This window comes from Saimiri boliviensis, chromosome 15 (genome assembly GCF_048565385.1).
Source record: "Saimiri boliviensis isolate mSaiBol1 chromosome 15, mSaiBol1.pri, whole genome shotgun sequence".
Classification (NCBI taxonomy): domain Eukaryota; kingdom Metazoa; phylum Chordata; class Mammalia; order Primates; family Cebidae; genus Saimiri; species Saimiri boliviensis.
This window is the reverse complement of record NC_133463.1, coordinates 60,461,406-60,533,494: the sequence shown is the minus strand read 5'-3', so window position 1 is coordinate 60,533,494 and position 72,089 is coordinate 60,461,406.

Below are 72,089 nucleotides of genomic sequence, written 5' to 3'. Positions count from 1 at the left end.
CAACTTTGCTCCGAATTCAGAGCAGTTGCTGAGAGTGAGTACAGACTAGGCAGAAGGAGCAGGCACTTTCAAGCCTATTAGGAACACAGGACTTCCTAAGCCCTTGAGAGATGCTTAGGTCTGCAGCTGTGGCTGGGTGGCTGCAGACCTAAGTGACTAAAAGCCTAACTTTAGAGAAATCCCACTTCATACAATTCATACTTCAGGTAATCTAGATCAATATCTACAGTGATAAATCATGTTGATAGCGTGTACCCTTAACATGATGTGCTGAAAACCTCACTTTACCTTTATGGTCTTTCTCCCAAAACTCCCGGGCCCCAGTCTAATCATGAGAAAAATGCCAGAAAATTTTCAATAGAGGAGCATACTATAAAATACTTCACCAATATCCCTTAAGACTACCAAGGTAATTAAAAACAAGAAAATGCTGAAAATTTGTCATAGGCAAGAGGAATCTATGGAGATATGATGATGCAAATTAATATAACATCCTAGATGAGATCCTGAAACAGAAAAAGGCCTTATTTAAAACTGACAAAATCTCAATAAAAAACTAACTTAGTTACTAGTAATGTATTGATTTAAGAATTGATGGCTGGGCACAGTAGCTCTTACCTGTAGTCCCAGCATTTTGACTGGATAAGTGGGAAACACCACTTAAAGCCACAGAGTTTGAGATCGGCCTGGGCAACATAGCAAGCCCACTCTCTACAAAAAATAATTAGAAAATAATTAGATGGTCATGGTGGTATGTACCTATAATTCCAGCTACTTAGGAGGCTGAGGCCAGAGGACTTCTTGAGTCCCAGAAATTCGAGTCTACAGTGAGCTACGATTGAACCACTGCACTCCAGCCTGTATAACAGAGCAAGTTTCTATTAAAACAAAAACCAAACAATTGGTTAATATCATGTGATCGCCTATTAAAAGTACCTAATGATTTTTCACTTGTACAGATCTAGTAAAACTACTTTTGGTGAGAGACTGACTAGCATTTTAGTCCTCAAATGACCAAGAATGATTAGTCAATAACATTAAACATATCTGCCTATCAAACCATTTGGTTTCCTTTTTCAACTCTACTGCCCATTATGGTGATTACATCTACCTTGTCTGTCAAATGTGTTCCCTCTATGTATCCAAATTTCTAACAAAATTACAATCTATGTCTTTATTTGCCTTTGAAAAATGTCAAATTAAAAAAACAGTCATCATATTAAAATACTGGCTATTATTTTCTTCTTTATGAAATGGCTTCTTCTTTTACCTTGCCTGCATCTTGAAATACTTTTATCACTACCTATCACTAGAATGTCTTTGGAGAATATTTTATGTCTGATTTCTGTATATTTTATGTCTGATTTCTGTATATTTTAGATCTAATTTCTGTACTGTGTTAAGATGATTTCTAACATCATTTCTAACAATTTCTACTGAATTGCACTGTGATTTTCTTTTCTAATCTATTCCAAAGTAATTCATATGTGTTGTCATTTTAACTTTAATGTTTTCTTCTGAGTCCTCAATGTAATAGATTGAGTTTATTATTCTGTTTTATAACTTGTTAAGGAAACAAATCAAAGTTAAATTTCTAAATTTAATCTTGCCTACCTCAGTGATCTCTAATGAAACTAACATTTTATTTTTATGTCTTCCAACATAAATCAATAAAACAGTAGTTATTCTTATATGGTAGTGTCTTCTACATATTATAAAAGTCAATGCTTATTATTCAGAAGATTTATAGCACTAGTGTGCCATGTTTTAAAAAATAAAACTTTTTTCTTTCAAATTGTACAATTCTAAAAAGAAATACACCTTTCTAAACAGGTCCTTGAGTTAGATTTGTAGAATACTTGCAACATATATTTATGCTTATTGACTATCCTTGCAAATATTAAAAAAGTCATTATTGATATTTCATAAAGGTTTTATTGATACTAAGTCACCATTTTTTCTCATACCAGTGAATATTAGATCTGGAGGGCAGGGAGAGAACAATAAAAATAATAAAATAGAACAAAGTAAAAGTAACATTATTGAATTTTCTCTTCATTATTATTGTATCCATTTGATTGATTATACTTGGTATATTATAGAATTTAGAAACATTTACATTTCCCCCTGTAAACTGAAATTCTAAATTTTCACATCATATTCAAATGAATAAAATATGACTATTAGACTTATTGCCTATCAAATATGTATTACAGGTTTATGTAAGTATTCTATTTTCTCCAATCCTGTTATCTTGACATTTTAATGTATCTGAAAAGATGACATTTGTCTTCTGCACATCTTCTGCCTTGTTCTAAAAACTTGTGATTTCAAAAAATTTACTTTCTCTTTTTGTTACTTTCATAAGTTGCTATGCAACTAAAATTTGTTATATTTTTTTATTTGAACTATTTGCTGTTATTTCCTTTACAATTTTAAGCTTTCGTATTTATGAGAGAAAAACCTATGATGTTAGCCAAATAAAAACAATTACTCATATCACGTATCTAATGTGTCAACAATCTAAATTAATCCTGATATTATTTAGTCTATAGATATTCATTTTGGTTTCAGGATTACAAAAATTTGAAACTTCATCACTCTGATAATGTTGTTATTTTATTATAATTACAAGAAAGCAATGTCTCTCGGAGTGCTAAAAATGCACATCAGACAAAAATCAAAGTCATTCATTTGTTAAACTTTGCTTCCTTTAACTAGTCTTCCAAGAACTCATTTTTTTGTGATATACAAATTTTAACGTATTTGTAATATTCTGAAATTAATGAAAAATTATAAAGTTTAATGTTGTATACTAATAATCCAAAGGAAGATCAACATATCATTTATATGATCAAAATACTGGACTAGCAATTTGGATTCAGAAACAGTTACTACATTTAAACACAGACCATGAAGAAAGACAAAAAATAAACTAAGCATGAAGAACAGTGGAAGGAAACATGAAAAGAAGAGGAGAGAATAGGAGCTGAGCTTCTAGGTTACACTAGGCTGTTAGAGAGTTTTTTCACACAACCTTGCCCACATGAATATGATAGCACTTACATTATTAGGTCTTCTGCGTACGTGTCATGTAGCAGTAGACCCTTGATTTTATTTTAAAACAATCTGAATATCAGACCTGTAGATTATTAGAATAAAACAGCAGACCTTCACAGTGAATATATTAGTAAATGGAGAAATAGCTCTCCATAAGCCAGTGGAGACATAAAAGGGACACATAAATCCAAACACCATGTAGCTATGATGATATATAAATAAGTCATCTATTCACATAGCATAGAAAAACTAGTTTTAGAATCTCAAAAATAAACAGAAAAGCAAACATATTTGCTCACTTTAAAAAGCATACATAAATAAGGTAGAAATTGTGTGGGAGCAGACCATCAATTTCTTTCTAATTTAAGCAGGTATATTTATACATATGTCAACACTAGCTCCAAAGAGATGGGTTCTCACTGTCAACAGTTAACTAGATCAATGTGAAACTGATTAACTAAAACACTTGCTTGTGTCTTAAAAATAAAGTTTGAGAGGATACAATTTTTAGCCCTTGTTTTGTGTTGTTTGTTTGGAAGCTTCTTTCTTCCTAATTTGGATTAAAGGGAAAAGACACCAGCGTGATAAGAATGCATGTGTAAGGGAGAAAAATGAGAACAACAACAAAACCATACAGTGAAAGAATTACTGACCTCTGCTCTCCACAAATATTAGTATGCTACAGTTTAAATGGATGAATCTCCATACTGTGTTCCATGGTCACTGTACTAATTTATGTTTTTACTAACTGTATACAAGTGTTTCTTTCACTGCATTCTTGCCAGCTTTTGTTATTTTGTCTTTTTGAAAATAGTCAGTTTAACCAGGTAGAGATGATATGTCATTACATTTTGATTTGCATTTCCAAGATGATTACTGATGTTGAGCATTTTTTAAAAAATAGTGGTTGTCCCTTTGCATGTCTTGTTTTGAGAAATATCTATTCAGTTTTTTTGCCCATTTTTAATGGAATTATTTTTTTAATTATTGAGTTATTCCAGTTTCTTATATAGTCAAGTTATTATTCCTTTGTTGGATAAATAATTTGCAAATATCTTCTCTCATCCCAGAGATTATTCCTTCTTTTTTTTTATTGTTTCCTTTACCCTGAAGAAGCTTTCCAGCTGGAAACCCCTATCTCCCACCATAGGGAAAAAGAAAAACCAAAATGGATTAAAGACCTAAATTTAAGATCTGAAACTATTTAACTACTAGAATAAAACATTCAGAAAACACTCTAGGACACTGGTCTGGGCAAAGATTTATTGAGTAAGACCTCAAAAGTATGAGAAACAAAAGCAAAAATTGACAAATAGGATAACATCAAATTAAAAATTTCTGCACAGCTTGTTATAATTTATTTCTATTTTTTCTAAAGTAGTTTTTTTACTATTAGTTCAAATGTTGTTTGGGTTTCAACTTCCAAATTGATATTTTTGAAGACAGCATCTTTTCACAATATTAGACAATAAAATAGTCATATACAATAGTAGAATTATTATATATTTCTTTGATGATGAAGTTCAGAATAATTACAGAATATTTTTGCTACATGTTAAAATTTAAATATGCTATTTCTTATTATTGTTTTACTTATTTTGTGAATGACTGTCATTGTAATTCCTTCTAATAAATTTAGTTTATAATATTTTTAAGTATTCTAATTAGCGCTATTATAGACATCTTAAGATTTACATTTAATATGTAGAAATACACATTGATATATTTTTATATTGTTTTCTTAAGTTTTACAATTATGAAACATAATACATAAAAATTATTTGAAAATTTCATTCTCAAATATGAAGAGAAACAAAAAAATTTAATAATAATCATAGAATTTACTATGATTATTATTGAGCATCAAATTCCTTCCATATTGCCTCTTTTCCTTTTTCCACCTCATTTTCTACCACAAAATATATTATTCAATATGCATTATATGTAGGTTAGTTGGTGACTTTTAATTACATTTTTATGGCCCTTTTACAACCATTGAACTATCTGAAGATTTTTAGGCATGTAGTAGAACTATCTGAAGATTTTTAGGCATATATGTTTATGTTTGTATAAAGGTAAATGGATGTATATTTGTCTGTATAAGGGTTCGTATTTTATTTCATGTAAACTTTAGTTATAGAATGTGAAATTAACAAATGAAATCTAAATATATGTTCCAACATTCATCATTTGGTAATAGGTCTCTATGAAACTATCAGATATTGATGAACTACATAATAATATCCCTAACACAATGAAGCTGCTTATCTGGGCCAAGATGATCAGACATAAATATATTTGATGAGCCATTAAAGCAAGTTCAGAATTTTAGCTATGTTTCTTTTATTTCTTTCTCTCTTCCTCCATTTATCTTTTTATTCACTCTAAGCAAAATGTAAAATCTATCTTGACCTCTTTTTCTCTCATCTATCACTGCTACATAATAAAACGAAATTATTTGTTTAGTAAATTCATAATGTATTCTTTATCTTAGACAATCAAAATTTTGAGACAAATGTCTTCAATGCTTTCCATATTTTTACCAGTTCTGTGGTGTTTCTCCATTTATTTAAATTAAAACATATATTATGTAATAAAAGAAAGGAAATAAATTTATATTTCAATTTTTTACATTTTAAGGCACTGCTTACTGTAAATACAAAGCTCACATACATATGAGAGAATGTTACTTTGAAAAGATTAAGCATTACACTGGAACATAATATTAACTACACAAGTGGTTGTAAATATTGATTTATACATATTACTTAAATAAAAATTATATTCTTTCTAAGATTTTCAGTTATAAATATTCTAGTTGGCATTTTGTGAAGATATCTAAAATTATTGCATAGAGGCATTAATAGAGTAGTATTATTCCACACCTAACATTAAACTTTTTTATAAATACAATAATTTTTCAAATAATATTATTTACATCACAGAATTGCTAACAGGTACTAGAATTACTCTGGTTTATGAGTCTTTACACATTCAAAACTATGTCTTAGAAGACAAAAGAAAGTTCTAATTAAAAAAAATTATTTCATTTATTTATTTTTATTATACTTTAAGTCCTGGGGTAAATGTGCAGAACCTGCAGGTTTGTTACATAGGTATACACGTGCCATGGTGGTTTGCTGCATCCATCACCCCATCATCTACCTTAGGTATTTCTCTTAATGCTACCCCTCCCCTAGCCTCCCATCCCCAAACAGGCCCCAGTGTGTGATGTTCCAATTTTTTGTGTCTCTTCTGATATATATTTGAAAAATTACTCTTTCAAATGTCAAATTTTGTAGTTGGCATGGTGACTCAGGATTGTAATCTCAGCTACTCTGGAGGCTGAGGCAGGGAAATATTTTTAGACCATCTTGGAAAACATGGGAAGATCTTGTCTACAAAAAGCTTAAAAAAATTATCTTGGCATGGTGGCACATGACTGTAGCCCCCACTACTCAAGAGACTGATGTGGTTGGACCACCTGTGCTCAGAAGTTCAAGGCTGCAGTGAGCTATTATGCCACTGCATTCCAGCCTGGATGGCAGTGAGAACTCATCTCTAAATAAATAAAGACATAAATAACAAATGTTATCAATACAGGCCTGTTTAGTAAAATAGAGAAGCCTATTTTATTTCAAGATTTTTATATATCTTACTTTACTCTTGCACACCAAATGATGTGCTTCATCATTGGCTTTTCTTATACAAACATGTAGCATTATCAGCCAAGATCTAGAAGTTAATGGAATGTCCAAGACACAAAATGACCTTGAATTTTTACATGTGGTGGTATAACAGTTGCAGTCCTATGTGGAATTTGTATGCACAGTTCTTTAATAGATAAATAAAAACACACTCAGAGTTAATTCCCATGGTCACAAAGCATAAATTTATCAGTCACTAGACCCGAGGTTGCCCATATACTACGGTCTTGTTTTTAAACTACAGCATTATAGAGAATATATTGTTTTGTAATCTACTCTTACATTTTATTTTACCTAATCTTACTTTTTGGAAGTATCTCTATTTAAAAAAATGCATATCCTTGTCACTGTCTCACTCTTATCATTCCTTGCTGTAGACAAGTTCAAATTAAGAACATACATTTTTTAGATTTGAGGAAGAGCTCACATAAAATTAGCGATTTGTAAAGCTTACAATTTAGTGGCATTTAGTACATTCACAATATTCTACAACAATCATTTCTATCTACTTCCCTGCCTATTAAGTATTTCCCCATTTTCTCTTCCTCCCCAGCTCCAGTTATCACAAACTTATTTCTACCTCTATAGGTTTAGTATTCTGGATATATCACATAAATGAAATCATACAATATGCAATTTTATGTTTGAGATTTTTTTCACCTAGCATAATATTGGCATTTTCAAGGTTCTTTCATATTGTAACAGGTATCAATACTTCATTCCTTATTATGGCTGAATAATATTCTATCATATGGATATGCCACATTCCTCAGTTGATGGACATGAGTGTTTCTAAATTGTGGCTACTATGAATAGTTCTGCTATGAAAAGTCATGTACAAATGTTTGCTTGGAAAATGCCTGTTTTCTTTTTTTTTCACATATACTTAGGAATGAAATTGCTAGATCGTGTGGTAATTTTATGTTGGACTTTAATCATCAGGGACATGCAAATTAGAATCACAATGAGATATCACCTCACATCTGTTAGGATGGTTATTATCAAAAACAAAAACAGAAGACAAGTGTTAGATTATGAATAAATTGAAACCCTTATATATTGTTGGTAGAAATGCAAAATGGTGCAGCCACCATGGAAAATAGTATGGCGGTTCTCAAAAATATTAAACAGAACTACCATACGACCCAGCAATCCCACTTCTGGCTATTTTCCCAGAAGAATTAAAATCAGGATCTCAAAGAGATATTGCATTTCCATCTTCACCATGTACTCACAATTACCAATATGTGTAAGTAATTTAAATGTCTATTGATAGATAAATTGATTTTTAAATGTGGTTATTTACATACAATGAAATATTATTTACCATTAAAAGAGAAGAAAAACACTTTTTCCTCAGAGAGATTCCTTTTTTTCCCCTACTGTTTCAATATTAGTGTCTTATATTATTAGGGAAATTGAGTTCATAAATGCTTTGATGGTGATCAGGAAATAAAGTTAATTGAATTGTCTGTAAGCAGCAGTTAATCCATGGTAACAAATTTGACAGCTGTTAACACACAGTGTATGGCTGGAATCTGAAAAGGAAGACCCACTATAGAACTTGTGCATGTGTCAAGAGCCTTGACCTAATATACCTAAAAATAGAGAGTGACTTTTCTTCTTCCTTCCCATTACTGTATGATTAATTACATTTCACTTTCACCCAGCAATTGTTAGTTAATAAATGTTATATGTCCATCTATATTTATCTATGCTTTATATCTATATAAGAAATAAATGTTCATTTTAAGAAAAAATATATAAACAGGTAACAAAAGGAAGAAAAACATGCAAATTAAAATAATAATCAGCAAATAAAATATCAGTATTAACATGTTGCTTAATACAGTATAACAGTATTATCAGTATTAGCATGTTGCTCTATGCCCTTTCAAGCTTTTACGTGATTCTGCTTGCATTACTTTTTCATGAGGATGGAATTAGAAGATATTTTTAATAGTATATTTTTTCACTACAAGAACATGGCCTTTATATCTGGATGCTTTGAATGAATTAGGTACAGTATGTTTTGTGGACAGACTAGAATTTTTTTAACCTATCTTCCACATTTGGACATTGAGATAACTTCTATTTTTATTAAAAATTCAATTGCAATGAATGTCTTATTAGGACACAAGAAGGCAAGATCTGCACACATTATGTTTATTGGTTGCTCCTCAGTGTCTACCTTAGAGTCTGCCTGATATATAGTCTTCTGGCATGACAGAATAAATAAATATTTAAGGTATCCTTTTCTATTTATTTGAATATTTCTTTAGAATTGGTTCCTAGAGATAAGGAAATTCACCTATTTTAATGGTTTTAGTAACCATATGTATAACACTTGGAGAAAGTAATTATTTCTGATAAATCTAAAGAAGAAACTATGTCACTAAATTAATTAACTTAAAAGGTGAAAAAAATGGTGAGTAACCAAGAAAAAAATGTTTTATATTGGCATTTAAGATTTAGTAATTTAATCATGAAGTGACATCCCAAAATGATCAACATTTTGATTCAGCCATCTTTGAAACTGGCTTCCATATTCAGTTTTTCAAATTTATTTGTTTGTTGCTATCCTGAACTGTATCCTCCTTATTTGATCTCATTGTGGCTATCAGATTCTACATTAATTGCTTTAAGTTTCAAATTCCTTCTCCCAATTCTATCCTCAGCAATCCTGTCAGGGTACTATTTTTAATTGATTATTTATTTATTTATTTATTTTTAAGAAACATAGTCTCACTATGTTTCCTAGCATGGTCTCAAACTCCTGACCTCAAATGATCCTTCCCTTTCAGCCCTTTGAGTTTCCTCGATTGAAAGTGTGAGCTACCACACTCAGCTAAGGGTAATATAATCTAATTTGGACATATCACAAATTAGAGGCTTAAAAATATTTTAATTTCTTTTAAAACGAGAATTTAAATGCCAAGATAGATTATGTCTTTATATTAAATCAGTTATAAAATATATTTTTAAAAATATATTTTTTAAAAAGCTGATTTATATTAAATCAGTTATAAAATATATTTTTAAAAATTTTCATTCATTATATTAAAAGAGTAACAGCAACCAAAATTGCCACTAAGAAGTTGATTTCACTTACTAACAATATTGGTAATTCTTAAATGCCCAGTGGGATATACTCTTGCAAAGGAACTTGTAGGAGATCAGTCAGGCTGGTGGAAAAAATTACAGAAAAAACATAAACCTTCTTGGAAGGTCAGGAGGTTTTGCAAAAGCTTTGGAAAAGGATTACGGCTGAAGGCAGCCTAATCCTCTTACCTAATACGTAATAGCAGAGGGCAGATAACAAGGAAGTGCAAAGGAATTTATCTAGATAAGTTTTTTTTATGTATTTTTAGGTAAAACAACCTTTGATCATCCACACACAGGACTGCCCCCTACTCGGGTAGCGGGGGTTTATAAAGGATAAAGTTCATTACCAAAAATTGTGTTTGCTCCAAGCCTGGGCTAAAACCACTAAGCAGTGCAGTCCCCTAGCCAAACTTACAGGCAAAATACCTGTGTCTGTGTACTCCATTGATCTGTCTCTTGGTCATTCTGCAGGAGAGACTCTGCAGGAACTGTATAAAGGTATCATTGAAATACAGTAAAAATGGTCCACACTGTTATCCCTAGTACTGTGAAAATAACTCACCTTCCTTAACACCTATGAGAATTGTCCAAAGATAAATTTTCTTGTAGTCTCTTCTACCTACTGATTTCACAGTATCAATTCATAGTGATGCACTCTGTGGCTTGATTTCACTGTGCCTAATCTTGCTGCACAAACAGAGCACAATCCTCCATACTACTTTCTACTAGAATACCATTACTATATGGCTGCTATAGATTTATTTTTAAGTATTTATTGCTTTGAACTTTAGGGCAAAATTGGTTATCTCTCCTCATCAGTGTTGGGTAACTTCTTAAAAATGACTTCTACAAATATTTTAGAGTAAAAGCCTGAATGTTTATGATTAATTAATTAAACTCTAGCCTCCTGATAAATTGAAATTATAGCTTTCAGCATTTTATTATTTTTGAATCTAAGATAAGTTGGCTTTAAAAAAAAACCTCTTTATTCTTGCTTTTGCATTTTCTGAATATCTTAATTCACATGTCTCTGGTAAAATTTTAGGAAATCACGTTCATTTGAAAATGTAATGATGATGACATATATATGATGTTCACAAAATCTCATTGCTATCATGTTGCCAAATTCTAATGATCAAATTGTTATTCACAATAGCACATATTTTTAAGTGCTTCTTGATATTCAGTTAAAGTGAAGAAAAGCATTGTTTTAAAACAGATTGAAATAGTCTTAAATCCTAAGAGATGTTTTTCTAAAATTTATTTGAAATCCAACACCATACCTCCTTAAGAATAGTTAATCATAGAATGTACTTTTTCTAGTGGTTAAGGAAATGCCTATGAATTATTGCTCTGTAAATTAAGGATAACAATAAAATTATATTAAAAGAAACATAACCTATTACCTGATAACAACTTTTTGGGAGAAATACACATTTTCTAAAATAAGCTAAAATATTAATATTTAATTTTTGTTATAGGTAGAAGTTATGAGAAAAATAACCTTATTTTTTCTAATTGTGACATTATACACTACATATGTGTCTATATAGAAACAGATTTCACACTGCTAAAATAGTTTGAATGTTATTTTAAATATTTATGTTTCCAGTATTAATGACTAGTTATCAACTAGTTCTATTGTGTATACAGATAGTATGGTTCAAATACCAGTCATCAAGAAATAACTGACTAAATCACTAAAGAATAATGTGTTATTCATAAACATGACTTAAGAAGCTTAATTCAGAATGTTACTGTGGCTGTAAGCGGTAAAAAAAAAAAAAGATAAAATAATGAAAATTGTAATAAGGACTTTGGAAAAGTTTATATTTGTCTGCCTGTCTATCTACTGATCAGTCAATCATGTATACATCTGAAAATATACACAGATTGGAGACGAAAAAACAGTTTAAGACTATATTTATTACAGGGAAGAGTACAAGCTCATTGCTGTTGAAGAGGAACACATGTTGTGTGGATTCACATCAAGTTATCTGGGTTTAAACCACTTGCTACATGCTAACCAGAGCAATGTATTTATTTCTCTCTGTCTCTGTTTCTTTCTATGAAAAGTAGCAATAAAAATTGTGCCTACTTTAAAGCATTTTATTAGTTTTAAATAAATAGTAAGTAGAAGTAGCTTACACAAACATAGCAACAAATTCTATATGTATTCATTATCAATATTATCATCTTTTTTACTCATTATACTATTACAATAGCCCTGTAGAATTAGGGAGGTTTAATTTAAATTCCTAATGTTATCCTTGTCTCTCTGTTATATTCAGCATGACTGCTAGCCTCTATGTCCTTTGGTTTGCCATAATTTAATTGACAATTAATAAAATCTTTCTTGCACAGATTTTTGAAAAATTTTATATAATATTGGTAAATTGTTCAGTGACATACTTGCACTCAATCAGTTGTAGCTATTTTGACCTTATTACCAATGGTCTCCTAAATTGTCTGCATGATGCCTGCCTTCTGCAACTCTGTTTATCATTTTCACTTCTGTCATAATTTTCTTTCTAAAAATAAAATGACTCATGTCACATTGCTTAATAGTTACCTTTAGAATCGGTATACAAAAGAAAAGAAACTAACATAAATACAATGAATTCCTTTTTGTCAGGAAATACACTAAACACACCATGTAAGTTATCTAATTTGGTCCTTACCACAACACTACAATGGAGGTAATTGTTTTCCCAATTTTAACTGCTGAGGTAAAGAAACTGAAAGAAGTAGTATTAATCATGTTCTTTTAGCAACATTGCTATCTCACTTACTAGGACTTATTCTTATGAAAAATTCCTTAGTGATTCTTTCCTCCTTGCAACTAACAATTTAATTTTATGAATTGAAAATAAACATTGAAAATGGAAACTATTAGAAATATCATTTGTTTACTAAGCGTATGGCATAATAAAAATTTCCAAGTATCATTAGCATGTCAAAGTGAGATATTAATGTTAGCATTTACATTAATATATCTGGGGATAATATAGTAAAAAATAACATATGGTGCTTTAAAAGGCTATAAAACTTTACAGAGATACAGAAATCTAATGTTATGTTGTTCTTTGAGGTAAACCAAATACTCTGAATGTCTTAAGTTCTAATAGGAAAGAGTAATAATATATTTTTCAGAAAATTTAAAAAAATGTATTGATATGGTTTGTATGTGTGTTCCCTCTGAATCTCATGTTGAAATATAACCTCCAACATTGGATGACAGCCAGGTGTTTGGGTCACTGGGGGCAGATCTCCCATGAATTGATTGGTGCTGTCCCAATGATAATAAGTTATTGCAATGTCTGGTTGTTAAAAAGAGCCTGGTACCTCCTTCTCTCTCTTTTGCTCCCTCCCCTGTCATATGACAGACTGGCTCCCCTTCACCTTCTGCCATGATCATAAGCTTCCTGAGGCCCTCTTCAGCAACTGAGCAGATGTTGGTATCATGTTTGCACAACCTTTCAAAATGTGAGCCAAATAAAGCTCTTTTCTTTATAAATTACCCAGTCTCAGGAATTTCTTTCTAGCAGTACAAAATGGACTAACACAAGTACATCCATTCAGTTCTTACTGGGTCCTATGCCCATCACTAGTCTGAAACTTTGACCAGAGGAATATTTCTTGATTTCCTTAGGCCAGTCTTGCCCTGTCTTTTCTAGAAGAGAAACTGATGGAGAAATTCATTAGGATAGGTCATGAATGGAGAAATTCTTCATTCTTCAGGAAACATAGATCTACGTATTTTTTGTTTACACCTATTCTCCTAAGGTTATACAATCATGACTTTAAATATGACCATTTCATTGAGAGCTCCTTAAATGAAGTCTCCAGTAATTTATCAAATGAACTCCATTTTCAAAGTATGATATATTCTGCCTACTTATAACTCCCTGTTTAAGTCTAATATCTCAAACGTAATATGTTAACAATGAAATTTTTATACTGCCACCCTCACTTAAGCACTCTTGTCCCCTACATATATAGCATTTTCATGTAAATGGACATCAATTTAATCTTACTGTTTGTTCAAGCTCCAAAATTTGGTATAAATTATTTCCCCAAAACTTTATCTCACGTCTCAAATTTACTTAATTAGCAAATCTATTTTATGTTCCTAGTCTCAAAATATAGCAGAATCTGCCCACTTTACTAAACTGGACTTCACTACCCAATTCCACACCATCATCATTTCTTTTTGGAATCCTGTAATAGCTACCACTGAATATATGTCTCAATGTAATAAATATATTTTGTATCAAGTTTACACATATAAAAATGGATAAACCTATGATCCAAGTCATGAATCATAGAATATACATCACAAATCACAACGTACATCACAGATGAGAGCACACTTAATCTTTGTTTAGAAGACAGCAACACTAAAGAAATGTGCCATGATTTACAAATCTCAAAATTAATACTTGAAAATAAGCCACTACTTCTCAAGACAACCATGTACCTCAAAACCTTGGGACACAAATGAGATATTTTCACTTATTTTACTACCAGAGCACTGTTCATTTAAGAAAATTGTATCACTTTGCTGAGAATAAAGGAGAGTGACATGGAATAAAACAAGGAACAAGCTGACATTGCTTTGAATGCACAATCATTGCTAATTTTCTAGCCCCGTAAGTTAGAGTAATTCCTTTCTGGCAGGTGTGTCAGTTATTGTTATCAATATTTGTCATGTCATATATGAATATAATAATATCCATGATAAATATATGATAAATTAATTTCTATTATCAAAATGCAAATGTAAAAGGAGAATTTTAAATCAAATTTTACTACTGCATTTTAAATAAGTTTGTTACATATAAAGATACATATTTGCATTTAAAAACTACATTGGAAACAAAAAAATTATTGAGGTAAACAGCATTGTTTTACATTTTTGCAAAACTCCTTAATACCTGCCTTAAATACAGCTAGATTTATACATCTGCTTCCACATTCAATCTGTTGTACATAACGTTCTTGTTGAAGAATTTGATGATAATTTGGACTCACATATATATGTTATTAGGAAAACTGCAATAGCCATTTCATATAATTATGAATATTCTCCTTTAATAGTATAAAAATTGTACAAGTTTATTTCTTCAATTATATTAATAATTAGGAAAATTATAATTTTATCCTGTTAATATAAAATCTGCGAATCCATGTTGCAACTTTGTTCTTCATGCATATTTTTGTGTGACACCGTCCACATTCAAAAACTTTAGCATAAAATGCAATTAATGATTTTATCAGAGTTAACAGCTGTTAGAATTTCAAAGCTCCTATTATCATTTATACTGTTTTATTGGCTCCAGAATTTTTTATATAACTTCTAGTCATGTAGGATGTCAATTTTAATGTACACATAAATACTGTAAATGTTTTCCACCTTCTTAGAAATGTAAATAATATTTACTTTTCTCTGCCATGAATGTAACACCGGAATTCCAACTTCTACTGTATTCCTGTCTGATCAACCAACTGCTATGGTATTCCTGTCTGATCACAGTGGGAGTTTAATATATTTCATTATAATTTTCATAACATTTATTACAAACATTATTTGCATTCATTATTGGTAGAGATTAATCTGATTTTAGATTGTTTGCTGAAAACTGGTGCTTAAAGCAAATAATTGCATATTTATATTTTCTCTCATTATATTTTCAGATGTGCATGCATAAGAAAAGTAAATTTCTACTAAAAGTAATAAAAACTACATTTATGATTAGCTAAAAGATATATTATGCAACTTTCAAAGAATGCTGTAAGTATGTAAACATATAACTACATTTAAGCCTATACACATAAGTATTATAAGTATATACATATATACATGTATATGATACAATAAAATATTTGTAATGTTCTAGAAAACAGAAGTGTCTAGGAGAATCTTTTAGGTTCAATAACACTTCCAAATCTGAATGAGGAATCTGAAATTGATATATCCGTAATCTCTCAAAGCAATACCAGTCAATACAAATAAAGAAATTTTCTAACTTTATAATCCCTTTAGTAGCCACGTTTTATTTTTTAAACACTTTAAATCTTCAAGACTTTGGATCTCACATATCTGGCCTTCCCATAAACAGCCCTACAACTGCCTCTTTAGGTCACCAAAAGGGTTATATGGTCTCTGCTTTAGAAATTTAAAAATGAGTATGTAATGTTTTGAAAGCAAAATATGATTGCTAATTATTTAATAGGGATTGAGTAAAGAGAACAAATAAAAATTTCAAAAATTGAAGATTGAGTATATTTTAAAATATACAATAGTTACTTTATATTTCATTTGATATTATTGCTGACTCCATGAAAACAGAATATTTTCCACCCTGCCATCTTAACTGCTATTACTATAATGTGAATGAAAAAGAAAAAAAAGAAAACAGAATATTTAAGATATTATTCTAAGTTCAGCTGAAATCATTAACTGGAAATTGTACATAGAGCTGAATGTTTCAGACAGCTTACCTTATTAATTCTTAAGTTATTAATGTAAAAAATACCAAGAAGTACTAAAATTAGAATTCAAATTCATTTCTGCATGACTTTTCACATGTTTGCACTTTTTATTTTTGTGAATAAGATTAATGTAACTATGAAATCACTTTAATTCACAATCTGATTTACCAAAGCCCTACAGGGAGTAGTTATATAAATATTCTGCCTCTATTGTGTGATACCCACTGGCAATGACTGAATGCTTTCCTAATAGCAGTCATTGTCATTGTCATAGGTAAATACTGATACTAAAAAATTGCTTATTATTTTGCACTTTGTAATCTCTTCATTTGAAAGGAACACTGCTATGTGATTGGTAGATTAGAAGCAAAAAGAAAAAAAAGGAATAGTACTAAACAATATTGCATTTTCTTTGCCCATATGTAGCTAAGAGATGAATAACAAAGCAACCCTGAATGGGGTACTTCCATTTCCTAGGGCTTCCATAACAAACTACCACAAACTGAGGGGCTTACAGCAACAGAAATGTCTTCTCTCACAGTTCTGGAGGTCAGAATTCCAAAATCAGGGTGTTGGCAGGGTTGTGGTCCTGCTGAGACTCCTTTCTTGCCTCTTTACAGCTTCTGGTGGTGGCCATCAAGCCTTGCCATTCATTGGCTTGTAGCTGTATGACTCCAATCTCCCTCCGTCTTCACAGGATTTCCTTCCTGTGGGTCTAGTTTCACTTTATCTTCTTACAAGGACACCAGGCATATTGAGATAAGGGCACACACTAAAGACTTCATCTTTATTTTTTCATTGTGATAAAAACACTTACCATCTTAGCCATTTTTAAGTAGACAATATAGTAATGTTAACTACATGCACCTTTTTGGACAACAGATTTCTAGAACTAATTTATTTAGTAACACTGAAACTCTGCATTGAACAATTTATCTGTTCCCCTTCCCTAGTCCCTGGCTACTATCTACTACTATTTTCCGTTTCTAAGAATTTGACTATTTTAGAAATCTTATAGAAGTGGTACCACACCATATTTATTTCTTTATGATTGGCTTATTTCACTTGGCATAATGTCCTAAACATTTATTCATGTTGCATCATGTGAATGGATTTTCTTCTTTTGGTAAGACTAAATAATATTCCATTGTGTTTATATGACACATTTTGTTTATTCATTAATCCATTAACAAACATTCAGGTTGCTTATGCAATTTAGATATTGTAAGTAATGTTGAAAAAACATAAATATGACAATATCTCTTTAATAATTTGTTTTTAATTCCTTTGAATATATACTCATTTGTAGGATTCCTGGAACATTATGGTAGCTACAAATTTAATTTTTTGAGGTACCTCTATGTTGTTTTCCACAGTGGTGGTCCCATTTTGCCTTCCCAGCAAAAGTGCGTAAGAGTTCCAGCTTTTCCACATCTTTTCAAATATTTATTTTCTCTTTGGTTTGGTTTGGTTTTTAAAAAGGAGCAGCCATCTTAACAGTTGTGAGGTAATGTCTCGTTGTGTATTTGATTTGTAGTTCCCTAATTATTAGTGACAATAAATATATTCTCATATGCTCGTTGGCCATTTGTATATCTTCTGTGGACAAATATTTGTTCAAGTTCTTTTCCCATTTTTAGTCTGTTTCTTTTGTTGTTGTGGCTGCTTTTGCCGTTGTTGTTGTGGTGGTTGTTTACTTGTGGAGTGCTTTCTATATTTTGAATTTTATGCTTTTATCATATGTATGGTATGCAAATATTTTATCCAATTACGTAGGTCGCTTTTCACTCTCTTGAGTGATCCCCATAATCCCCATGTGTTGTCAGCAGGACCAGTGGGAGGTAACTGTATTATGAGAGTTGTTGCCCTCAGCTGTTTCCATAATAGTGAGTGAGTTCTTATAAGATCTGATGGTTTTATAAGGGGCTTTTTATACCTTTTGCTCAGCACTTATCTATACTGCTAGTATGTGAAAAGAAAGTGTTTTTTCCCCTTCTGTCATGATTGTATGTTTCCTAAGGCCTCCCCAGCCATGCTGAACTGAGTCTATTAAACCTTCTTTACTTATAAGTTACCCAGTCTTGGGTATGTCTTTATTAGCAATATGAGAACAGATAAAGTTACAAATAAAGTTACAAATTACAGTGTTTTTTAAAAAATAGTTTTTAGATATTTAAATGCTTTTCTCTTTTAAATTCTGTACCTGATAAGTTATTTACATACCATTACTGTATTATAAGAATCTGCATTTGTCTACATATTTACATTTAACAAAAAGTCTATATGTTGATAGCTTTTGCGTTACTGTATAGCATTTGTTTCCAATTGAAAGGCTCCCTTTTTTGCAGAAAAGTTTTACTGATATGCTATTCTTGATTGGCAATTTTTTCTTTCAATACTGTAAATGTAATTTTGTTTCCTTCAGCACTGTTTCTTCTGAACAATCTGGTAATAATGGCAAATAATTTCCCTGTATATAATAAACTTTTCTTCTCTCAATGCTTTCAAAATTCTCTCTGAATTTTGTCAGTTTGATTACAATATGTCCCCAATGTGAACTTCTATGGATTCATCACGGTTGGAGTTCTTTGGCTTCTTGAATTTGGGTGTACAATTAGTTCTTCAGATTGGGGAATGTTTTGAAGATGATTTTTCCAAATAAGCTTTTTTTAAATATTTTTTTTCCTCTTCTCCTTGTGAGATACCAATAATGAAAACACTTATAAGCATGCTGGTGTTCTGTAAGTCCTTTGGATTTTCTTTATGTTTTTCATTTTCATTGTTGTTGTTCCTCTGATTCAATATTTTTAAATGAGCTCTTTGAATTAAATGACTTATTCATCTGTTTGATCAAATTGGCTAATGAGCCCTTCTGGTATTTTTTGAAAGTTTAATTATATTCTCCAGTATTTCTATTTGGTCTTTTTTATAATTTCCATATCTTTTTTTTCTATGTTTATGTCTTTCATGAATTATTTTCCTAATTTCACTTAATTTTCTATCTGTGTTATATCACCCTTAGCTCCTTTAGAATAATTATTTTGACTTTGTTTCATAATTCACAGAACTTAATATATTCAGGAGCAGTTTGGAGATTTATTTTGTTTCCTTGATTGTGTCATGCTTCTCTGTTTCTTTGGTACCTTTTTATTTTTTGTTATGATTCTTGCCTTTTTAAAAAACAACCCTCTATCTCAGGCCTTATGAACCAATTGTATACAGGAAAACACTTTCATAAATCAGCCAAGCAAGAAATTCTGGGGAATCTCGCAAATTTTTTATGGAGATGCTTCTTCTCTGGACTTAGAATGTAATTTTTGAATTAGAGAGGTTTGCAGAGATGTCTTCTTTCACTTTTTTTTTTTTTTTTTGAGTTCTTGTATTTCTTACTTCCTCTGTTGTCTAACTCTGGTATTATAGCTTCTCTGGTGTTACAACAAGCCCACTGAGCTCTCTTTTGTCTCAGCAACCACAGGCATTCAAAGCACCTGTTTCCCCATCAGTGCCGTGAAGCAAATGAGACTGAAATCAGTTCCTCAGGCATGTAACCCCAGAGCTAAAGTATTGGAAGCATGCTCCACTCTTTCCTTTCTCTCCTGAGGAAGCAGCCACAAGTTGGCTACTACTCAAATATGAGTTGTTCTGCTTTGAAGGAGAGATGGAAATAGTTAAAATGAAATGGTTTTCTTGCTACTTTAAATGAGACTATTTCTGGCTTTGAGCTTGCCTAGTTACTACTAATCCAGGAGTTATTAAGAAATTATTTTTAGGCAGCTAGAAAGGGTAAAAGTATTCTCAGTGGATTTTTCCTTTAGTAAAAAGCAGCCCTTAACCATTTCTGTTCCAACAGAAAGCAGCCTTAAAAGTGAAGCTGCCGGCATAGATGTGCAAGCTTGAGGCTTTCCCATGTAAACAGCAACAGATCTACCTGGAAGCCAGGTACATTCAATATGGCAATTCCTGCTCCTTTTTTCTTGTCACCATGTGTTCAGGTATCGTGGCACCAGGCAGGTGAAACCACGTATGCAGGTGTCATGGTGACTGTCAGGTAGAAGCCATATTTGCATAATAAAAGATTGGGGTGAGAAAAGCAGTCTTTTTGCAGGCTAGGTAAATGGCACGCCTGATCAAACCAATCCCCTAGGCCCTATGTAAATCAATTGCTGGCTTATCAACGCTCTATACAAAATCAATTGTGTTCCTCCCCAAACCTGAAGATGTTCTCTTGGGTAACCCACTTTCTCAGCATGAGGAAGCTTTCTCTCTCTCTTCTTCTTTGTCTATTAAACTTTCTTCTCTTAAACCCACTCCTTGTGTGTGTCTTTGTCATGAATTATTTCTCAGTGTGAGACAACAAACTACACATTAATTCCCCAGAGAACAATGCCATTTCATTTGGGGGCTCTTTGGGGATCTGGATCAGAAGGGAAGATAGAAACATTGGTGTAGTGAGTATGGAGCGAACCTCAAATCTGTCCTTTAACTCACAGCTCTCTTCAAACAACTTTTCTTTCATGGAGAATCTTGTCATCATGTGTGTCTGGGAGAAATACTGGAGAAACTGAGGATTTTTGGCCAGAGTACAACCTGGCATTATTCAAAGGCCTCCAACAGCCCATCTGGGTGTCGGTAATGGATCTCCACCTATCCTGTCACAAAATTCTCCTTCTTTTCTAACAGTAGTTGCTAGTTTTTCTATCCTGTTTATGCAATGTACGGGAAGTTTTACAGTTCATGTAAACAGTTCTGTTGGTAAAATGCCACAGTACTGGTGATAAGATTGTATTTCTAAGCCAATACCACCAGCTAATGGAAGTAGAAATCCTCTTCATGAGGCACATTGCAGGTCCTTTGCTGTAACACTGCAGCTTCCCAATTCTCTCTTTTCGTGCCACTAGAAAAGCTCTTTCTGTGAATTTGGAAAAGCTCTGCCTTCAACGGTTAGGAATAAAATGTCCTTTGCAGCCAAGTTTTATTTCTTATACTGACCCATCTATAGAAAAAATTGACATTAGTCCCCTGCGTTCAATTAAGGCACCTATTCTGTCTCCAATTAAAACAGTACTTGATAAGTAATGGGATTTTAGGTTTAGAATTTATCCAGAACCATTTTTCTTAAGGGTAGATGTTTTAGCATGGCAACTAGCACATTCCCTCCATTAAAGAAGCCTTGCCCAAAAGTGACTATCACAGTCTCTGGGGATCCATTTTTCGGGGAGCCAGGCAGATCACACAAGTTTAGAAAATAAACAGAGATTCACAGGAGGACAACTAAGGCTGTGTGGGTAAAGCATAGTTAAATCTCATTACTTAGTTCATGCAGTTCCATGACTTGGAGGGCCACACTTGTAACCATGGTCAGGTCATTTAACATGGTGCCAGAACTCAGGAACCAAGGAGAGAAAACAGTAGGGTGGGTGAGTCTATTAAAAAGACAGCTCCCACTGTCTTCCATTTCACCCTGGGTCACAATGAAAGAAGAGAGACTGAAAGGACACTTTTATTCTCACTTTCTTTTCGAGATAGGTAACAAACCAACTTCTGCTTGCACCCCTCTGGAGTGCGCTCAAAAACACTGATACTTTTTTAACCTCAGGAATTTGAAGGGAAAGCAACTCATTTTCTTTTGCACAAAGGTGTGGCATTTTTACTAAAGTTTTGCAAGTACTATAAGATCAACCCATCCTTTTTAACAGGCATATCAGGCAGCCCTATAAAGGATAACCCCCCAGAATTATAAAAGCAATTTCCAAGGGACCCATCTGAGAATCTCACTTGCTTGGGGCCACCTCAAGTTCCCTTTTCATTACAGGAACTTAGACAGATAAAAAAAGACTTAGGCCAGTTTTCTGACAACGCTGATGGGTATATAGAAGCTTTTTGGAATTTAACTCAGATGTTTTAACTCAAAGGAGGATGTTATGCTGATCCTAAACCAAACCCTAACCACAAATAAAAAGCGGCCAGCTCTGCAGGCAGTGTAGCATTTCAGAGATGAACAACATATCTCCTATAATATACTAAAAGAAGAAAGGAGATAGGACAGTGAAGAAATAGCAGAAACTCCATTCCCAATACGAAATGAAGTAGCTCCTCTTGACAACTTTGATTGGAACCCCAAAGGCTCTTCAGACGAATGGAAAAGAAATAACTTTTTGGTATAGATATTAGAAGACCTACCAAGAACGAAGGCCAAGCTTCTCAATTATTCTAAACTGTCTATGACAGACCAAAAGCCAGATGTGTCTCCTGCAGCCTTTATGGAAAGACCAAAAGAGGCACAGTAGTGCACACCTCCATATCCCTTGATTCAATCAAGGGACAGCTCATTCTAAAGGACAGGTTTATTTCACAGGCAGCTCCCGATATTAGAAAGAGACTACAGAAGCAAGTTATAGGACCAGATAGCACCTTAGAGAAGTTCCTGAAGGTGGCCACTTTGGTCTTTTATAAAAGGAAACAAGAGGAGACTCAAGAGAAAAAGAGGCAGCTTAGGAGAAGAACAAAGGCCCTAGTTGCGCTTTTCATAATTACAAAGTCCAGGGTCCCTGAGGTGCATCTCCTGGTTGCTGTCAGTGTGGCAGGCAAGGGCATTATAAGGAGTGCCAAAACAGCAAGAGGAAGCCACCTTGACCCTGTCCAGCCTGTGGTGGAGACTACTGGAGATCAAACTGCCTCCAGAGGTAGAGGGCACCAGATTCAGAAACAGTTTCACAGATGTTCCGGCAGGACCGATGGGTCTTGGGGCTCAAACGCCCAGCTTCAGTAGCCCAAACTGCCATTACAGCATGGGAGCCCTGGGTGATTCTGTAAACTGAAGGAAGGAAGGTAGACCTTCTAAGCTCTAGAGCCAGTCTCTCTCTCTTCACCTCTTGAATCCAGGCCTCCCCTCTTCCCACAGCACAACCATAAGGGACATCTCAGGAAAAACTCTAATCCAATGTTTTTCTCAACCTCTTAGTTACAGTTAGGAGAACCTACAGTTTACACATGCCTCCAAGTCATTGTCACAATGGCTCTACTAGTCAGAAAAGCCTCAAAAGTAACCCTAGGAAATAACTGTTCATACCCAATGTAATGTAGCAAAATTACTGTCCCCCAGGAGGAGCCCTTAGCTTACAAACAGCCGGTAAAGCAAGAGCTGCGTAAGGCAGGATAAGCACTACTCACTCTAAATAATGTCTCTCTCCAGGTGCAAATGTTCAGTTAGCTGGACTAAGAGCTCTTACAAGAGCAGTTAAACTAAGCAAGGGAAAGGTAGTTAACATTCACACTGACTCCAAGTATGCTTCCTTAGTTCTCCACGCTCATGCTGCCACGTAAAAGGAAAGACATCTTCTTAGCACTAATGAATCTTCTATAAAATATCACCAGGAAGTAAACAGGTTATTATCCCCAGCTTTTCTTCCACAAGAAATAGCAGGGAACATCAAAAGTGAACATATAAAGCAGCCAAAGGGAATAGGTTAGCTAATCAGGCATATAAGTAACTAGGAAGGAACCTTCAAGACATCAACACACTACAAGCCCTTCGAATCTAGGAAAGCTCCATAAGAGAAATTAAACCTCACTATTCCCCTGTAGAAATAAAAGAGGCCACCTCTCAAGGATATTCTTTTCAGCCCTCAGGATGGCTACAGTCAGAGGATGGCAAACTCCATTTGCCAGCCTCCAGCCAATGGGAAGTGCTTAAAATCCTTCACCAAGCTTTTCACTTACGAAAGGATAAAACTTATCAGTGTGCCTGTTGGTGGGAATGTAAATTAATTCAACCATTGTGGAAGACAGTGTGGCGATTCCTCAAGGACCTAAAAATAGAAATCCCATTTGACCCAGCAATCCCATTACTGGGTATATATCCAAAGGATTATAAATCATTCTACTACAAGGACACGTGCACACGAATGTTCATTGCAGCACTGTTTACAATAGCAAAGACCTGGAACCAACCCAAATGCCCAACGATGATAGACTGGATAGGGAAAATGTGGTACATATACACCATGGAATATTATGCAGCCATCAAAAACGATGAGTTCACGTCCTTTGTAGGGACATGGATGAACCTGGAAACCATTATTCTCAGCAAACTGACACAAGAGCAGAAAATCAAACACCGTATATTCTCGCTCATAGGCGGGTGTTGAACAATGAGAACACATGGACACAGGGAGGGGAGCACTACACACTGGGATCCGTTGGGGGGAAATGGGGGAGGGGTGGGGGGGTCGGGAGGTGGGAAGAGATAGCATGGGGAGAAATGACAGATACAGGTGAGGGGACAGAAGGAAGCAAAGCACACTGCCATGTGTGTACCTATGCAACAATCTTGCATGTTCATCACATGTACCCCAAAACCTAAAATGCAATAAAAAAAAAAAGAAAAAAAAAAAAACTTATCAGTGTGCTTAGAGATTGTTTTCAGGCAGAGCACCTCTAAACTGGTTAAGCATATAGCCTTCCTAGCTCACTTCTAATAGGAATTAACAAAACTAGTAAAAGCCCAATCCCAATAAATAAGACCACTTTAACTTAACCCAGGAGATTTGGTATTAGTGAAAACTCTGCTCTCTCTCTCTCTTTCCCTATATCCAAGCTGGAAAGGGCCCTGTAGTACTGTTCTCCTTTCAACTCCCTTGGCAGTAAAAGTTACAGGTATCAACTTCTGAATGCATCACATTCAACTCAAAGTCTGATTAGCTGAGGAAGCAACCCCTGACATCCCAGAGGAATGTCCTGAATATCAATGTGAAGAAATTGAAGATCTTAAGCTGATAATCATAAAAGATAAGCACCTGAGTGAAGGCTACTCATCTTAGTCCTACTCCTATCTCACCAGACAAATATTAGAACCTATTTTTAAAGCACACTTGCAGGGAGATTTTAATTATACATGGGATTGCATTTGTAACTTCATAAATCCCCAAAGGGAAATGTTATTATCTTGGGAGGTAAAATTTTAAATGTAAATTATTTATTATACCACTTTTGCAGTAACTATTTTACTCATGCTACTATTTGCAATACAACTATACACTGTGGCACCTACACCGTGAAATTCTGGTTGTAAAACTATAATTGCTATTTTGCCTAATTATCATCTTTATAACAGGATTAATAATTGCAGGAAACATTTAGTCAAGGCTGTTTCACTTATAGCAGGAATAATAGTTACAGACAAGAGGTAAGCCTGGAAGTTTTACTATCGTTAGGTTTTTTATGTCTTTTTTTTTTACTATCATTAAGAAATGTTTATTATAGATTGGTAATATGGTGCACTCTAAGCTATGAAAAGAGGGATTTTCTATAAGGAAGGATCTTGTATGGTAAACTCTTGTCCTACCAGGAAATGACTGGCTGTTTAAAGGGAGAATGATGAGGACAAGTCAGAAAGCTTAAGTGTGTTGTAAGATTGTCTGCAGAAGTCATGAAAGATTTTAATAATTAAATGAAAGTAATTGCCAAAATTCACACTAAAGTTACTTAAACCACCACATAATATATGTCTCCTAATTATATTGCAAGTTATAAAAATAGCCTAAACCTAAAATTGTTTGCCAATGGCAAGTCACGGAAGACAGGTATTTTTTTCTCAAATAAAATGTTACCTTTATAACAGTTCTGATATTACACAGTGACATCTAATGAAGGCAAACTGATATTATAATCCATTAGTGTAACTTACAGATATCAAACTCAACTGTCATAGTTATGGTCTACAATACCCCCTGTAATAGTGGTAATGATAATACTCATAGCCCTGTATTTTAAACCAACTTATAAAATTTATCTCTTTTCACCTAGAGGCAATTAAACTCCAAATTGTGCTGTGAACAGAGCCACACATGGACGTGCCATTTTTCTGAAAACCTTAGATCAGTGTTAAGAGAAGCCCCAACTGCTCTCCCCCAACATGATACCCCTTTTCACCAGGAAGTAGCCAGAAAGAATCACCTTCCAACACCCTCTAACAGCAGTTAGAGTTACATCTCCTGAGGGGGGAATAATACAGGAGTTACTAAAGAATTAATTTTAGGCAGCTAGAAAGGGTAAAAGAGTTCTTGGTGGAATTTTACTTTTATAAAAAGCAGCACTCTAACCATTTTTCTAATGGAAAGCAGCCTGAAAAGTCAAGCTGCAAGCACAGATATACAAGCTAGAAGCTTTCATATGTAAATGCCAGAAATTCTCACTTTCCTTTTCCTTTTGGCCCCATGTGCAGGTATCATGGCACAGGCCAGGTAAAGCCACGTGTGCAGGTGTCATGGTGACCATCAGGTAGAAGTTATATTTGCATAATAAAAATTAGGGTGGGAGGGCCAGTCTTTCTGTGGGCTATGTAAACAGCACACCTAGTCAAACCAATCCCCTGGCCCTATGAAAATCAATTACTGCCTCCTCAAGCTGCTGTACAAAATCAATCACGTTCCACCCAGAACCCAGAGACCCTCACTTGGACAACCCTCTTTCTCAGCAGGAGGAAGCTTTCTCTCTCTTCTTCTTCTTTGTGTATTAAACTTTCCACTCCTAAACCCACTCCTCTTATGTCTCTGTATCCTGAATTCTTTCTCAGTGTGAGGCAATGAATCATTTGTAATTCCTCAGACAATGAAGCTGTTTTACTATGATAACTGTTTCTGGAGTTCTTTCAAAGGTTTTTTGAACACCTACATGTTGCTAAGTCAGTGCTTCTGTGGGGCAGTGAGGTCTTGTGGCTTCTTATGCTACCAAACTGCTGATATTATCCTTGAGAAAAGTTCATGTTTTTAATATCAAAACCAAATTATTCATGTAATAATGACTTACATTATATATATATATATATATATATATATACACACATATATATATGCACACACACACATACACACACACACACACACATGCACATTCCACTTTCTTTTATTCATTTATAATTTCCTGATTGTGTGATAAATGGCATTACATTTTTCAAGAATGCTAAATAGACATGATCTTCTCATTTATATTGCTACTCAGTGAGTAATGATAACTGATACCATTGAGAAAGTTACTCAGTGAGTAATGATAACTGATACCATTGAGACAGGGATAGAACTTCCTAAAAACTTATTGGGCTTGTTCAAATTCTAATAAGCCTATGAAACATATAGAATCTTAAAATTATTGGTCAAAGAGGAGCAGGTGAAGAAATCCAATTTAAGAGATGACCAGTCTCCAGATTAAAGGTCATATGTTTTCAAAATTGATTAGTTTAATTAAGTAGCATTTTTACTTTTGGAGCCCTGAAGTTGGAAGACCTGATGAGCACATTCAGGTTTTAAATATTCCAAACTGTGAGCTTATAAACTAACATAAATCTCAGAAGAATTATGGACATTTTTGAGAGAAAAATGATGACAATTTTGACAGGACAATAGGAATTAACTTGTACATTTTTTGGACATGAAATCCAAGACAAAATTTTTCTTAGGTAGTCCTCTTGCCTTTCTACTTCCCTTATTCTTCTGAACTTACCAAACCCCCACCCCAAAACTTTGCTATCTTCTCCCTTCCTTTCTCCTATAATGGAAAATTTATAATTTATAATGCCTCATTTACTTTCTCTTCCACTTGCTTTAAGGCTATCAGAGAATTTATATATTTATTTTGGTTTTCTTAGTATAATATTATTATAATATCATGCAGTTTTATATTTTTGTACATTTACTTAACACATATTTTCTCTTACTCTTAAATAATGCTTTGAAATATACTGTACATATTGTACAGTATACATACATTATGGTTCAGTGTACGTTGTGCATATGTTTTCAAATTTCGGGTTTGCAAACACTCTTTCCTGAAAGAGAATTAAGTCACTGGCTCTAGTTTCTCTAATAATTGCAGGTTTATATAAACTATATTTATATCTCATCACATCCAAAAGAAGACCATATGAAAAAAACATTTACCATCAAATGCTTGCTGTGGTGATAATAGATTTTAACCTAAAGAAAATTTTAAATTACAGTTTTATAGTTTTGAATATGATTTCTTATCTTAAAAGTTATTACATAGCTGCTGAAGTCAATCCGTTGTGTAGGAAATCTATGCTTTCCTAACATAACACTGTGTGATATAGTATTAATCACTGAAGTTACTTCCAGTTGCATATTTTAATTAGATTTCATTTTTTTAAACTACATTGAAATCTCTAAACCATTTTTAGATTCAGAAGCCTTAATTTAAATATATGTGGTTAGGAATTTCTCTTTCTGCTACAGTATAAAGAGGTTAGAAGGCACCACTTTCATCCTTCCTTCAAGAAAAAAGAAAAACAACACACTAAAAATCAAAAAGTATTCTTAAGGGCATCAGAGAATTAAGGTTACATAACAGACTGATGCTCTTAAAACCAGAGAGACTTTCAAATCCATAAAGTCACAGCTCACCAGGAACAGAAGATGCTGGAAGAGGAAATAGAGAAAAACTTAAATAGTTGCTGATCAACTGTTCATCACGTTGTGTGTAGACGCTTCAAAGCTAAAAACTCCTGAAGATTCATTCTTAAGGGTCACTGTAGTGAGTTTTATCTCCAGGGGCTCATCCAGATTATCAGGGTAAAAATATGAAAAAAGTCCCTTATGCTTTAGCAAAAGGAGAGGAAAACTAATCATCATGGAACATGCTCATAAGAAAGTAACTATTTTGAAATATACTCAAAGATTATTTTTCTCTGTCCTCAAAGGAAACCACTTTGCAAGAAGTTAACTAGAAAAGGTACCTAAATACTCAATTTCAGCCTTCTCTAGTCTTAGTTGAGAACTGACTTTCTAAACTAAGTCAGTGTGTGCCTGTTGTGGGAGAGGATGGAGGGACTGAGGGTCACTTACAAACATCACACTCTAGGGACACAGGCCTACTACAAGACTGAGACTAAATCATGGGATTATTGAAGGTTTCCTCTCCCCACACACCGTACCACCATATCAACAGAGTATCTGTGTAATAGCAGATTACATCTGATACAACTACAAGGTTCATATTATATTTAATGAAGAATTTCTGAGGAAACCTAAAGACAACAGGACAGACAAAATAAAGACAGTAGAGGAAACTGAAGTCATGTGTTGGTACACACAGCAAACAGTGAAGACTAAATAACTTTCAGCCTTGTAAACATAAACTCTCATACACAATTTCTTTTCCAAATATAACATGACTGACTTCCAACAACAACAAAAAATTACAAAACATGTTTCAAGGCAAGAGTAAAGAAAACCTGGATAGAAAATGAAATCTTAATTTTTTAGAAAAATTCAAAGTGATAATATACTCATTTTTAAAGAAAACAAGCACACTTCAGGATGCTGAGGTGGGCTGATCACTTGAGGTAAGGAGTTTGAGGCCGCCAGCCTGGCCAACATGGTGAAACCCCATCTCTACTAAAAATACAAAATAGTAGCTGGGCATGGTGATGGGTTCTTGTAATCCCAGCTAAGCAAGAGGCTAAGTCAGGAAATCACTTGAAACTGGGAGGCGGAGGTTGAAGTGAGCCGAGATCACACCATTGACTCCGGCCTGAGGAACAAGAGTGAAACTCTGCCTCAAAAAAAATTAAAAAAAAAAAAAAAAAGAAAAGAAAAGAAAAAAAGAAACTAAGATATTTGATGATTAGTTTGATGGCAACATAAATGTAATTTTCGAAACTCCAGAAAAATAAGTTTGTTTTCTTATTAATACAAATTTTAAAACTAAAGTGATGCAGGGAGTGAAGTTTCCTAAGGAAAATTGACAATATTGGCTGCCAATATGCCCTTTCTTTTTATAAAAAATGTACCTTGAAAATTTTTAAGTGAATTATGTTCTTTTAAATGTATGGATAATGGTGGAGTCTACGTGTGTAAATACGTATTTCTAAAAGAAATAGCATCATTTGTAGTTTTCTAAAAGGCACATTAAAATCAGAGGAGTTAATTTTAGTAATGTTTAATAAAAATTTATACTTGCAAATTGTAAAATCAGGTTAATATTTGTAATTTTATTAAAATATATTTTTAATTGTCATTGGTTTTGTTGGAGGAAATCACCATGCTGTACTTTGTGATAATTATTTTTATGCTTTTTTTGTTTAATAGTTGTATGCATCCCTATATAACAGAGTTAAATTTTGCTCAATTTAAACTAATGTGGATACAATCTTAATGGATGTATTGTATCTGTTGTTGTCTCATTTGTTTCATATTATTTTTAATAGATTCATGCCTTTTATTGTCTATGTCATTTCCAATTTTTAGTTATAATTCTTTTCTGATATTTATTATGTGTATATAAATATTTATTTTTCCATTTTATTCTTGATGAACATGATTATTACAAAAAATTAGTTATAGACATTCTTAAATATGAATACTGGCATAAAACATTTTTACAAGTAGAAAGAAACTCATATAGATAAATGAAAATTTATTCACTCAGAGACCTATTTTTTAAAGTGTAAATGTGTACATAAACATACCTTAACATTTTAGAAGCCTATTCTGCACAGACTTACAACACAATTGTTCAAGGGAAAAATATTATTGGACAAAAAGCTTTGGATTACAGTTCAGTGGTAATGTTACAAAACTAAAGATGGAGATAAACTATGGATTAACTCTTTTCATCCTGTTTGACTTCAACACTTTCTATTGATTATCTAGACCAAAAATGTTAGTCTCACCAGTTGCCAACTGGCAATTGGCTTTGTGGGGCTCTTCAGTAACTAATGTCAAAATTGACTTTGCTGTTCAGTAGCACATTATTTGAAATAAATGAGATATTCATGGATTTGGCAAATTCACCTGGGCCCCATAACTATATATTCCTGAAAGTCTGGATATTTTCTTATTTGATTTTGTATTCCTATAGCTTCTAATTATTAGCCAAAAAAAAATCAACAATTATTTTTGAGATAATGTATGCATTTAGTCAAAGAATAAAATCTATAGTATTTATAAGAGTTTGTCAAGTACTTTTCGAAATAAGTTTTCTTGAGACTTCAAATATATAGTCACAGAGCATAAAATATGAGCGCCAGGAAATTGTGAAGATTGTGGAGAGATTGAAAAATACTATTAATGTGAGAGGTGCATATATTTCTTATTTGTGAGGAACTAGCCTGCTGACAACTTTGATGGTCGCTGAACATGTGTAGGGTATCTAAGTAAACACGATGAGTCATAAAGTACTTGAACTACACCTGAAGTTGCTAAAGTAAAAATTCATGCTGGATGCTTTTTAGGGTCTCCTTATGGCTTTCTGATTTTTACCACTTTGGTGTTTTTAGATTTCTTTTGCCAGTAATAGATTGTTATGTCTGCCACTAACACATTCGCCTGAAAAGCAAGATAGAGATTATGTAACAGGGAATTTTATATTACTCTTTTCATGACACATTTATTTGCATTATCTGTTTTTGTACTAACTAAACATTTTAACCAGCAGCTATTTTCCTCAAAAGGTACAAAATAGCCCACTGAACTAACATCCACCATACCTCATTATTGTTCATCTGATTCTGAAACCAGTAATATGTATATAATATTTTACCCCTTAACTGCAATGAAAACATGTAACTTTTTTAAATTATATGATTTTTCTACTGTCCTTTTCATGGTTATAATAGGCATATAGTCAGTTAAAATTTTTAGGTTTTATAATTTTAATTTCTACTTTTAAAGTTAAGCTAAAGCTAGCAGAGGTAGAATCATTAAAAGACAATAGAGTAAAATGTGTAATATTTGTGATTCTGAACTAAGACTTTTATAGTAGATATAATCTTAACATGTTTCTGTAATTTTGGTTAAGAAGAACATCAACTTGTTAATACATACTTTTTCTTAGGTTTTATTGTTTGATATCACTAGCTTACAAAAGCTGCATGTTTCTAAAATTTTTATAAAAAATAAAATTTTGCAAATGACAACTAAATAATCAATCTTTAGGAATAGAGCAATAATGTAACTATTGCAGCTACAGCCTTTTGTTATGACTAGAAGTTTATCTATTGAGAAAATGGCATTGCAAAGCAGACTATAGAGGTATTTAACTTAGTTGGGAATTCTGAAATACTAGTTGCCATTAAAATTCAATATGATCCAAATGGTCCCAGATTTATTAATTTAATCTGGGTTGCCTTGATGAACAATGTTCTTATCTGATGTGAGGAAGGAAAACCCTACTATGGCTTTGAGTTTCTAAAATGTCAGTCTGTATTCACAAGATTGCAATAAACTTAAGCCACTAGCACTAAAGCATGTGAATAACTTATTTGCTGACAATTTAGTTTACTGAAAATTGTATAAACAGCATCTTAATAAGTGTACAAGTTATTTTGAATTTATAGATAGTTTTCACATGTTAAAAAAGATATTATTCTGATTTTATTGTCCTTTCATTAACTTACTTAAGACATATCTCATACAGCGTTAAAATATCATAGAATACATCCGACAATATAAATAATGCAACATAGAAATGATTTTCAATGCTTCAGCTTTCTGTTTACTATAGAATCCACTGAAGTAACTAACTGGATGTGGAAACAATGACAGTGAAATATTTCACTAATTCAATATAATGTCAGAAAATAACTCATTCATTATACAAGATTTCTCAATACAATAGTAGTTTGAGAGACCAATTTCTAAGGTAATAAGTAAATGGTTACTTCTAACTCCTAAAGCATATATGAAATACAATTAGAATTACACATTTTAATTACTGTAATTACAAAATATTTTGGCTTCTGAAAATCCTTTAAAGGCTATCACAATCCTGGAGTTTTTCAATCTAGTCCTCTGTCATTTTTGCAACTTACTTTGATCCGATTTTTTTTTGTTTTACTTACCCACAAGTTCATGAAACATCTGGAACTAGGGAATGTATTACAAATTACATCTTTTTTTTTTTTTTGGAGATTTTGTATACAAGAAATAGTGTATATTGGTCAACTGCTGACTAGTATAGAGTACAAAGCCTCTTTGAAACCACTTGATAAATATTTGTAATTATTGTAGAGATATCTCTTGAGCTTTATATACCTCTAAGATGGGCAAAAGGAACATTAAAAAATATATTTATATCATTAAATCCTTCAAAAAAGGGTGATCATTTTATATTGATAAATTGGATAAAGTTTATGTGATAAATTCCCCCTGCTCATGAAAAGGAACCTTAATATTATGCATAAGAAGATGGTTAAGAGCCTAGACTCAGACAGATTGCCTGGGGACAGCCAGAGTCCACCCCTTAATTGCTTGTCAACTTTGTGGAAGTATGAACTTCATTTTGTTACTTTGTTTGTAAAGTGGGAATATCTTTCTCTGAACATTATATGATTTGAATTAATGAACTAGAATATGTAAATTAGCAAAACTAATCTCTAATACAAGTATTGTGTACAGATTACCCTTATCTTAATAAAAGGAATACTCAGATTTCCTTGTAAATCTTGCTTGGTTTAGGATGCCATGCTGTTTCACATGGCTTCAATATTCCTCTACTTTAACTTAATCTGTCTTTCATTTATGTCACTTAATATCTTGCTGTAGTATATGAATGTTTAGAGTTGCTTTGAATCTTAAAATGGAATAGCAAATTAAAATAAACAAGTATGTCTTTATTGGATCACTTTGTTGGCTATCCAGAAAATCCAGGTTTGTATTTTAACATATTTCTCTGAATTTACTGAATAAAATTAGCATTGATTTTAGTTCTTTGCCTTAATTGCTTATTAATAGGAAAAATATATAAATTCAAGACTAGGCTATACACTTGAGTTTTGCTTTTATCATTAAACTTAATATTTTCATCTAACACTATTATTTCACTCATAGGAAGCTACACTTCACAGAAATGTATTTGAAAGACTATTTCAGAAATCATTTAAACCAGAAAAAGGACGCAACTCTAGTGAAGACTTATAACTTTTCTACTATACCACACTGCCAAAGGCTGCAACTGTACTTTGATTTCATAGTTAAAACTTTATTGATTTTCTTCTTTTTATTTAAGGCTTAGTATCTCATTTGATAGAGGTTTAAGTTTTTATAGTTCTCTAAATATCTAAAATAATAAACCAGTCTTTTAGAGGTGAAAATTTTAAAAACAGAAGGAGTAACTAGAAACCTTGGTTTTGGAACAATGGTGAACACATTGACCTTTTAAAATTAATTTTGCATATTTTAATGATTATAAAAATATATATTTGTGTTTTATAATTTTTAAATTTTTTATTAATACATAATATTTACACATACTTATGGGGTATATGTGATATTTTGATTACAGATGTAGAATATCTAATTATTAAGTCAGAGTATTTAGGATATCTATTACCTGGAGCGTTTATCATTTTTTTGTATTGTGAACATTTCAGATCTGCTGGCTATTTAAAAATATACAGTATATTGTTGTTAACTATAGTGATTCTACTGTGCTACATAACTTATAAAATATAGTGATAAAAGCTTAGCTCTGTTTTCATCTTTTGATTTCCAGATTTATTAAATTTAGAGAGCATGTATTAACTCCTTATTATATAAGATAAACAATAAATAAACCAGATATCTTTATATCAAATAAACTTTCTTCCTTTTTTTTCTTATTGAGTTTTTCTGTTATTGCAATTATATTTCTATTCTAGTGTTCCCATTCCTAACATGAAAAAAAAAATCACTTCAGCCTCAAAGTCTTGATGCAACCGATATATACAGACTCTATTTTAAAAAACTATGTATTATATTTATAATAATATGTTGTATGCTTTTCTTATACACATATGAAGGAGTCTGAAACATTAGTGCAATGTAGATGTATCAAATAAAATAGCACTTGTGGAATGACCTAGAAAACTCACTCAGTGTGACAGTTAGCTGTTTATCTCTCCTTCTCCTTTTTCTCTCTCTAAATAAATCACTTGCTACAAACACTTTTGAGTTTGGAATTTACGTGCTGTGGTCCCCTCTCTCGTTCTTGAGAGGGCAGGAAACCAAGAACTTGGATAAATGTTCTCTCAGGGGAACAGAGGGCACCCCTGAACCCCAATATTACAATAGCACATCACAATAACATGGAATTAACCAAGCTTAATAGTCTATAATGTAATCCTCTCAATTTTCTATTTATTCTTTTGGACCTATACCAGTATGCACACATGCAATGGAGGATATAGTGTATAAATTACGCAGAGGCTTTCTTTTACTTAGTACAGGATAGATATTCCTAAAAAATAATTTTACACTGTATATAGATATATACTTACATGTTTAAATAAAATGTAACCTGACACATACAACCAGTGCATTTTTGTATTCTTCTGAACTCTTCCTACTGAGGATGCTACCCACAAGTTCCAATCATTCAAAAAAAAAATGACATTTTCTAAAGATTACCCAAGCCCATTGTACAACAAAACCTTTTGATAAATTATTATGTTCATTTACTATTAGAAATAAAACAAAAACCTCAAAATACCAAATACAGAAATACATTTCCTACACATTCTACAGGAATAGACATTTATCCATCAAATCTCATGCCATATCTAACAGTGTAAAATTACTAGACACCATTTCAAGCAAAAAACAGGATGCAACACAGGGATGCTTGCTAAAACCATGTCTTCTTATATAATAATACACCAGTATTTCAAAGGGATATAGTAAGACACAATAAAATCTAAACTTTAGAAAGGGAAATAAAATTATATTATTTTTAGATAATGTGATTATACACATAGAAAACTCTAGAGTATCACCAGAGAAATGTATTTGAATAAGATTTCAACAATGTTGCTGATATAATTTTAATATGCAGAATTCAGTTCCACTCTAATATATCAGCAACACAGATATAAGTATTTTAGAAAAGAATAGTAGCAAAATTGTAAGAAACATATTTAAGATCCCTTTATTAAGTCCATAACTGCATATGCTCTGTGGAGTCTTATGAACTATCCAACATGTGCACAACATGTAATTGGTGTAGTTTACAGGACTTTTAAACTGATTTCTGTCCTTATAATGTTTAAAATGGCTAAAGCTCTATTTGAGGACAAGAAATGTGAGGAAAGGAGTGAGGTGAGAAACCACTGTGGCCAGGTTGAATTCCTGGCAATGCATGTGTTAGATCATGTTCTAATCAGTGAGAGAAATACAAACATATCAATGAGACTTGGAGTTGAAAGATGTGAGGTAGACAAGATTAATAAATGGATCATAAAGAAAATCATATGGAACATATCAACCAAGAATGTGGTTTCTTTAGTGCTTTTGCTTGTTTTAATAAAAAATTAAAATAAATAAGAAATGTTTCAAGGCTGTTTGAACTCCCAGAATATGAATAATATTACCAATAATAATTATTATTATATAATATATAAATATACTATAATTATATAATTATTATAACAATATTATAATATTATTATGAATAATAATATTCAGTCTATAAATGGAATGTATGTAACAATTGCAGTTACTCATTTTGATTGGAATATGGTCCTTGTCTTACTGATATTCAGTAAAAAATTATATAAGCCACAGGAATAAAGAATCAAGAGACTACTAAAACATAGGGATATTTGAATAGACAGTTATAGTTCTTACTTCACCTTTATCAAATGTATATTGGAATGAGTGGGGTGTGTTAATGAAGGACATTTCTGTTACTGAAATCATGGAGAAATGGATTGTCATACACATCCACACTCATTTGTGTTTTAATTTCGTATGCAGGATAATACAATTATCTTTGCAAAATCTAATGTTTAATTTAAAAGTATATGGAAAAAATTAGAGGACATCAAGACATTCTGGTATTTATTAAAAATATGTTAGATACATGAGTACCAGCATCCATAAAATTCCTTGTTTAATACATTACTGAGGCATGTAAGATAAGCTGATGAATTTTGAAGATTTTAACAAAATAATACTTATTATTATTATCAGCTGTGCCCTACATGAAATTAACAATGTAAGATGTGCCAAAAGCTCAGGGAGATTGGTATTCCTTTATTGATTTTTCCAATGCTATTTTTTTCTTCTATTTTGGAATAACATCAAAGCCATTTTGCATTCTAATCAAATTGACTCCAACACACATTTACTGTCCTTTTAAAGGGATATTTAAATTCTACAACTTACTGTCACAACCTAGTAAGAGCACACTTTAATTTGATTCCATGGAAAAAGACTTATCTATTATTCTTATGACACAATATTAAAATTTCAAACTGAATTCAGAGCTAAAACTAAACTACAATTGTTTTTTAATCTAACAGAGGATGGCCAATTAACTCAATGAAAGTACAAAGGTAAGTTAAAATGGTGCCAAGTAAAAATTTACACATAATTCAAAAGGGAGTTGATGATGGTTACATTATATGACTTTAGTTGAAACAATTTTACAGAAAAACAAAGTTTTTGAGACCTGAAATAGCCAGGCGCAGTGGCTCACGCCTGTAATCCCAGCACTTTGGGAGGCCGAGGTGGGTGGATCATGAGGTCAAGAGATCGAGACCATCCTGGACAACATGGTGAAACCCCATTTCTACTAAAAATACAAAAAAATAGCTGGGCATGGTGGCACGGCCTGTAGTCCCAACTACTTAGGAGGCTGAGGCAGGAGAATTGCCTGAACCCAGGAGGCGGAGGTTGCAGTGAGCCAAGATAGCGCCATTGCACTCCAGTCTGGGTAACAAGAGCGAAACTCTGTCTCGAAAAAAAAAAAAAAAAAAAAAAAAAAAGATCTGACATAGTCATTTCTGGTTATGTCAGCAGAATATTAGTCCACTGGGAAGAAAATGCTCAAAAGAATTCCCTCATTAGATGGGAATGATGTGGACTTACTATCTATTCATCACCTACAAATAGGCAGTTGACATAATTCTTTGGTTCTACCGTAAATACTATAAGTGAATGGGCCAAAGAGCAACTTGGTTTGCAGTATTGGAGAATTGCCAAAGAGCAGCATGGTCTGCAGTTAGTAGCTCAAAGGTGGAGGCCAACATGCAGTCTAAAAAGCAGACACATTGTGACTGAGTGATGTCTGATTTTTGGCTCAAGTTGGGAAAAGATGTATCTGTTCAATGGTCAGACTTAAAAGATGTGTTTCTTATGGCATTATAGAAATTGGATGGTAAAAATAATGATATAAATTTTATGGCTTTTTGGAAAGTAAACAATGATCTAACAGCATTATCTAAGAAGTTGGTCTTCGAAAACTGAGAGAAAAAGGCAACCCTAGTATAGAATCCTATGTTATGAAAAACTTCATGACCTTTGGTGAGATACAAAGTAAAAGCAGAGTAGGGGATAAAACGTAAGTGGGACATGCATGTGCCCCTCAGAAGAATATTATTTCAAATTCTGAATATGACTGAAACCAACAAGAATATGCCTTATTATAAAATTTGTTTTTGGAAGTGACCTCTTAAGCACACAGGATAAGTAGCTGTAGCATGAAGGCATTCAAGTAATGTAACAATAAACAGGAAAAACAAACAAAAACAAATAAATGAACATGGATTCCATTATCTCTCTCAGAAGCCTGAAATGTGACTAACATTTGTTTCTCTGTGAATAAGAAAATTAGAAAATAAATTTAATCTACCAGGATGGCCTGGACCACCCCTTAGCTGGTAGGTGAATTACATTGGCCTGCTGCTTATAGTTCTATGTGATTACAGGTGAATCTTGACTAGGATAGATACTCAATCCGTACTTTTATTTGTATATTCAGTAACTGAAGCAAATGCCTTCAACAAAAATAGATATCCAGAGAGAAAATATTTCATTTTGTATAATATATGATAGAACAATTTATTTTACTACATTTGCAATGCACCAATGTGCTAAGAAGCATCATTTACCTTGAATGTGTATATCTTAATACCACCAAGTAGTGCACTGATTGAATATTGTGAAAAGCACTTGTAACATCCACTTATTAAATGAGGATAGTGAGAGATGTGGCTAAAAAGTAAGGGGATACATTGGTTTGCCAACTTGAATAAATATATGATAAAACAATATATGTTATACTAAAAGGTGATCAGCTTTGGAACAATTGTTAAGGTATTATGGGAAAAGCAGAACAGAGGATGTGGGGAACGACAGAGAAACTTTATATACTCTTCTCCACATCTGTTTTTTCTTCTTTGTATTTGCTTGATCCTGTGGTGCCAGCAATTGGATTGTATTTATGACTCAGAGAGAAAAGATCAATTGCTACCATGACAACATGACAACACCTCAAAATACAGTTGGCCTCTCACATTAGTAGGTTCTTCATCTGCAGGTTCAACCAATTGTGGACAAAAAAATATTTTTACAAAACACAAAATAATAGAAAAATACAAATACAAATAAGTTCAAGTTGAAAATAATATATATTTATATTGTACTGGATAATAGAAGTAATCTAGAGATGATTTAAAGTGTTCAGGAGGATGTGCATAGATTATATGCAAATACCACACCACGTTATCTAAGGGAGTTGAGCATCCTCAGATTTTGGTATCTGAGAGAACTCTAGAACTGGTCCCTCATAGGTACTTAGAGATGACTGTATTATTTTGAATTCCTAAGGAAATGATGCGATGAGCTGCTGTTTTTTTCTTGTATTAACTGGAATTAGAAGTGTCTGCGTTTATACTGCCTACTGAATGACACTCTAATAAATTTGCATTTTTCTGTCTAGTTCTTATGGTTGGCAATGGATGAAGTGGGAACATTAGGAAAACATACTTCCATCAGGTGTCAGCCTAAAGAAAATTCAGAGAAAAATATTTCCTAATAATTATGATTATATTCATTAAAAAGAAGAAAGGATTATAAGGAGAAAGCATAAATAACGGCTATGGCAAAGCCACAAGCCACAGGCGCATTTGGATTGGAGAGGGTAGAACAAAGGCTTTGTTGGTAGAAAGGAGAAGTTCCTGTAAACTGCTTGGAAACAGAGTTCATTAGCTCCAGAGACTCAAAGCCAAGTGTTGGCATCAGTTCATTGGTGGAAATACACTTACAGGGCAAGTATTCTTTCAAGAGCATCTTATCTGAATTGATGCAGTTCTAAAGAAGAAATTTATTGTGGGGTTATTTTAGAAATAATCCTGAGACAGTCCATATCTTATATATGCTTATACTTTCTCAGCTTCAATTTGTTTGGTTCTAACAAAAGAGATTTCACCTGTTATCTGCAACTTTCACACAAGTCTATTGGTAAACCTTTCAGCTAACTTCGACAGTCTTACCCTTAGATGCGGAGTCTGGATTAAAATTTTTGACAAACGGAAAGAAAGGAAAGTAATTGCTGATTGAAAGAAAGCCAGTATGTTAATAATATAAATATAAAAATCTAACATTACCTTGGAAGTGCACCGATAAACAATATTGGTCGTTCATTGATATGATTGACGAATAAGCAAACATTGGCCAAAATATTCTACAATAACTATGAGTGGAACTATTATAACACAGGAAAAGTGAGCAGGCAGTCAGGGTGTTCTCAGCTCATGTAGCCTACCTGACCCATCAGCAGAAGTTGTTGTGATTTTGTAAGTGTTGTGGGTTTATAAGCTTTGATATATCCATTTATGGTGCATTTACAGGAACAAAGACTTTGCTTGATGAGAACTCAGAATTAAAAGGATATAATGAAGACCACCCAAATGCTGAGGGAGGCAGAGGAAGAATTCTGACATTGTCAGCCTCCACAGTCATGTATCTTCCATGACTGTCTGGAGAATACCTCCAATGAGAGATATAAGTGCCACAAGGTTCCAGAGTGGTTCTTAGATGACTGGCATCCTTCTGAGAAGGCAATGTATCCTGACTATGATTCCAAGAGAGAGCAGGGGAAATAACTGTGGAGAGAGAAAGCTGGGAGGGAGAAGTTAAGCAGCTGCAGGAGGAAATCCCATCTGGTGGTCCTAAGACTAAAGCTCTGCTCCCTACAGGAAAGAAAAGTGATTTACCCCCAACTGTGGTTGCATATTGTGACCAGACTCCAGGGAGCAGCCCACGGAGAGAGAGAGAGGAAAAAAAGCTCACCCTTTATTTTTGCTAGTGATACCTGCTTGTCCTAAAACAAAACAAAACAAAACAAAACAAAATGAAACGTCCTGGTAAAAAATTAAAAGCAAAAAAAGAAATTAACACAGGTCAAGTCTTAGGACAAACTGAAATTACTTTTAATGAGAAGATCCATTCTGACTAAACCTGCATTGAATACTTAAAAAAAAATGTTATTTTGGAAGAAACGAAAGATTGACAAATATCTTGGACATTCAATATGGCTTTAGAAATGCATGAGACAAATTCAAAAGATATTTAAACCGTACCCTAGGAAATAAAGATAGAAGATACCATGGACTCTTATCCAAGAGGATCTATTGAGCATGCTTCTTTAGAAACAAGGAAAGTTTCCAATTTTGGCAATGTAAACACAAGAAATACATTCATGTGATATTTAAGATTAATAGCTTCAAGGAATTCATAAATGTCATTTGCACAGGTGCTTTCTGACTGCCAAAGTCCTGTATATAAATAAAAATCAGCCCAGGCGTGGTGGCTCACGCCTGTAATCCCAGCACTTTGGGAGGTCGAGGTGGGTGGATCATGAGGTCAAGAGATCGAGACCATCCTGGTCAACATGGTGAAACCTCATCTCTACTAAAAATACAAAAAATCAGCTGGGCATGGTGGCTCATACCTGTAACCCCAGCTACTCAGGAGGCTGAGGCAGGAGAATTGCCTGAACCCAGGAGGCGGAGGTTGCAGTGAGCCGAGATCGCGCCATTGCACTCCAGCCTGGGTAACAAGAGTGAAACTCCATCTCAAAAAATAAAAAATAAAATAAAAATCAAATGTATGCAATAATGCAGTTACTAGGAATGGAGAGTTAAGTTAAACTTGACTCAAATTTTACCAGTAGATGAAAAATGGAAATTATTTAAAGATAAATTCTGCAGGAAATCTGTATCAGTATATCAGTATAAACACAACTGTGTTCATCAAAATCATGGATCCTCCTAATCCTCAGAACTTATTTCCTTACATGGAAAAAGGAACTTTGAAGAAGTGATTAGGGTTCCAGATTTTGAGTTGTTGATGGCATCCTGGATTATTTGAGTGGGAATGATCTAATAACACAAGTCTTTAAAAGTGAAGAGCTTTTTTTCTGGCTGGGTCAGTGAGAGACAAGACTGAAGAAAAAAAAGAAATCTGATGTATTAAAAGGACACAACCTGCACTGCTACGTTTGAAGCTGGAAGAAGATCAGAAGCCAAAGAATTTGGATGACTCATGGGAATGGGCCTCAACTAAGAATCAGCCAAGAAACAGGATCTTAGTTCTGTAACCAAAAGGACCTGAATTCTGCCTATAACCCTAAATCAGCCAGGAAACAGAGCCTCATGTAGAGATTACATGAAGGAATACAGATCTCCCAACAACTTGCATTTAGCCTACACTGTGTCAGACTTCTGAGGAACAGAATTTTATGATGATACATTTGTATTCTTTTAAGCTAGTAAGTATGTGATAATGTTTTTACTCAAAATTGGAACATGAATACAAGGGTATATGGCTATTCCCACAAGAGACTTAGAATTAAGAATTAAGTGAGACTTAGTACTTGATATTAATCAGTAGATATCAATCTATAACAATGTTTGTTATGTAGACAGGGGCCTAGAAAATATAGTTGTAATTTTAATTGAGTTTTTTTAATCGATCTTATTCTGACTCACAATACATCTGCTATTTGGTATAATATTTGTTCAATTACTAAAATTAATTTGGTTAATTGCAACAAAACCTTCTATAATGCTGATATCTATGATCAAATGCCTGAGGATATTGAATTTAAAACCCCACAAGATGTTTTACTGATGAAAGATCATTAGTCAAAGTACATTTTGTTAATGATAGTTAATTGTTATGGTAAATCAATTTACTGATACATTTTTTAAAAGTTCAACTTTTTGTAATGAGGTTTTACCTTTTCCCCTCTTTTAGAGATATTGATTGTATATAATTTGAATGAACTCGTGCTAGATAATGTGATAAAATATTTCTTTAAAATTATGCCTAAACTATATTGAATTATAAAAATAATGAGTGTTTTGGTATTTGTGATTTTTTTCTTTACTAAAAATGGTGCAAAAGATGCAGAAAATAGAATAACATTGGGGGGTTTAAAATTGAACAAGAGTCATGAATGTGGCACGTTTTAAGACAAATTAACTTAAAAATGGACTGGTATCAGTTTTATCTTCTGGAATACCTGCAAATTCAGTACTGACCTGTGGTGAAGATAAGCCAAGATAGACTAACTAGTAATTTATCATGAGCTATTTAAAGTTTGAAACTCCCTTGATGGCACATGACCTGCATGTTTACATTGCTCAAAGAACTTAAACGCTTGTTATAGGCAGTTACACAGTCTGGCGTGGCTATATGAACAGTGGAATATAAAAGATCCCTCTGCGAACTATTACCCAAACTATCCTAAACCACATGCTTCTTGGTGATTAATAAATGGGAAGAAAATCACTCATCCTTTGTGACTTAGAAAGGATGCTGTATATAAAATTTTTCCCGGAAATACTTTAGGACTCCCATTCTTTCCTGTGCTTTCTGCTACTGTACCATGTCATTCACATTAATTAAATCTGTATGCTCTGTGGAGTTTTGAGAATTCTTTCAATTGTGCAACACTGTGAAACTGATGGACTGCCAAGGGGAAATAAATGACCAATTTAATAAAAGGTATCCAAGACTTTTATACAAACAGAATACAAAAGTTTATTTGAAGAATAGGTAATTATTTAAATATCTCAATCTTACTTAAATTGAACTATGCATTCAGTGCAATCTTAATGAAAATATCAGCAGTCAATTCTAAAATAAATTCAGAAGAGACAAAAGGCCAAAAATTGTCCACTTTCCTTTATCAGCTCAGTACATCCAGCTCCCAGTAGCTGTAAGTGTTGGTTCTGAAAAGCACACTGCTGCCTTTTCTATAGAATTGCTCTCAGCCCTTGGGAGCTGCCCTGTCAAAGTTTCCTTTCCTCACTCATAAGCAACAGAGAACAGCCCTAATGGGCAAGACAATGGTTGTCTTCTTACCTCAGAGAGGAACCAACTTAATGGAAAAATTAGAGTTCTAGAGTTCTCTGTGGAAACAGTCTAAAGCTAAATTCAGATTCTTGCATAGCTTTCTTCTGCTGCTTTGCCCTGCATCTTTTATTTCCTATCTCCAAAAATCTCTTCCTCTAGAGTCATTTTAAGAATAACTCCAGCCTAAAGTTCTTTCTCATTTAACCTGTCCTATAACACACATGCTATGAGGCTAATGTTACCGTTAATCAGAGATGTTGGTAATATGAAGAAACATGGTATATGTGTGCATATTTGTGTATGTGTACATATATAGACAGGTAGAGAGATATAGATATGTTCAAGAATATCCATTTATCAAGAATATCAGCAAAAGAAATTTTGCTGGCCCATTTTAATGGATTAATGATTTCTCAAAAGAGACATGCTTTGGATTTTAACTGTAACATTAATTTCAAATCACAAAATGGTACAAAGATATAAAAGATACATGCTTTTGTACAGACTACAAAAAGTGCACACATAATGTGATAAACCAAATAGATAGATTGATTATAAATAAAACACAATATCAGGATTCCATTGTTACAGGAAATAACATTTATCCTGGGCTTTTAGATTTAAATGTGCAAAGATTCAAAATAAAGGGCATGTCAAACACAGAAACTTAGATAGACACAGTAAATACTCAGAGACTAGGAATAATTTAGTCTGGTGTGTGCTTGGAGAAAGAAGATTGGAAAGGTTAATTGAGGTTAGAGCTTGAGAAATTATTTCTGAAGATATTTTAAATTTGTCTTGTAAATGATAAAAATTATTACAATTGTTTAGTAGAATATTGATACACAAAATTGTTAATAACCGCCATGAAAAAGACACTCTCTAAGCACTTTAATATAGTACTTATTCAATCATCATTAAAATTTTATGGTCTTTATAGAGATCATAAAAACTCTATGTAGTTTTTCCAGGGTGACAGTTGAAGAGAATTAAAATAATTTAGTACAAAAAAAAAGGGTTTTCATTTTAATTTTCTAACTTTAATCAATTCAAATGAATTTTATATGATCATAGAGTTCAGTAGTTTTCCAATTGCATTTATCAATTTGATAATTTGTGATGAAAATGTATGTTTATGATATATTAATAACCAAATAGCTGGCACTTGTCTTAGAATGAACATTGATATATAGAAAACTGGCTGCTTTGGTTGAACTGCTATTTTGAAAATAAATTTTAGGTCTTTTATTTTACTTTATTTTTTATTGCAGAAATCATGTGCAGGTTTGTTACATGAATACCTTGTGTAACGGTAAGGTTTGGAGCTTCTAGTGTACTCATTACAAAACAGTGAACATTGCATCAATATATTTTAAATTATTTGTGTAACTATGCAATATTGTGCTTTATTTAGACAGCAATTTCTCTGAGTTCCTTAATAGGATACTAACATACATTTTGTATAAACCTAAGAACAGTTCTAATCTGCAATGTAAAAGAGAAAACAAGGATGACAGTGTCCAATTTGATTCCAAGATTTGAGAAGCTGTGCAGTCCCCCAACAAATAACCATATCTTATTGGTAATTGAGCTAATCTAAGAATAAAATTAAAACTTTTTTTCTATTTATTTATATATTTATTTATTTTAAAAATGGCTATTTGGTCACTGCTAATTTTTTTTAATGCTTAAAACATATTTCATGTTTGGGAGGGGATGAGGAACAGCTATAATCTTCATTCATTACTTCTGGGTTGCAAGATAGTATAGCCACTTTGGAAAACTGCTAACATTTTGTTTTATTGTATGTTGTACACCCACCATATGACCCAGCAATCTTGCTCTATTTACTTCAGGATAATGAAAATGCATAGTCATACAAAAATATGTCTATGAATGTTTAAAATGGCTTTATTCACAGTTGCCTAAAACTGGAAGTTACTGAAGTATCATTCAACTGCTGAGTAAATAAACAATACCATTTCACACGTATTTAATAGAACTCAGCACAATAACGGGGAACAAACAGAAACTATTGATGAATACAACAATATGGATGAATTCCAATTGCATTATATGTGAAAGAAGCTACACTTAAAAAGCTTCATACTCTATGATTCTATTTATATGACATTCTGAAAAATGACAAAATCATAAAGACAGGGAACATATCCGTGGAGGCTGGAAAGCAATCAAGAAGCCTCAGGGTGCTGATGCCTGGACCCAGGAAGAGGTTCTGTGATGCTCTGTTTTGATGCTGATGAAGTGCTAACAAGAGCCAGGAGAAGAGAGTGAGAGAGAACCTTTACGCCTCTTCCAAAGGCGTTCCTGTCAGTATTTAACTGGTGGTCTGGAAGGGTATCTGAGAAATATACTTTTCAGGGGTCTCAGCTTCCTATTCTTGTAAATATAGTAGAATAAAAAAGGATGGGGGAAAAAAATCACAGAAAAGTTACCTTTGTAAAATGTTATTTTCTGTTTTCTGGAGGCTTTGAAATAAAAAACCCAGCATCTATTATATCACCCTACAACAATGGGAGAAGATACATAGATACAGAGAAGAAATATTTATGGATATTTTACTATATACATGTATATAAATATATATATTTTTCTATCAGTGGGAAGGATCATTCCTAATTTAGATATAGATTTAAATATCTAAATTCTATTATTCTGCAGATATGAAGGGAGTAAATATTTTCTTAGTACTGTATTCTCTTCATAATATCATGTCACTAATAATACTAAAGATTACTTTTTAGAAAAAAAAAAATGTCTTGAAAGATTTCTAACCGAACTATGATGTCATTGATCGAAATGCCCAAACCAATCTGGAGCACCTTAGCTGACATGGAAATTTTACGTACTGTAAGTTGTCAATACTTAGATAAATTATTCCTCGGAATGTGTTTAAATTTGCTTTCAAGAAAGAGGCAAAAATAGGCTGGGCGTGGTGACTCATGCCTGTATTCTCAGCATTTTGGGAAGCCAAGGTGGGTGGATCACTTGAGGTCAGGCATTCAATTATAAGTTGTTTGCTTTCACCCCTGCAAAATCAGCTTAAAATGAAGTTGAATTACAATGTTCACAAATGGACTGTTTTTAGACATTTGCAATGTTAGTTCACTACAGTGAAGAGCAAATATATTCAAAAGTGCATTGGGTGACCACCATAGAGTCCTGTAATCATATCTGGGCTATTTCACACTCAGATTTTCTACCTGCAACATCAATGAGGCAAACTCTAAATTAATTATAGAAGGAAACTGCATTTCCTGATCCTCTACCTCTTCCCACCTAGAACCGTCTGATAGGCCTCAGTAAGTGTTGTTCCCCTCTATGCATCCATGTGTTCGCATAATTTAACTCCCAATTATTAGTGAGAACATGAAATATTTGGTTTTCTCTTCCTGTGTTAATTTGCAATGACTCCATCTCAAAAAAGAAAGAAAAAAAAATAAAAGGCATAAAATTGAAAGGCGAGAATGTATTGATGCTCCATCCAGCTCTATCCATGTCCCTGTAAAAGACATGATTGCATTTTTTTATATGTACCACATTTTCTTTATCCAGTCTATCACTGATGGGCATTTAGGCTGATTCCATTTCATTGCCATTGTGTACCAGGCTTAATAACTGGGTGATGAAATAATTTGTACAACAAACTCCCATAACACCAGTTTACCAGTGTAATAAATATGTACATATACTCCTGAAGTTAAAAGGAAAAGAGAAGTATTTTTAATGACTTTTCCATCTTCTATTGTCTGTAAAAGCACTATTCTTTCTGCCATTGAATTTACATTGGTTTTAATAGAAATTTATAAGTAAACCATACTAAACTTAAATCAATAAAAGGAGCCTGGCTCTATGAAAATGTGCTTCTAAATAAAAGCCAACACATTTTAAGTGACTTATTTAACAGGAGAATTGACTTATATAATATTTAACTCAGATAATAATTATAAATAAACAGAAGCAAAAAAGATGGCAACGTAAAGTATTTTTAAAAAGATTAGCATAAGAGTAACGGAGTTATAATTCTTCAGTGTGACAGAGAAAAGGAAAGAAAACTATAAACTGCTCTTGAGATTAACATGAAGGCAACTGAATGTTAACTTCCTGGTTATCCTCATTATTCCTATTAAATGTATTTGCATGTCTATATAGTAAGACTATGATCTGGAATATAAGGCTCTGAAATAGAGGTGAGGAGGGAATGTTTGTCACTCATCTCAAACAGTATTTCAAAATAATAATAAATAAAATGATATTTTTGTAGAGTAATCAATAATAAAAATGCTTGATGGATGAAAAAGTCTGTAATTTGTGGTCTATAGAGTTTTTGAAGTTCATTTAACAATTTTAAAACAAAAAGCAGGTGGGATTGTGATTTCATGCTTTTACCAAGTATCAAAAGTTAGTTGGAATTTAAAATGCTATGATGGTGAGTAGAAAAGGGAGCACTATTAATGGTATTGACAGAGAACTAATTGTCGGAAAACCCAGAGAGGTAGAGTAACAGAAAATAAAAGTGCAAAAAAGGAGTAAGTGCCAAGTGAAGAGCTGGAGATGTCTCTCTCTCATTCTCTCTATGTGTGTAATACATATGTGTTTCTTAAAGATGGAAAGGTTATATTAAATTATATTAAATACATCTATCTACATGTGTAGAAATATATTATTATTTTTATGTTTTTTTAAAAATATGCATGTTTCTCACAAGCCTACACATTTCTCAAAGGCTAAGATAGGGTGTGGCTTGCACCCATTTAAATCCCTGTACCCAATTTAGTTTCTGACACATATTTTATACTCAATGGATATTTTATGAAGTAATTAATATGAAAAAAAGAGAAATCACAACTTTGTAAGTTTGATGCTAGCATATTATCTCATGAACACAAGTGAAAATTCATGGAGACAACTAGACACCATTGATATAAATTAAAAATTTTCTGGATTTGAAAGGCTCAAATTTCAAAATTTGCAAGTCTTACGTTTTATATATATTTATATTTTCTTCTCCAAACGTGATTTTATATATACACACACACACACACACACACGCACACACACTATATATATATGTGCGTGTGTATATGTATATATGTGTGTGTGTGTGTGTGTGTGTGTGTGTGTGCGTATGTGTGTGTACATATTTACCATTACAGGACATATGTTAAATGCTATAAGGTTAGATATTGAATTATAATTGAATTAAAACACCATGATTACTTTTTTTTGATATCAGGAAAATAATGGCAAAAAATAGTTAATATTAATGAGCAATTTAATAATTTACTTAGTGTACTGGGTCAGAAAAACCTGAGTCATCTAAGGAGAAGGATCAATACAAGGAGATAAAGTAAATGGCAAATTTGGGTTATAAAAATTTCTTGTGTCATTCTTTGACTTTTTCTTAATATCATATGCAAAGAAGACCCACAAAGACATTTTCAGATGACGAATTACATGCATAGCTTTGTGTTTTACCAAAATGATACTTTGTATAAGGAAAAATAAAGAAAGTGTAATGTGAGACTTAAGTTACAGAAATCAGTTAATATACATTTAAATAAAGCATAAAAAGATTTTTTTGTATAAGACGCTATTCCTTGATAATTTATCCTTTGAAATGATAGATTATGTACTTTCTTTCAATGATCTGTATCTAGTGAGAGAATAAAAGTCACCTTTAGAAATAATTTGAAGCAATTAATATAATGTGTAAATAGTGATACACTATGAATATTCCAAGATATTTTGTTTTTGCTTTTATTTTTGCTGATAGCATCAAGTTATTTGCTTAAATTAAAACTAAGTCTAAGAAATATATAAAAATTTTTATATTATCTTCAAGACTACTGACTGAAATGTTGTGAAATACAAGTTTGTTTTATTAAAATAATAACATTATTCAATTAATTATATAACATATCGTAGAATGTCAAATGACTTGGCTAAACTAGAATTATCATTATCATCTATTGTATGTAATGCCAGTGTCAAGATGAAAAGGAATAAACAATATAGTCATCTTCCACAAAATGAATAATAATGCCAAATACATTAATTGCCAAATTATATTATATGCCAAATATTATATGGCAAATGTATATAATATTACATGTAAATTTATAGTTATATGCCAAATTTATAGTATTATATGCAAAATGCCAAATAAATTTGTATATTATAAATATTAAGAAAAGTCAAGCATTATTAAGAAAGTGGAACAAATATTATAAACTCACATAGGAATGTTTTAGAAAATCACAGTGGCTAGGTTTGGTCATCATATATAACAAACATTCAAATTACCCAATATTTCATTTATCAACAGTTTATGGCATTTCATGATATTCCAGTGTATTAAATATCACCTCTAGTTTTAAAGTGAGTTAGCATCTTAAAAGTAGACACATACATATATAAGTATATACATATATACATGTGTACATATATACACACACAAAAATTGATTCATTATCAAAATATCTTCCTTTCTTTTAAGATACAATATACTGTCCTCAAATTCAGTCACCTCCCTCTTAGGTACAAATCACTGCTAAATGGTAAACATTCATACATTTTTAGAAAATATCAATCCCAACTCCAAAGAAAGTTTATGCTTATTGTAATCTATACCATAGTCATGTAGAATTGGAGATTATTACTTTTCTATTTTCTACATCACAAAATAGTAATCACAATGCATTTTCTACCAGAGTTATTTAGAAGAGTGGGAGTCAATAAAAAATGAAATGACTTCACATGCCAATTGATTGAACTTTTATATCATCTTTTCTTTTCCCAAATTATAAGTTTCCCTGAGTCTGGGCTATTCCAACAACTTGCACTAATCTGATACTAATTATTTGGGGAAAAAAAAAAAAATCTCGAACCAGGTTTTTCCTCTGTTCTCACACCACAACAATCCACACAGAAGACTACATTGGCCAAATATGTATGTGTGTGTGTGTGTGTGTGTGTGTGTGTGTGTGTGTCGCACCACCCCACATCAAGCAACAGACACCAACTGGGTGTCTCCCAATTGAGTCCTATACTCTAGCATCATATCCCACAGGTTGAGGGCTCAGTTTCCAAAAATGTAGACCCTTTCCCCCAGATGCCAGTCTCAAGTATGGGCCTTCAGAAGGTATGACCAATTGGTTCCTAATTGAGGTTCTCATGACCCCTTCGTTGAGTTTGATTAATTTGTTGGAGTGACTCACAGAACTCAGAAAAATACTTACTTACATATACTGGTTTATAATAAAGAATATTTAGAAGGATACAGATGGAGGAAGGGCTGCCAAGTTTCCCTTCCCTCCCCGAACATGCAAGCCCTCAGGAGTGTTCAATGTGTTGAGCTCTATGGAAACTCCCCCCCAATGGAGGTTTTCTATCTTGGGCTTCTACTTTAGTATGTTGTGATTCTGCATATACCTCTGTCTACAATTTTGAGGACAGCAGTTTGCCCTGTAACTTCAATTCTCTGATTGATCAAGGAAGACCTATTAAATTTCAGTATGTCCAACTATTTTCTTGGGGTGAGAACAAGATTAATGACTTCCAAGCTCCTTATAAACTGAACTGAAAACTGAAAGAATTTATTTTTTCTCCTAATATTATGTGGTAGTAAAGAATGCAAAAACTAGTACAATGTGTTTCCAACTACTGATTGTGTGAAAATGTCAAATGTTTTACCTGCTATTGCTTTTTGCTGTTAGCACAAAGTACAATACTCCAAATGAGGTACTAACATTATCCATACATTTACTAATAAACCTCTAATTTGACAAGTAACTGTATTATTTTCTTTCAGTGTGTGTTTGTCTTTATAGATGCAGTGTCTTTCTTTTAGGCAACATACAGGTAGGCCTTTTCAATAAATGGTGATGAGAAAATTAAATATCCACATGCAAAAATATGGAATTGGGCTCCTTTTTTACACTGCTTACAAAAATTAACTCTAAATGAATTAAAGGCTTAAGAGAATCTTAAATTTCTAAAGGTAAAGATAGTGAAAAATCTTTTTGTTATTGGCCATGGCAATAATCTCTTTGGATATGACATCAAAATGACAAGCAATGAAAGCAATTATAAACAAGCGGCACCACGTCAAACGGAAAAGCTTCTGCACAGCAAATGAAATAAAATGAAAAGGCAACCTACAAAATGGGAAAAAATGTTTGCAAACCATATATCTGTTAAGTTAATATCCAACATATATAAGAATTTCACGGAACTTAATAGCAAAAAATAAAGAAAACAAACAGCCCAATTTTTTTTTAAAAAGCAAAGGATATGGGTAGACTTAAAAATAAGTTGACACCAGATATAAGCAAAAATATTCATCACTAATTATCAGTGAAATGTAAATCCAAACCACAATAAGGTATCATCTCACACCTGATAGAATAGCTATTACCAAAAAGCCCAGAAATAGTAAGTGTTGCTGGGATTGCAGAGAAAAGGAAATATTTGGAAATGACTGATAGAATGTAAACTGGCACATTGGGCGTGGTGGCTCAAGCCTGTAATCCTAGCACTTTGGGAGGCCGAGGTGGGTGGATCACGAGGTCAAGAGATCGAGACCATCCTGGTCAACATGGTGAAACCCCGTCTCTACTAAAAATACAAAAAACTAGCTGGGCATGGTGGCGCGTGCCTGTAACCCCAGCTACTTAGGAGGCTGAGGCAGGAGAATTGCCTGAGCCCAGGAGGAGAAGGTTGCGGTAAGCCGAGATCGCGCCATTGCACTCCAGCCTGGGTAACAAGAGAGAAACTCCTTCTCAAAAAAAAAAAAAAAAAAAAAAAAAAAAGAAAAGAAAAAAAGAAATGTAAACTGGCAAATCCATTATGGAAAACAATATTGTGGTTCCTCCAATAATCAAAAACAGAACTAGTATATTATGCATTCCAGCAATTCCACTTGGGAGTGTATGTCCAAAGAAAATAAAATTAGGATATTGAAGGATATCAGCATTTCTATGTTTGTTGCAGAATTATTCACAATAACCAGATATAGAAACAACCTGCCTATCTATAAATAGATGAATAAACAAAATTAGACACATACACACACACACACACATATATATATATATACACATAAATAAATATTATTTAGTCATAAAAAAGAAGAAAATATTGCCATTTACAATATGGATGAACCAGAAAGACATAATGTTAGGTAAAATAATCCAGGCACAGAAACACAAATTATGCATGAACTGATTACACGTGGAATTTTTAAAAGTTGAACACACAGAAGCAAAAAGAAGAATGGTGGTTGCCAGGGGCTGGAGGATGGTGGATGGGAAGAGGGAGATGTTAGTCAAAGGCTACAAACTTTCACTTACAAGATTAATAAATCTTGGGGTTCTAAAGTACAGTATGGTGACTGTGGTTAGGAATACTGTATTACATACTTGAAATTTACTAAGAAAGTAAATTTTAAATGTTTTGACCACATACACACAAATGGTAACTATGTGAGTTATATGTGTTAATTAGCTTGATTTACATAATCATTTCAAAATGTATAGAAAATTATTGCATTATCCACCTTGAATATATACAGTATTTACTTGTTAATTAGATTGCAATATAGTTGGAAATAAACAACAAAGGAATAGCTCAAAGGAGATAAATGAAATGTTGACCCACGAAGGCTATTCTAAAGACTATGAGTATATCTGATGTATCATATATTTGCTTCAAATGATAGAGTTAGCCAGCAGAACAGTGAGGAGTCTTTTTCCTTTTCTCATGTATTTTAGCCTTCCATTTTTCTGATTTGCAGGAAGAAAAATTAAAAGATCCTATAGAATTAGAAGGAAGTGAGTACAGTCTCCAATACCTATGCTCATAGATCTGACTTCAAATACTGACTCTAATATTTACTGTGTGATAATAACTCACTATAAGGAATCAAATCCAATTTTGAAAATTGGAACAGTTTCTTCTTGCATCTAGGATATTCAAGATACAATCTACCGAAATAACTAACAACTTTCATCAAAAAAAAAACTCAATCAGAACAAAGAGCAAATAACTACACAAACATAGTGTACATATTTAAATATTACTTAACATTCATAATGCATAGGTTAGTAAATAAGAAACTCAATATATGCTACTAAATCATTATTTTAAAATAATTATTTAGAAATATCCAATTTAATAATTGTCACTATTATTTTACCCATTTTCAGATTCAGAAATATAATTGTGATCTAAAAATAATAAAATATGTACAATATAACTGATAATTAAAATGATAGCAATTGTATTCATGATTAGTACAAATACTTTCACTAATATTGACTTCATCTCACTTGATATTTAATATGTTAATTTACCAAAGTTAATAGTTGTTCACTTATTTTCACATGTGAAAAATATATACATTTTAGACATAGCTATTCTTTGGAAAATACAAATGCATAGTTTAAAAGCTTTTAATGAATTAAAGTTAATTGAATAACAGCATTAAATAAATAAATAGCTTATAATAGAACGTAAGCAACATAAGATCAATTCTTTCTGAAAATAAATATTATATTGTAACTCTAAATTTAATTAAGGAACATAGCAAGTTTGGGGGTACTCTCAAATAATTGGGCTATTCTCGAAGAGTGGTTAATAAATGTTATTTAATTTTAAAAGCAAGCTATGCATAAAGTACAGCTACTTAATCTTGTTAAAATATGCAAAGTACATTTTCTTATTTATTAAAGTTTTGTGCCACAAAATATTTGATCCTCCAAAAGGAATGTGTATGAACAAAAGTTACAAAAAAATGTAATCTTACCTTGTAATCACTCATAAAGATTAATTCTGCTGGCATAAAATGTTGAAAAGATTTTGGCAGTCTAGTAGTTTTAGTTGAAAGGAAATTATGCTGACAAAAGATATTAATGACAGTGACCCAAAATGAAGATTCTTTTATGATTGTCTTCCTCTAAAGAAAGTTTCCAAAATGAGTTAAGAAAATATTAAATCAGTTCCTGATTTATAGAAGCAGCTCATTTCCTTCAGAAATCACATTATATGTTGGTTCCTGGTTCTGTTTATTTGTAAATAATTCATCTACTTCAAGAAATATATTATTTTATTTATGAACTTCTGACACGGCCATGAAAAATTAAAGAGAAATATTGCCAGTTGTTTATGTTGTAGGATAATAGCTTCCTGAGAAGCCATTATCCTACAACATAGGATAGAGAAAACTTGAGGTAAAAGCAAGGCAAAATTGAAGTTGATATATGTTTTTTTCATATTGGAAAAATTTATAGGATGGAAAAATCATATTATATTGATTTCATTTTTTTTGTAAAAAATGCTTATCTGGAGGAATATTCCCTGTTGGGTGATGCAGACTGATACAATAGAACAAATTGATTCTTTTGCTCTTATTCAGAAACTGAATTCTGATTAGCTTGAAGAGTCAGGCATTTTACGTTTTTATGTAGTTGAAATTGTCACACCCAAAAACATTAGGGTTCAAATTCAGGGTTGCAGAACTTTGTTTCAGTTTTCATCTCTGATCACACATTGCTACTTCTTCCTTACATTTTATACACTTCCCTTTAAAATGTATCTATTTTTTCTACTATAAGTACTTTTCTATCTATGTTATTTCTAAAAAAATTTGAGCTCCCAAAAGACAACCAATACTCTCATTGTCTTCTCAAACAAAATGCCTGTCTACCCTCAAAAAAAAGAGAAGCTAGTAAGAATGCACTGCCTGTTTATCTATTTCTTTCTTTTACTCTCTAGTTTATTGTTCTGCTAATTTTAAATTATTTTTTATGTCACAAATTTTAAGTTCCAAAGGCCAAGATTTTTATTTTAATTTATTAAATTCTGAGGTACATATGCAGGATGTGCAGGTTTGTTGCATAAACATGTGCCATGGTGGTCTGCCACACCCATCAATCCATTACCTAAGTATTAATGCAAGAATGCATTTTTCCTGATGCTCTCCCTTCCCACACCCTCTGCCCCAACAGGCCCTAATGTTTGTTGTTTCTCTCCCTATGTCCATGTGTTCTCATTGTTCAGCTCCCACTTATGAGTGAGAACATGTGGTGTTTGGTTGTCTGTTCCTGCATTAGTTTGCTGAGGATAATGGCTTCCAGCTCCATTCATGTCCCTGCAAAGGACATAATCCTATTTCTTTTCATAGCTGCATAGTATTCCATGCTTACATACCACTGTTCCTTTATCCAGACTATCATTGGTGGGCATTCGGGTTGATTCCATGTCTTTGCCATTGTGAATAGTGCTGCAATAAACATATGAGTACATGTAGCTTTATAATAGAGTGATTTATATTTTTGAGTATATACACAGCAATGGAATTTCTGGGTCGAATAGCATTTCTGGTTCTAGGTCTTTGAGGAATTGCCACACTGCCTTCCACAGTGGTTGAACTATTTACATTCCCACCAATATGTAAAAGCATTCCTATATCACAGCAGCCCTGCCAGAATATTTTGTTTCTTGACTTTTTAAAATCAACATTCTGACTTGAGTGAGATAATATCTCACTGTGGTTTTGATTTTTATTTCTCCATTAATCAGTAATGTTGGCTTGTTTTCATATGCTTTTTGGCCACATAAATGTCTTCTTTTGAGAATTGTCTTGTTCATTTCCTTTGTCCACTTTGTAATAGGGTTTTGACTTGTAATTTTTTTAAAGTTTCTTGTAGACTCTGGTTATTACACCTGCATCACATAGATAAGTTGCAAAAATTTTCTCCCATTCTGTAAGTTGTCTGTTTGCTCTGATGATAGTTCCTTTTGCTGTGCAGAAGCTCTGCAATTAGATCCCATTGTCAATTTTTGCTTTTGTCATAATTGTTTTTTGTGATTTCATTATGAAATCATTACCCATGCATATTACCTGAATGGTATTGCCTAAATTTTCTTCTTCTAAGGATTTTATAGTTTTGGTGTTTACATTTAAATCTTTAATGTATCTGTCCAGTTTTAATTTTCTGCATATTGCTAGCCAGTTCTCGCAGCACCATTTATTAAATACAGAATCTTTTCTACACTGCCTGTTTTCATCAGGTTTGTCAAAGGACAGATGATTGTGAATGTGTGTCTTATTTCTGGGTTCTCCACTGTGTTCCACTGTTCTGTGTTTCTGTTTTTGTACCAGTACTGAGGGAAAGTATTCTCTTCCCGGGTCCACGAGGGTGCGTAATTTCAAGGGCAAGAACTTCCCAGTGTCATGCCCCCACTCTCCATCTGGGATCTTAAGGGTCTTTGTTTAAATTTTCAGGGGCGTGGGAAAATAATCGAAGTCAATCACTCCAGTGGAAGTTTAAATGAACTCTTTTCATTTGCCAGGGGGCTTTGGAGGAGGTGGTAACTCCTCCTGGGTTGAGTCCCTGTCCCCCACATCCAAGTGGATTTCTCCAGGAGTCCCCTTCCACTCCGTGTGGAAGCTGCTTTCCCTCTCTGGGATTCCATATTTGGTTCCCCTTCCATAATCCTTGTGGAAGCTTTTCTCTCGCTCTTTCTCCGTGTTTTTTTTTTTTTTCCCCCCGCCCCCCGCTCTCTTTCTCACTGCCTAAATAAATCACTTTCTGCAAAAACTGTTTGAGGTCCGATATTTTCTTGCAAGCTCACTGCGCAGTGGTCCCCTCTCCCATTCTTGGGTAAGTGAGAGACTAAGAGCCTGGAAAAACATCCTCTCAGGGGAACTGAGCACTCCCCTGCACCCTGAAACCCTGCAACAGTACTACGCTGTTTCAGTTACAGTAGCCTTGTAGTATAGCTCAAATTCTGTAGTTTTTGTCTAGTATTATCTTGGCTATATGGGCTCTATTTTGGTTCCATATGAATTTTAAAATGGTTTTTTTTTTCATTTATTTGAAAATTTTCAATGGTAATTATTGGGAATAGTATTGAATCTATAAATTACTCTGGCAGTACGGACATTTTCATGACACTGATTCTTCCTATCCATGTGGATGGAATGTTTTTCCATTTCTTTGTGTTCTCTCTGACTACTTTGAGCAGTGGTTTGTAGTTCTCCTTGCAAAGGTCCTTTACTTCCCTTGTTAGAAATATTCCTAGGTATTTTATTCTCCGTGTAGCAATTAGAAATGGGAGTTCATTCATGATTTAGCTCTCTGCTCGTCTGTTGTTGGTGTATAGGAATGCCTGTAAATTTTGCATGTTGATTTTGTATCTGCAGATTTTGCTGAAGTTGCTTATTATATTAAGAAGCTTTTGGGCTGAGATGATGGAGTTTTCTAGGTATAGGATCATGCCATCTGCAAACAAACCATTTGGATTCCTCTCTTTCTATTTGAATGCGCTTTATTTCTCTTGCCTGATTGCCCTGGCCAGAACTTCAAATACTATGTTGAATAGGAGTGGTGACATTAGGCATTCAAGGTACAGATTTGATCCACTTTGTATTACATATTTTGCATCCAGTAAACACAAAACAAACAATAATAATATAAAAATATAATTTTCTTTAATAATTTTAAAATTAGTATTGATAGATAAAATTATCTATAATTCTTCTGAGAAAAAATACTAAAGTATCTATGTTACCATAGTTTCATAGTTGAAGTGCAGTGAAATGATTAATGAAATAGATCAATTTGCTACATGCCCTTCCTCTATTTACATCGTTTGCAATGTGACTTTGCAGCAACTCCTATCAAGAGTTGAAGTTTATTTTATGACTTCTTAATTTGTGAATAATCTTATGACTTGCCTTGGACAAGAGAAGGTAGCAGATGTGACAGTGTCCCAATTCCAAATGTAGCACTCCATGGTCTTTGCACACTTTGCATGATAGCTCTTGGACTCCTGCCTCAATGATAAGAATAAGATACTGTCATAAGAAATCCTTTGGAGCAGAAACTAATTAGGATACTAGTCCCAATTAAGGCTGCAGACATTTGTGATCAGCTGAGATCAACCATGCCCAGCTAAGATCAAGGACCCAGGTGTTTGTAAGTAACAATAAATATTTTTATGTGATTATAATTTTATTAATTGGTGTGTAGCATTACTATTATAGATAAATAAAACAATAAGAAAAGTAACCCAAGGATTGTATTTCTTATTAGAATAAAAATAAGAAGTATAAGATTAAGGAGAAATTAGAGTCTATTCAAATTTATGCAAAAAAAGCAAATTTTGACACATATGGCTCAAGCAATCCTTCAAACATTTCATGTAATTATATAAAAATAATTCTAAAAATTATTTATCTCCTTTTCTATGCATATGTGGGAACTTAAGTTCTGAATCTCTCTTAAGGATTGGGTTCAAGAATATGTGTATATATATATATATATATATATATATATATATATATATAATTTTATAAATGTTTTCTAAATTCTGCAGAAATTAAGTCTTTCTCTTATTTTTATTTATAATTTGCAGGTATTCAACAATCTAAGATAAATTCTATTCTGAATGGCATATATTCTAAATCATTTGTGGAGTAAAGCAGTTGAAAATTATGACATGAGCAAAAAGAAATTTTGAAATGATATTCACCATATAAAATAACAGCCTCATGCAGTTGAAAAATATAAGTTTAGAAACATGTAATCTAAGGATAGCATCAATCACTTATTAAGCATAATAATCTTTCTACACATTAACTCCCTATACCACATTCAGGAAATAAGAGTGATCTGCATTGTTTCTGCTTCATATTTGTTAAATGACCTGAACCAGTGTATTTCTAATAGGCCCAACAATGCAATTATACACATATTGTTTCCTGCAACTTTTTTTTTTTTTTTTCTGAGACGGAATCTTGCTCTGCGGCCACATTGAGTGCACTGGTGCTATCTCAGCTCACTGCAACCTCTAGCTTTTGAGTTCAAGTGATTTTTCTGCCTCAGCCTCCTGAGTAGCTATGTGCCACCATACCCAGCTAATTTTTCTATTTTTCATAGAGACAATGTTTCACCATGTTAACTAGGATGGTTTTGATCTCTTGACTTTGTGCTCTGCCCACATCGGCCTCCCAAAGTGCTGGGAATACAGGCATGAGCCACCACTCCAGGCCTCTACAATTAATTTTTAAATCAGATATGGAAAGAGAAAAGAAAGATATGCATTTATGCCACCTATTATAATTATACACTTATCTTTACTTTTGCTCTTTGTTTAAATTTGTTTATTTATTTATTTATTTTTTTGATAGAGATGGGATTGCTGTAGGTTGTCCAGGCTGGTCTCAAACTCCTGGGCTCAAGGGGTTCTTCTTTCTTGGCCTTCCAATGTGCTGGGATTATGGGTGTCACCCACAATGTCTGGCCAGATCGTGGACATCTGTTGTAGTGATTGGATTTGAATTTTCCCCTGAGTTAACTTGTTTTTAGCTTAAAAGTATTTCCTTGAATATTTCTTGTAAAATGAGACTACTAGCAGAAAATTGTTTCAGTTTTTATCTTGGAATGTCTTTATTTGGCCTTCATTTTAGAAAGACAGTTTTGTCATACATCAAATTCTTGATAAACTGATCTTTTCTTTCAGCATTTTTAATATGTCATTTGAATGTCTTTTTACCCTCCATTCATTCTGATGAGGTATCAGCTGTTAATCTTGTAAAGTCTTTTCCTTGTTGCCTCAAGATTTTCTCTGACTTTGATTTTCATCCTTTTTCCTACCATGTGCCTGGGTTTTAACCACTTTGCATTTATCTGATGTGAAGTATACTGAACTTTATACATATGCAAATTAATGTTTTCCATATTTTTGTCTAACCATTATTTATATTTTTTCTTCCCTTTTCTCTGTCTCCTCTGTTTCTGATATTCTCATTATGCATGTGTTGGTGAAAGTAAAATTGTCCCATGTATCTCTGAGACTTCTTTTTCATTTTCCCTTCATATCCTTCAGATTACATAATCTCTATTGATATATCTTAAAGCTTTCTGATGCATTCTTCTGCCATTTAAAATTTATTAATAAACCTTCTACTTAATTTTTAACTTATTGTAACTTTCTACTTCAGAATTTTTAGTTCATTCTTTTAAAATCTCTATATCTGTAGTGATAATCTATTTGATGTGATATTTTCATCACAGTTTACTTAATCATGGTTTCCTTTAGTACTGTGGACATATTTATAATGACTACTTGGAAGTCCTTGTTAAACCTGACATCTGAGTCCACTCTTGGGCAATTTCTGTTGGCTGATATACAATATTTTCCTGTGTGGAACACTTGTTCCCCTTTCTTCTCATGTTTCATAATTTGGTAAAAACTAGATATATTAGCTAATATATTGTATCAACAAGAAATACTGCTTTCCTGCTTGACTCTTTAAGGCTATTGCAGTTGTTCTAGTTTGATTCTTTATTTGTCTTATAAATACACTAGTTATATTAGTATAGTCTATTTAGTAAGCAGCGAAGCTTTTAAAGTCTCTTCTTAGAGGGCATAGACTTGAATGTTTGCCGTCATCCTGGACAAGAGAGGTTTTAGCAGGGATCTTTTCAACTTTCCTTTCTTGATCTTACTGTTACCCTGTCTGCATCTCTTGATATTACACAAAGTCCATGCAGCTTCATTTACTGAAAATGCATTATTGTACTGTTTTTCACAGTGCTTTTGACATATGTTGCTTATGAATCTGATCCAATTAAATTTGGCCAGGGATAATTTTGAGTGCAGTTTTTGTAGTTGGTTCTGACCCAGAAAGATTTTACTTAATTATCTCTTTCTTGGTGCTTCCTGGTAAAATAGTTTAACTTCTCCTTAAAAAACTTTATTCATTTTAAGAAAACCCTTAGGACCTGACTTCCCACAGTCTGTTTCAAATAACCTTAGCTACTTTCAGGGCAGCTTCTCAGCTCTCTTTTCCTATGGACTGCTTATACTCTTGGAAAAATTTCTGTGCCCCTGTAAAGCCTTTTATCTCTGTACACATGGAGAGAGACAGCTTTGATGTCTTTTCTTCTAAGAAAACCAGTACTATTGAATTAGAGGCAGCACTATGACTTCATTTACTCTTCATTACCTCTTTGGTCCAGCAATCCCATTACTGGATATATACCCAAAGGATTATAAAACATTCTATTATAAAGACACATGCACATGTATGTTTATCGAAGCTCTATTCACAATAGCAAAGACTTGGAACCAACTGAAATGCCCATTAATGATAGACTGGATAAAGAAACTGTGGCATATATATTCCATTGAATACTATGTAGCCATCAGAAGGGATGAGTTCACATCCTCTGCAGGGACATGGATGAAGCTGGAAACAATAATTCTCAGCAAACTGACACAAGAACAGAAAACCAAACACTGCATGTTCTCACTCATAAGTGGGTGTTGTACAATGAGAACACATGGATACAGGGAGGGGAACATCACACACTAGGGCCAGCTTGGGGGTTGAGGAGGCTAGGAGAGGGATAACAGGGAGTGGGAGGATTGGGGAGGGATAACATTAGGAGAAATACCTAATGTAGGTGACAGGGAGATGGATGCAGCAAACCACCATGTCACATGTATACCTATGTAACAAACCCACAGGATCTGACATGTACCCTAGAATTTAAATTATAATAATAATAAAAAAGGCTCCATCTCCAAATACAGTCATATACTATGATAGTGCAGCTTAGTGCTTCAACGTATAAACAGGGAGGAGAAGGGGGCACAATTCTATCCATAACAATGACCTAAAAACTCAAATTTCATTGAATGTTGAATGCTGAAGACTTCAGTTTCAATAACAGACTAAAACGTGAGGATTGCTCTGAAAAGCTTATTTAACTCATGGGTGTATTTTTCCCAAGCATTTTCAACACTCAATTGCTTGAACAATAGTTTTTGAAAAATAGTATGTTAGAAACAATTATAACAAAATTGACTCATAATTATTAAAAATTTTATGATGTTCTAATTACCCTACGTAGGCTCCCAACTGGAGGGAAATCTGAAGGTCATGATAAAGGGCATTTTAAAGTTAAAAGATTATATATAAAGTTTATATAAAGCTATGACATCTGCTAAACAAAAGGCAAAGAGGCATCACAGCCAGTGGCAAGAGTAGCCTGGAAGAGGCAGGAGGAGCTTAGAGAGGCACTGTGACTAGACGTGCATGTTCTTCCTGTCACCATTTGTCAACCATCTCTTGTCAGAGATAATTTTCTACAATTTGAAAATACCATGACATTTTGGATTGAATTATGAGACTCATAGCCTTTACTACTCTACATCCTGAATTTATGGATTTATTTTTTTTTTGATATATTTCTGCTAAGTTGTAGTTTTTCCTTTTTTTGCTCAAGTGGGTAATGTCAACCTTGTATATAATCTAGTAAGCTCAGAAAAATACTCTTTCTGACTCCATTTGTTCTTCATAAATTTTAATTCTGAATCTCTCAATGTCACTTTTCCAGGATAAAATTAAAGTTGATCTACACTTTGAATATTCATGTTAATTGTAAAAAGAGTAATATGAAATTAAAATTATAATTGATTGATACATATAAACTTTCTTTTACAAAAACAGTGTTAAGTATCAGAAACTTGCTCACCAGCACAATATATGCTATAATTTTCATAACATAATTCTCTGAACTATTTTAACTCCTTTGTTATTCTGCCATTTGGTTGGGAATTAGTCATCTTATTGAATATATGCCAATACAATATGAGTTAAACAGAAGGAAATGTTAAATTTATAGATTACCAATTTTACCAAATTTTACAATACAGAGAATATGTATATTTGTATTTTTAGTGAGGTGGTAACTTCGATATCATTAATATGACATTATACTGCTTATACACAATTAAAAACTGCCTTTAAAATATTTAAGAGGCATTTATTTTATGCAAAATAGAATTTTTACTGAGAAAAATATTAAATTTAATTTAAGAAATGAATGATATATTGTACTTTCAGTTTAATGCAGAAGTAGGCTGAGTTTTTGCTTGATTGATTTGAACAAGTTTACTCTTGTAAATAAAGTAGCCTGAGTTTTTGCTTAATTTATTTGAACAGATTGTTTACTCTTGCTATAGTGTCTGAGAAATTCTTCATTAACAGGATACTTCTGTTACTGTAAAGGTCATTAAGGAGTAATTTTTCAAATGAAATTGGTGATCTTTGAAGACCAAAAATAGCCTGGCTCTTTGTTATATATACTTTGTGTGTCTTTCTTAATGATAGACTCTCAATGAGTAACAAAACGAGTTGCATGAAAGATACATGATTATATACTTGGTAGTCTGCATGCTCATGTTTAGAAACAGTTTCTATAATCGATGTTCAAGTGAATCTTGACTGAATAGGAAAAAGTAAAAAATATTTGGGCCATTTTGACTATTTGCAATTATTCAAAATTTCTTTTTAGAAATTAACTAAATGTCACAAAATTAAAACTCACAATAACATATTTATCCAAAATACTTAAACATGAGTAAAATAATATAGAATATGTGCACAGACTAAGGATGTCATCTATTTTAATGTCACATTTTTAATATATTTTCAAAGTTTTACTTAAGACAGAACAACCTGAAAGCAATCATACAGAACACTTAAGTAATGTAGTTAAAATGAATTTATAATGCAATAACAGAGGTCAGAATGACATTTTGCAAAAAAGTAAGTTAATTTTTAAGAAGCATATTCAGCATTGTAAGAAGTAATGATGAAGAAATATCTTTGATCAGTTTTTTCTTCAAGTATTATAGTATGCATTTCAACACTGATTATACTTCTCTATGAAATAAAACCCTACAAGTGAAATAAGCTGAAATATTAAGAAAAGAAACAGGTTTGCTGAAATAAATGTATATGGTGTCATAATAGATTCTAAAACCAGCAAACGAATTAGGTTGATGATGTTTGGTGAGAATGCATTTTGGTAACTATGTATGGAATTATTTCAAATGGGAAACACTTCATTTGCAAAAGATATGTGAGTAGGCTGTCATGAAAATGAGAGTAATACAGCAATAAACAGGAATGAATGAAATGAAGATAAATGGAAAGTAATGTTACTTTATAGTTTTCTATACTGATAGAATTTTTCACATACTACAGAAAAGTCTGGGCGGACTTGGAACGAGTCAAGAATCAGAAAACCGAGGCTGTAGTCCCACAACCAATATTTATTTCTGTGGTAGTGGGCAGGCAACACCATCTCTTTGTGCACCCATTTCTTCATCTAGATACTGCTAAGAAGCTGTGATTAGATTCCTTTGACGATCTGATTTTCTATAGTATTAATTACCTATTCCTCTTGTTTTTCTGTATAGAGATAATTTCAGACAGAAGTTCTAAATTGCCTGAATCATGAATAGTAACAACAGCAACATGTACCTAGACAGTACCTAAGACATGTCAGACATTGGGATGTTTGACAGTTATCAAGTCATTTGATTCTTACCACAGTACTCTGATGATGATTGTTTTTATGATTCCCTCCCCTATTTAAAATCAGGTAAGCTGAGATGCAGAGAGTTAATGCATACAAGATCACACAGCCTTCCCATAAGATGAGCAGACTCTGAGTTCCAGCAGCCTGTCTCTTAACTCCCGTTTTGTACAACTCCTCAACTCAAGATGCTTGTTCTCATCTTAATGCAGTGTTATTGAATGATGGACTTAAATTTTTGAAATTAAGAACTATTATGGAAAGTTCAAAATATCTGGTCTCTTTCCCTGTAGGTAAAGTTAGGAATAAAAGTTAAAAAAAAAAAAAAAAAAAAAGAACATAGAAAAAGAAGAGACCTAAGTGTCTTCAACTGCAATTTTTTTTTTTCTTTTACCTATCCTTTCAGAGGTGAAATACCTCAGTTGCCAATATATGAATTCAATAAGGATTACTAGTTCCTTCAGACTTTTTAAATAATTTCAATTGAAAATTATTTTTTAAACAGGTGACAAATTTTTAATTTTTATGACTCTTTAACAAACTTTAACAGGATACAGTTAAATTATAGAACAAGCGTTTTATTTCTATAAGAACAAGTTGACTAATACTAAAATAAGTGATTTCATAGGTAATAAAATAGAGTTTTTAAAACTGAAGAACTAATGTAATAAATTAACAAATACCTTTAAAATTGTATGCAATAATAACTACACATTGGGGTACTTCTCTACTAGAACTGATGCTTGGCACTTTGACCACGGATTCTTTGTGTTCTTGAAAATTTCATAATATCTAAAAATTGATATTTAGAATTTATGCTTAAAGTGCCTAAAAGTTTGTCATTAAAAATACATTTTAAAAACTGTTTTTAATAGGAAAGAAGGCTCTTAAAGCTTTCACTTCCTGTTCAGCAATGTACTAATGACTATTTTAAAAGCAGACGTTTTAACACAGAGATTTTTTACCTTTATATACATTATGGTTTATTATATAACTACATTACATGCAAACATTCAAGTGATCATTTTTGCTCAATATATTGTTGCTTATTATTAAAATGAATTTTAAGGATTTCCTAATTTATAGAACATTTGGCTCTTCCTTGAAGAGATTATAAATCTGAGTGACACAATTTATAAAGAAGATAATTTTTTAAGTGCTGTAAATTCTGTTACTAAGCAAAAAAAAAAAGTTTTTTTAAAACTTTTCTATGCAACTCTAAAGAATATTAATATCATGAAGCGAACTAGTATTAAATTTTGTTTGTAAATTATGGAATTTATACATTGAATCATAGACATGGATTTAATTTCTACATATAATTCCTTGGAAATATAAAATGCTTCTTTTATGGCAAAAGAAATTAACTTTTTTCTTTTTGTTTCACATACACACATATATATACTCATATTAATTAAATAAGTTCATAGAATATTCTTTAGATCTCAGACATTTACTTCACTCTCTATATTTAGGTTAGCTGACTAATTATTGGTAATTGGAATAAACCATCAAAGACTGAAGCTAATGAATTGGCTACTTAAATAATTCACATAAAAATCAGTACTCAGGATTAGAAGATAGTGATTGTTTTTGAAGTAATTACAAGGTGAGAACAAAAATACATGCTACCATGACTTAACTTCTTTCATCAATATATGTATATTTGCAAGTCTTATATATGTGTGTTTTTCTATAGTAGAAAATACATTTTAAGGATATGTACAACACTTTAGGTCTAACTTTAACTTTTCTATAGTTTAAATTAACATAATACAATCAGTCTTTTTCAAGTTTATGCTAACAATTATACCCTATCTTAAGCTGCTTATGTAAAATTAAAAATCAGAAACACATTTTAATTAGTAATTTAAAATCACTACTAGTTGGAAAGTCTTATACTTATATTATTGTGTTTTCTGTACCAATCTCCACACACACACCTCCACACACTATGGATAGCCTGACGGATTACACATATTTTCACAAATGTAAAAACTTTTAAAAGTGTAACTAAAATATGTCTCTAGACAAGAATTGTGTGCCTCTTGCACATTTCCATGCAAAGGTAATTATAGAAATGCTTATATAATATTTTGAAAGTTCTTTATATTGTAAATAAAATGAATTAAAATACTCATAAATTACATTTATTTTCAACCAAGTGAAACAGAGTGAGCACCAGATTCAAGAGGAAGGCATTTGATTTTTCTCATATTGTCACTAATGAACTATGTAAATATATCCAACCATGGCACTTTTCTGTGCCACAACCTTGCTATCTTTGTATTGTTAAAACTTTGTTATCATATATGTGTATGTTATTGAAACCCAAATATCTATTCCTTCTCATAAAATTTTGCAGTTTTGATACATTGTAGAGAGCTGTTGTGAATTGAAGAGTTTTCAGCTCTTACAAATCCAAAAATTGTACGAATTTTAATAAGTAAAAAAAAAGCATCTTTTCTGGAGGTCTTTTGAAAACATATTGTAATAATGCAAAATATTGAAGCAGTGGATTAAGCATTTTACATCTGTCCATGTTGAATCATAACTTGGTATGACTTGGTATATTACTTTTCCTGGGGCTTCTCTAAAAAGTTACCACAACCAGAGTGTCTTAAAACAAAAAATTATTCTGCCAAATTTTTAAGTTTTTAGTTTTTAGCAAGACAATGATTTAGCAAGACAATGATTTTAGCAATTAAGTTTTTAGCAAGACAATGATTCCTCTGAGGGATCTAGAGAAGAATACTTCCTTGCTTCTTCTAGCTTCATCTGGCTCCCTGCAATCCTTGGCCTACCTTGTTTGTACATGATGAATCAATTCAATCTCTACTTCCATCTTCACATCAACTTTTCTGTGTGGGTCTTCGCTTCTTCTTGTGATCACAGCAGTCATTGAATTTGGGGCATACCCTAATCCACTATGACCTCATCTTGAAATCTTTAATTACATTTCAAAGACCTTATTTCCAAATAGAGTCACAATCTGAGGTCCCGGGTTGGAAATACTTTTTTGGGGACACTATTCAACCAATTACACTCGTGCTATTGAAAGGCTAGCCTTTTTTTTTTTTTTTTCTTGAAATCAACTTTATTAAGGCATAGTTCATAGAAAATTAAGCAAGTCCGTAACGAGTGTACAATGTGATTAGTTATGACCCTAGTAACCACCTCCTGAATCACCCCTCAAGCACCCTATATCCCTTTGATAGTGCATCCTTGCACCCAGACCCAGGGAACCACTAATCTACTTTATATCAGTATTGACTAATTTTTCCTGATATGCATTTTCATACAAACATAATCACACTTATATTCTTCAGTGTATTTTTCCTGAATCTTCTATGTTGTTGTATTTATCGTTTTTATTGCTGACAGATTTCTTATTAATATACCACACTTGTTATTCCATTCACTTTTGATAAACATTTGAGTTGCTTCTAATGTAGAGCTATTATAAATTAAGCTGTTAAAACATTTCTGTACAAACCTTTCTGTGAAAATATGTCTTTATTCATTTGTGGCAATTACCTTAGAGTTCAATTGCTGAATATTATGGTAAGTTTTCTTTGAAGTTTATAAGAAACTGCCAAACTATTTTTCAAGTTAGTTGTACCATTTTACACACTCAAAAGTAATATAGAAGAAGTCCAATAGCTCCACAAAATATTTTAATGCTTTGCTTATACAAATAGTGTAATCTCATAATATGAAGTAGGGGGGATTTTTACACATATAAAGAAAAGCTTTAAATAACCACCAGACAGTTATTAGTAAAGAGTTTCAAAATTTTGTGACATTTTCTTCTATAATAATATGTCTGTACCCTATTGATATTTCAAAGTTAAAATTGATACTCTATTCTGTACTTTCATAGCCTTTCTTTTCACTTAAAATTGTATCATAACTATTTTTTCTATAAAATTAATTTATATAGAGAATTAGTAACCAGCACTTAATATTATTAGCATTAATAGTAGTACTTGAAAACTGTTTTAAATGGTTATATAATATTTTCTTTTGCATATGTATTAAAATTTGTTCAGAAATATCCTAGTGGTTGGTGTTATTAAAAAAACTGTTTTCCATTAGTAATTTTTTTATATGAAGTTGAATTATTTTTCAAAGTTATAGAGGTCTTACACTTTCAGATGGTCAGCAATATTGAGATGCTTTCACCAAAATAAAAGGACAATTGACTTTCCTTCAAAAGAACAGTGCTTATTTCACTGTAAAATATAACATGTAAACACCATAACTGAGTCTTCCTTTGCCTGGGAGATTCATAAATACATTTGAACGTTACACCAAGAGCAGAAGCCTTTCTCAGGGATGTACTCATATTAACCATCAAGAGAGGTTAGCTTTGTTTTATAACAAACAACAGCTGCTACATCTTTCTAGTCTCTGCTCAGTCGTCATGTTAGGAGCAAATAATTGGAGAGTTTTCCCTAACGACTCTATTAAAAGAGCATTTTCTTGCCCGTTCCTATTATTCTTTGTGATCCTTATACTGCTTTTTTTTAAAAGCACTTTTTACCACGTAGCATTTAGTTGCCCATTTGTTCTCTGAGTGCCTTCACACTCCCATTAAATTACATACCAACAAAAGTAGGATTGTGGTCAAAATGTTCACCAAGGTATCTCCAGGCCTAGAAGAGGGCCTCACAGGTAGCAGGAGCTCAGTAACTATTTGTAGATTGGACAGATGAATTAAACTCTTTTAATTTAATGAATCTTTACTGGGAAACATTTTTTTTAAAAGAAAAAGAAATACCATAGCAACATAGCCTATAAGGATATTGTGGAGTTTATTGTTTCCTTGTAGGAAATTATCTCTGCTGAAAAAGATTTTTGTTTTCTGAGTACCTCACATGATCCTGTAAATGGTCACAGTAACACTTAATTCTCATTTCCTTATTGGGAAGCCCACAGTCTTTCATGGAAAGCATTTATATAAACAATCTTGCTCCTGACTTTACAAATTAACTCTCCTTTCCTTATCATTTGCCAACAGTTTTACCTTGCTGCATTTAATATGTTTTTTATTAACTGCCTGAAGATAAAACTAAGAAAAGACAAATAAATTTATCTGTTCTTGCATTCAATAATTTCCAATGATTCTCTTGTTTGTGGTGACCTTTCCTAACTTCTTTAGTTTATTTTTAAAAATATATTTTATCTGTATTTTTATGCCTATTAACTGACCCCTCTTTAATATCTGGTGTTCATTAGAACAATAGGTTGACTATAGTTAACAATAATTTATTGTATTTTTCAGAATAACTAGAGTAAATTTTAAATGTTCCCAACACAAATAAATCATAAATGTTTGAAGTGCTGAATATCCTAATTAACCTGATTTAATCATCACACTTTGTATATTTCTGTTCAAATATCACATGTACCCAATAAGTATGTACAACTATTATACTCCTATAAAAACTTAAAATAATGAAAATACATATCTCTAATTTTTCTATTCTTCATCATCCTCTCTGTATCTTACCTAAATGATCTCATTTTTAATAATAGATTTTTATTTTTTTATTGACACGTGGTCTCACAATGTTGCCTACACTAGTCTCAACCTCCTGGGCTTAAATGATCCTCCTGCTTTGCCCTCCCAAAGTGCTGGGATGTGTGCAGCATCTCATTCTATTATTTCTTTTTAATGTTTATTTTAGGTTCCAGGGTACATGTAGAGGTTTATTACATAGGTAAACTTGTGTCGTAGGGGTTTGTTGAACAGATTATTTCATCAACTTGGTATTAAGTCTAGGACCCAAAAGTTATTTTTTCTTTTCCTCACCCGCCTCTCACCTTCTACCCTCCCGTAGACCTCAGTGTCTGTTGTTCCCTTCTTTGTGTTTATGCATTCTCATTTTTTAACTCACAGTCATGTGAAAATGCAATGTTTGGTTTTCTGTTCCTGTGTTAGTTTGCTAAAATGCACAGTCTCTACTCCAACAGTATTCTTGCAAAAGACATGATGTTGTTGCTTTATGGTTTCATAGTATTCCATGATGTATACATACCATATTTTCTTTATCTAAACTGTCATTTATGAGCAGGTAGGTTGATTTTATCTCTTTGCTATTGTGAATAGTGCTGCAATGAACATTTGCATACATGTGACTTTATAGTAGAATGAGTAG